Genomic DNA, 72,089 nt, shown 5'->3' on the forward strand with positions numbered 1-72,089 from the left:
TTTCTATGTTGGGATATCTAGTCTCGACAGCGTGTAGGACTTTATGTTGGGATATCTAGTCTCGACATTATGGGCTTGAAAGTAAGGGTGTAGCTTCTAGGCTGCCAATACTAAGGCGAAGGCCATCTTTTCTATGTTGGGATATCTAGTCTCGACAGCGTGTAGGACTTTAGTTACATAGTAGATAGGTCACTACACTCTGTCCACCTTGCAAATTAGGATTGAGCTGACTACCTCATCACTTACAAAGAGGTAGAGTTTTAGCTCGTCTTAAGGTTCTGGCCTGGTTAGCAAGAGTGGCAAACTTAGGTACCTTTTCATCTTGTCAAATGCAAGGTGATAATCTTCGGTCCATTTAAACTCTTGATTCTTCTTAATGGCTTTAAAGAATGGAAGGCACCGCCCAACCGACATAGACATAAACTAGTTCAGGGCTGCTATCCGACCTGCTAGCCTTTGTACTTCTTTTATTGTTCTAGGAGGTCGCATATCTAGGATGGTCTGAATTTTGTCTGGATTGGTCTCAATACCTCGTCGGTTTACTATGTACCATAAGGAACTTTCCTCAACGTAGTATAAAAGCCGCACTTATTCGGATTGAGCTTTAGATTAAATTTTCTAAGTACGTTCAGGACATCAGTCAGGAACGTTCAGGACATTAGTCAAGTTGGGTTTGGGCCTAGTTTTTAAGTAGCTTAAACCTGGTCCAATTATATATATTTATACATATATATGTATATATATAAATGTTGCATACATATATATATATATATACATATATATATATATATATATATATATATATATATATATATATATACATACATAAATATATGTATGTTTGCATAAATACATGTATATGTGTATAATTTTAGAGTGGATTTATTGATCAATTTGAGCCTGACCCGGGTGTATCAAATTACAGTTTGGGTTGAGCTCGGGTTAGGAAAATCGGGATTGACCTCGGGTTAGATTTGGGCTCAGGCCTTAAGCCCAAGTTTTAGGGTCAGGCCTAGGTTGATCATAAACCTGACCCAACCCACCCGACTTGCACCCCTAATAGTCGGTTGGACATTGCCTGATCCGACCGACTATACAGATAAGGATATATAAAATACTATTTTCTAGTATTAAAATTTTATAGAATTAAGTGAATTTGAGATTTGACTTGAAACCCTACCTTAAACTTTAGGGATTGTCTCAAGTCAATCTTGGAACTTTAAAATATGCCTTTACAATATTCGAACTTTCAAATGTATTTAATAGGTCCATGCCATTAAAGATCCGTCAATTATCTGTATCACATGATGACATGTGACATTTAAAATTTTTCATAATAACAAAATTACCCTTTCTAAAGAAGATATTATTCGTTATCTTAAGGCGGTGGCGACGCGAGAGGCAAATCATCAATTGGTAAATACCAAACCAAATCCCTAATAACAAATAACAAACACATTCAGAGATCGAGGTTCCGGAAAGTTGGCGGTAAGAAGGAAGAATCATCAGAACCCGTATTTCTCTTGTAATCCGAAGTCATCCATAATAGAACAAATTTTATACTTAGTCCACAACCCAAACTCTAAATATCCACAGCCGATGAACCAATGCTCAGAGCAAACAAATTTTGGTGATTTCGAGACAATGTGCATATAAGTCGGAACAAATTAATGAAACACTTAAAAATTCGATTTCTTTGCATATCCAGAAATCGTACCTTGCAATCTACATCGATGATGAAGGGGAGGCAACGACGGAGAAGAAAAGGATGCTTCTCTAATGGGTTCCCTTCTAAAATCCGTAGAACCAGAGAAGCAAGTGGAAGAAATGTGAGGATTCGAGCTGACACCACAAAAGCAAAGAGCAACTGTAGAGTGAAGAGCCATAGGTGTTATTGATATGTAATTTCTCACAGACAGAAGGAAGAAAACCGTTGAAAGTCGAATATCGGAAATGAGCGATGGAATGTAGTCACTAGTTAGTAGTTACGACTTATAAGAGAGAGAGAGATCAGAGATGTGGAAACTCGAATCTATGTGGGAGCATTTCAACGTATTGAGATAGGAATTGGGAAATGCACTCGATTTCAGAATTGGGGAATGCACTCGATTTCAGCAAGACCCCTAGTATTGTGTTGTTTGTACAGTGATACCATTAGGCCTCTTGAGTGAATTTTGTAAGCTTCTGTATTCTGTCCCCTGTATCACTGAGCTTCTAGCAGTTGCAGCAGCCATTAACGAGATAAAAACAATCAATAACATTTTCGTCTTCAGTCTCAAGGTAGAAGACCATGAACAGTATCTTCAGTTTTAATCTTTCCCAAGAATCAGAAAAATCAAATTAAACTAAGATCATGCATGACACAATCTACATTAAACGGCCTGTCAAATGGAACATTCTTAATAAGTTAGTCCACATCCTGATTTGCTTCACGATGCATATGTCTGAAACTGATGCTTGAGTTGAACTGCGGCACAATACTGAGAGACACTCATTGATGATTCTTTCTAATCTTTACAGGGCTGCACTTTCCTACTAAGACAAGACAGTTGACAACAAGCTTAGATTGCCCTCATTATCTAAGTCTTATTCCAATCCCAATCATATTCTTCTATGGCAAATGTTAGTACTGGATTGTTCTTCATTATGTTTCATATGATGAAAAGTGAAGTTGTGGCCACACAACTCTCCCTTGTATTGGGATGTGTCACTTTATGAATTCGCTGCATTTTCCCTTGTATTTATGTTAATTTTACACGAATTTTATGGTATTTTAATGGAATCAGATGCCTGAATATCTTAAGTAACAAGAGTTGAGTCTATTTTACATATTCGTTAGATATGGATGGAATTCAGATCTCTTAGATTCTTGTTAGATCAAAATCAGATGTTTGATTTGATGCTGTGGGCATCGTTCATTAAATTCTTACTCATTCTAGGCAATAATGAATTAATTACATTATAAAATTTTTGCCATGGGTCTCGTTCATTATTTTTATCGACGGATGATTGACGGTTAATTGTCCATCGGTCAATGTTGTCATGAAAATACCAATAGACATTGACCACCAACCACGTGCTTGTAAACATTCACGCCAACGATTTATAATTGTTGTCATAGAACTTCTTTGAAAATAATGAAAATGAGTAATATGAGACACAATTATATGTTGTTTTACTATATCCTATGACTTTCTTAATACATTATCTTTATTGAATATACCATCATCAATTTTATGAATTTGTTAAACATTTATACTTCTTCATGTTAGTAATTTTATTTTTAATTTTACAATTTTTAAATTTCATTTCTATTTGAAAGTTTCTAACTTTTTTTCTTCATTTGCACATCTGCTTATTCAATTCAGCAAATTAATTTCCTTTTAATTGGTTTTAAATAAGTGTTAATTGCTTTTTTTTTTAATTTTTTTTTATATTTTCTTTATGCAATTAAATGCAAAATCTTTTCTAATTTCTTGTCTTTTTCTTTTTTTCTTTTTCATATTTTTGTGTTATTGGTGTGGGCACGCATGATTGATTAATTCGTATTTTGTTGATGTGGGTTTTGCATGTTTTCACCATATACATGCCAATGAATATTATTATTTTGATTGATGAGAAAAGCGAATAAAAAATATACTTGAAATCAAATGCGTTCAAAATTTATTCTCCTTCTTGTTTGAAAAAAAAAGTATTTAATCTATAACAATATTTTCTCGTTCTACCCATTTTTGTCCATTCTAAAATTTTATTATTGAAAACCGAAAAAAATAAGAATGAGAGTTGAACCAAACACGGTCATTCAAATTTTGATCTTACCTATTTGCAGCCCTACCATTTATAATACGATACTAATGTAATAAGTAATAATGCAACCATAGAAAAAAATCATGGATGCAACAGGGTATAAAACACTGACGCATTCAGTTGTGATTGGTTACATGCTTGTAATACACAATGGTGCGGGCAGATCCACGAATTGCTTGTAATACACAATGGTGCGGGCAGATCCACGATCTTTTTTTTTTTTTTTTTTTTCTTTTGACATATAAATGTGCATCTATGTGAGTTCACTTTCAAAATACTCCTTTTCATGGTACATGTTGAAACCAAATAACCAATTCTATGGTAATAGAAAATCTATGGTACCGGAAAGACATGGTACTGAAAGAGTTTTGACCAATCAGTTTAAAACACCTCTTTGAATTTTAATGAATACCACATTTTTAAATGTTACTAGCCTCAAATGGGAAGAGAACCATTTTGGTGACCTAAAAATCTATTTTTGTTGTTGCTTCCCATGGTTTAACCAATCTAGTTAGGCCTATCAATGATATCCAAAAATCTATGGCCCGACTAGACATAAGATTTATGTAATCAGATTGAATCTGGGTTTTGCAATCAATATCCAATTAATAATCGGATCGGATTCGGATTTAGTTTCATCCAATCTGATTAAAATCCAGATTCAATTATATTATAATATTTATTAATTTATAATATATATATATATATTGTATAATTATATTTAAAATTATAAAAGTTAATATATTAATTTATATATAATAAATTCTTTATGTTAAATTTACATTAATTTATTATATATAGAAGTTGAGAAGTACTTAAGTTTTTTTTTTATATTTAAAAAATTATTAAAACAGAATCGAATTAAGTTTGAATCTGATCTGAATCCCAATTAAAATCCGAAGTATTTAAATCTAATCAGATTTTGTATAGGATTCAAATGCAAATTTTCACATATTCGGATTTTGTTGAATCCAATCCCTAGGGGTGTTTAAATTTGGTTCTTAAACCGAAAACCAAACCGAATAAATCAATTTGGTTTGGTTATTTTGGTTTTTAGTTTGGTTCGGTTTGAGAAAAAAAATTCAACCAAACCAAATTAACCAAAACAAATAAATATGTATATTTATATTTAAATTATAATATTCATATTAACATTAACATTATTATTTATATTAAAAATGATATATAATATATATTTTAATTATAAATATTGATATATTTTAATAATAATTATTAATATAAATATAAAATATAATTATATTTTAGTTAATCAAATTAACCAAATTAAAGTCAAACCAAACCGATTTAAATTCTATTTAGTTCAATTCGATTCATGAAATGACTTAACCAAAATGTTGATTAGGTCTTATTTCCGAACCAAACCAAACTAAACCGAACCGACAGAATAAACACCCCTAATCACATCCCTAAATCCAGTCCCGTTCACATCCGACGACATTGGTTGGAACCATCCATTAAATTATGTCATATTTGAATCTTTTTGAGGTGCACAGTCAATCCCCGCCAAGAAACTTAAGAAGAAATAACCGACCAATGTGCTGTTATTGTCTATCAAGTAATTGTATTTACAAGGACGGTCTCTATAATTCGTCTCTATCTTATCTATCCCATCTGATTGCTGTACACAACTACAATTGTGGAAAGTATCATGACCAAAAAAGACAACAAGATCTCCTGATCCGACGATCAATATTTTTTTGTGAGGAGCATTTTTTTTTTTTTTTTGTTTCAATCAGAGCCTTCTTGCACCTACTTAGACAATGAAACCAAGTCATCATTGATGACCCAGCAATTGAGATAATCAATCAACATCACTTCTACAGCAAGGATGTGAGATCTAGCTCACGTAACCATTATTTATGTTTTGGTGAAAAAGGTGTTTTTTACTAAAACACTTAAAATTTTACGGATTTATTAAAATCCACACTGTAGTTTGTGTTTTATTAAAATACTTTGTATAGTTTTAGAATCAATTTATTTAATCTATCTTCTATTAAGAACTATTTGTATTGGTGTCTTTTATAGTGGTTTCTTTCGAAAGTATTCCCAGCAATTCTTCGAATGAAAACAAAATTTAACCAATAGAGTAGTTTTCCACATTTTATCAGGGCAAAATGATATTTTCACTTTTTATTTTTGTTTTATTAAATTTATTCAAACAGATGTTATGGTCAAAACCATCATTTTCTAGGTTCATATGCCAAAGGTTGGCTAAATAATTAATTACAAACTATAAAGAGTGTTTTAATAAAATATGGGCTATGCTTTAATAAATTTATGGAACTATAGAGAATGTTTTAGTAAATGAGTTAAAAAAGAATACAAATATAAATATACTCGGTGCAAAGCTTTGGTATTTTTAAACCTGTATTTGCACTATATATATTTGTATTTGTACTCTTTCCAAAATGAGTCACTCACAGAAAAGAAAAGCAAATACAAATATGTATTTAAATGCCTGATAGGAAATAAACTTACACATTTTGTGTATAATGTATACATATGTATACATGTTATTTTACATTATTTTATATATTTTATATATAAATATTATAACATGATATATATGATAGTATTTTATATTATATAATATATAAAATAAAAGTTTATATGCATATTATGTCTTTTAACATAAAATATTATAAATATGTAATGTTTTATATATAAAAGACATTGGCCTAGAATCAGGCCAATCCTAGTTCAGACTTGTATAGACCTAGGCTAGAGCTTATATTACAGGCCCAAAACCTCAGACCGGACCGGGCCCGGGCCTAAGTTATAGCCCTTATCATAAGTGCAAAGCCCGGCCTAGCCCATGACCATGACCACCCCTAGGGGACAAGCCTGATCCACGCCTTCAATCTGAGATAGGATCAGTACCAACAAAATGCTCCCAATTTGTCCTGATGTAACTTTAACCCAATGTGATCGTTAGTGAAGATTTACCACTTAACATCCCTAGCTGTATTAGTGGATCGTTGTATACATATAAACATATAAAGTATACATCTTAATTTGTAGAGTTCATTTTTTTGAAGGATAATTTGCAGAATTCTTACCAGGTAAGAAAAAGCCCTCCAAATGAAGTCTTTTTAACTAATACATTATATTAAACTAAGAAACAGGCCAAAAAAAATTGTCCAGATGCCAAAAAAAAAATGAGAGAGAGAGAGGGGAGGAGCAGTAATCCACCTTATTGAGTTTCCTACTTAATTAACAAAAAGGAAACAAGGTCTAAGCCTTTACAAATAGATAAAATATTATTCACAAGATATAAACAAAACCATTGAGAAGAAGAAGAGAAATCCATTCAAGGTCGAGATCGCTAGGAGGGAATCTGCAAGCACTATCAGAGAACGGCAACCTCTAGTCCGAGCAATTTCAATAGCATAGCTTTGTTAATGGCGGTGATCTCAGCCTTCACAGCTCTATCTCTGATTATACAAGGCCCAACTACAACAAAGGAAATTTTCTGAGTTAATGAAGAGAAAGCAATTATCCTATAAGAACCCTTGGATCGGGAGAGAGTTTCCCTGTAACATCAACAAATCACCTCCCCATCAAATCGATTTGGAAACTTAGGCCTTAATTTGAAGGGCGGAAGTGATGCATTTATTTGATTTGATTTTCTTTTTCCTTGTTTTCCATGACCTTACCTAACACAATCGTAGAAATTAGGAAGGCATCGGAGGCGGATGGTGGTTTCATGTTTGAAATTGGACTATGTAAATGTATTGTCTCACATTATATAATTAATGCTGCCTAAGATGTGTGGAGTGGGGAGGGGAGAGAAATGAAGGCAAATTACCTTTTTTTTATTGTTTTGATGAAAATGCCTCTTTGCACTGGAATACAAAATAAATCAAAAATGTCATAAATGTTTAATAATAATATATAATTGCCTTTAAAAGGTAGGGGTACAAGTTTCCTTTCCTTTTTCATAGTACTTTTATTAATGAGGTTAGTATTTGCTAATAGTAATAACACAACAATTGTAATACTTTACAATGGTAATAGCACTAGTAGCAAATACTAATCACAACAATAGTTTTCTTGTGGGTTCTATGTTACTCATCATTCTTGTTCACAGACAAGTTTTACTTAGAAGCCCCTTTTCATGTACCTGGACTCGAAATGAAGCATTTCTTTAGTTATTGGAGATCAAATCAGCTCCCCACAAGATTGTCCCCATCAATGTTCCATAGCACATCTTCACCGTGTATTGAAAATATTTCCCGATGATAATCGCAGAAATGATGATATCATTATTGGGAGATGTTTCCAATACACGGTGGAGATGTACTGTGGGACATTGTGAGGGGCTGATTTGAACTCTAGTTATTGAACATTGAGTATGAAAAGTAATGATCATGGGGAGTGTTCATGAGTAATTCATCAAAATATGTGTGTTAGTTTATTACCATCACTTAGGCTGCATTTGATATTCCTTATTTTATGGATTTATCTTATTTTTTTACAGTTAAAACCTTAATGCTTATAGGAGCATTTTAATCTCAAAATTGAGACAAGTCCTTAAAATAAGGAATGTCAATTGTAGCCTTAGTCTCAATTACAACAAGCAAGAGACCTTGGCAACTGAGCTAACAGCTCTTTCTTGAATCTTCTAAGGCTGCATTTGGCATTCCTTATTTTAAGGATCCTTAGTGTCTATTACAATGAGCAAGAGACCTTGGCACTAAATTAGCAGCTCTTTCTTGAATCTCAAGTTGTTCCAGCAAAAGTCCTTTTTATGAAATAAAAGGTTAAGGTATTTCTATTCTCATTGCATCAAATTTTTAATAATCAATGAAAAGTAAAATATATCTTTAAATACCACGCCAACATTGCATGTGTTTGTTCCGTTGGAGTTTATTGGGGGGGGGGGGTTGTTTGGCGTTTAAACATTTTTTATCTTTGTTGTTTGGTTGGGATTAAAGTGGGTGTTTCAAGAAACAACGTTTAAAGGTAATTGCCAACTCAGCAAAGATAAACGTTTCCTCAACTTTTCCTATTTGAAAGGGCATTTCAAGAAATGGGCATCTAGTTGATTCGGTGTGGATCCAACGATTGATTTTGGATGAAAATCACATCCAACGGTCCAAACACTGAGGTTCATCGACAGCGGGAAGAAAAGCCCAGAAGGTTCATTCACAGGGGAGACTTGTGTAAAGGTAATAGATATGCAAAAACAATAAGAAAATGTGAATACCGGTGACAACAAATATAGTACAAGGTTTCAGGTTGACAGTAGTCTTACCAGCGACAAAACAATGGCGGTAGGTCTCTCCAAATGTCGTGAACAACAGCGACAGTTCTGTATAGACGAAAGAACAATGGCGGTAGGTCTCAGAGTTCTCCTTGCATTAAGGTGAAAAGGGTTATCTTCTTTATGGGTCGTGATGCATGGGGATCAAGTTACTAGAACCACCACGTCAGCATCCATGTCGACGCCACATCAGCAAAAGGTTTTGGGAAACGCCATGCCATTGGGGGAAGCAAGCGAGAATTTGTCCCTACTTCCAAAGGCTCCGGAGACACAAATCTATGCATTTCAGTTTCTTACTGTTTTTTCAATAAACAGGTGAATCAAACAGTAATCCGACCTCAATAAACGCTCATGCCTAATTGTCGCAAATGTGATAACGTTTTTTTTAATAAACCCGCAAGGAACCAAACACACGCATTATCTTCACCAAACACATTTGTTAATTAAGCGATTAATGGGCATTAATTGGTTTGCAATAAGGAAGGAACGAAAGAAAAGCATAAAAGGAAGGCACGGTTCATACCATGGTAGGATGTTACTCGAAAAGAGAAAAAGGGTGTGTGTGTGTGTGAAGAAAGTCCAAATGCATGGAGAGATCGATATACGTGGATTTTAGGGATCAACACATGGATAGTCCAACCCCGTCTCTCATGAAACGTGAGCAGAGTGTATTCTTTTGTTTTTACGCAGAGGAATCAATAATCAATTCATCTCTGCACACTCTTCACTGGTCATCACTGGTCACTGTTCAGTGTTCAGTTCAGTGGTGGAGACTGGAGAGGAACCCGAATGTCTAGCACTACAACGCGGCAAATCGGAGAAGCAGGCCGTGACCGTGACCGTGGTATATAATGCCATTGCCATCCTCCTTCCACCTTGTCACTTGCAACACAACAGACCAACACCCTTTCGAGTTTCGATATACATTCAAGATTATCGAAACCCACAAAATACGATGGCAGCGTATGGATGGTAATTAAATTTCCTTTTTCAACCCATAACTGCCTTTTCAGCTTCTCTTTCTGTTAAACCAGACCAACCCATTTCCTATCAATTGGCCGCGTAAAACCGTCGCCTTTTATAGTCCCAATACATACATTTTAAATTATGATCTCATTTTCGTCAATCGTCATTTTACGTGGTCAACTTGCCACCCTTACCTTATCAGTTAGTTTCCATTTCCGTAGGGAGGGAAATAAAGAGAGATGCATGAATATATCCCTCACAGTAAGTCATTTATATTTAGAAACAAAATAAATATGTTCGTTATGTATAAATTTATATTTACAAACAAAATAAATGTTTGGTATAATCCCTTTTAATATCTATACACTATATATAAAAGAATACATTCTATCATATATATATATATATATATATATATATATATATATATTTTTTTTTTTTCCATTTTAGGATAAATTACAAAGGACCCTGTGCTATGGAGTCATTGATAATTATCCTTTGAATTTTCATTTTCAACAAAAACCCCTCTCTAAACTTTCACTTTGTGGTATATACCCCTGACCGTTAAATTAGATGACGTAATGCTTTAAATTAATTATAAAAATACTTGTATAAACTTTCCCTATTCCTAATTGACTGAAAAAACTTCTATTTGCTCCAAACAAAACCAGCTAAAAAATAACAAGAATTATTTTATTGACATAGAAAAACAAGTTTTTTTCCCTAAAATTCTTGTTTCATTTAGCTTACACGAATGTCTCTCTTCATCTTAAAATATAAAAATTATCATATTTTCTGTAATAAATTAAGAAAAACCAAATGAAATCATAAATTTATATATATCAAAAAGAAACCTCTATCATTTTTGTTCGAATATTGAATCTAGCTAGAAATTTACAAAAATCTATTGGAGGAAAAAAATAATAAAATCATACATGTTCAAATAAATATGAAAAGGGTAGTTTGGATATTTAAAAATTTTAAACAACCGAATAGGATTTTTTTCAAAGTCAACTATTGAAACTTTTATGAAGGGGGGTATTTGTTGCAAAGTAAAAGTTCAAGATATCTTATTACAAGTGAAAATTCGAGGTGTAATTTGTCATTAATCCCATAGTACAGGGGTGTCTATAATTTACTCTTTTCAGTATTCTAGTTGCTTTGAAACTAGTAATATATAATAATAAAATCAAAACATCTAATATTGCTCTTTGAACCAAAACCTGAATTGAATTAAAAAAAGTAGTTGGAATTATGAAATGCGCAAGTGTAATTAATGTATTCTATTATGGAATGCAATAATGAAATAAAAAAGATCATTTATTTACACCCCTTCTTGTTTTATATATTTACTAAAATAAATCCTCTATATTATTAAAAGATCCCCATTATTTATAATAACTTGATCAAATTTTTGTCAGGAATACTTCTAATTTGCATATGGAAATGGGCATGTGACATCTTAAAAAAAGTAGAAAATGTAAAAAGGCTTGAGTCGCGGGTTGTTTATTCTAAAAATACCCCTAATTCTTTTTTATCAACATTTTCTAGAAACAAAACCCGTCCCCAACATTATTTCTTGATATGGATTAGGCATAGAATGCATGTAATATAAGAACTATTAGGGGTATTTTCATAATAAAAATCTTTAACGCATGCCTTTTTACATTTTCACTTGTTTTAAAAAGTCACTCACCATTCCAGATACAAATTTATAATTGGAAAGTTGATTAATTAATGCACAAACCCTAAGGGGGTGTTTAATAAAGGGTGAGCAAATGGATAGGTTCTACATATGACCAAATGTAACTGACCTCATACCCCTACCCAATTTGTTATAAGGTAGAGTCTTGTCCCAATTTGTTACAAAGTAGGGTCTAGTTTCAAATTCTTGGAACCAACCCCCATCTATGCTGGTTCCAGGGTCTAAGGGTTTACCCTACCTCAAATCGACTCGATGATTGGCCTTGGTGGAACTGACCTAGTGGAACTAGCATTGAAATCGAATTTGTTTGGAAATAAACCCCAAAATACTTTTGAGAATGTAAATATTTAAACCTAAGCACTCATGGTTACAAAGGCCATGGTCTTACTTGACCATTGAGTTAAGTGATTTGATCATTTGCTTTCATTTTAATATTTGAATGTATATAGAAAGTAATTTAGAAGTTAATATTTACAAAATTTAAATTATAATGATAAGTTTTGAACAATACATATATTAAATTACTCAATTTCATCAATGAAATTAATGTAAATTTTATACTATATATTGTTTTTATTGAAAGTCAAATTTTTATAAAAATATGTTTCATATTTTCAAATTTTTATAAGTTTTGATTCTAAAAACTTGAAACCAACCTCTATATAATAGGTTCCAGGTTTTTTCATAAAACTAAACCGACCCATACTCACCCCTACTACACAAACCGGAGAGTGGTTCTTGTTTTTTCAGATAAAAATTAGGGGTGTACAACTAAATAATCAAGAAAATGTAGAATAAATTGGAGAGGCAAATAAGAGGTGGAGTTTTTTCGCTTGATTCCCTTATAGGATGAATTCGTAGGTAGAGCAGAGCAAATCTTGTACTCGTCTTCTGAAGGTAACACATCATAAATATTGGCGCGTATTTAACAAAAAAAGGGGGGCCACTGTTGGAATATATGGAAAGGTGGGGGGTGATATGGGTAATTCCACTTTTTCATCTGGTGCATTTTAGTTTACTGGGACGAGGCGCGGAGGCTCGGGACCGAGCCTGGGGGCGGCTAAAAAAGTAACTAGGTTCGGAGGGAGTTTCGTCCGTTAGTGGGGCCCACCATTAGCGGCTGTAGCGTGCCGCATAGTGCAAACATCCACGTGGCGTTGACAGAGAAATTGGAGCTGTCAATTCATTATAGCAAATACGTGGGACCCACATGCGCTCGCGGTAAGTGAACGAAGAAGGAAGAAATTCATTCAGGCCTTCAGGGGAGGTGGTAGATGGGCTGACGGGGGTGGGGTGTGGAAGCCCAGAACCAAATAATCCGTTATAAATAGAGAGTTTCCCCTCGGCTGTGGAGACGAAGAGCAGGTTGTCGGTTGAGGGGAGGAGTCTCTCGCTCTCTGCTTTCAAGCTCTTTTTATTTCTTTTGTTATTATATTCTTGAATTTTAAGGCAACCATTTTCATTTTCATTTTCAACTCGTCGAAGAAACCGAACTTCTGCATATTTGGTCTAACATCGGTACCAAGCGATAGATCAGCATCTTTTCAGGGTGATCTCAGTAGAATCGGCGATGAAAGCTCAAGTTCTTCATTTGAAAACCGTTCAGATCTGATAAACTAATCTGGTCCTTTAAAGTTTAAACTGCTTCAAAGATTTCTGTGGTTTGCTGAGCTAAATACTTTTGCTGTATCGTGAATACCAGGGAAGAGCCCGTTAAGGCGAAACTTTCGGTTTTGGCTTCTCAATAGGCTAGAACTTTTATTTTTCTCTCTCCGTCAGGGCTTTTGCTGATGATTTTCCTGATCGATCTTTGATCCGTTTTTCAGTTAGAGTTTCTCGAAGCAAAATCTGGTAACATCCTTGAAGGAAACATAAATCGATCTATAGAAAAGAAACTCACTTTGTCTCCCCTGAAACGAGTTATTCTTTGAAAATCTCTTAAAAAATCTTGAGTTTTTTAGACATGTCAGCCGTTCCAGGCTCTGCCTTCCAACTTCAGACCAAGTCGGTCGTTCTACCTTCCCGTAACAGCCCGTCCTTGAGCCATCGAGGATGGAATGTCGCGGCTCCTTTGAGTCGCGGTACATCTTCGTGCTCTGCACGGCGTAATGCCGTGGAGAATAAATTCTTTGGGACGAAATTGCGTCAATTGGGTCCCGAAAGGCTTCATCTATGGCAATCGGACGGCCCTGGACGTTCACCAAAGCTTAGAGTCGTAGTGCGCTCGGCGTTCTCGCAGGTGCCGGAGAAGCCACTCGGTCTGTACGATCCCTCATTTGATAAAGACTCTTGTGGTGTTGGATTTGTAGCCGAGCTCTCCGGTGAAACAAGCAGGAAAACTGTAAGGCTTTTAAAAATATACCTTTTACGTTTTGGATTACGAAAGGTGGTTGATTTACTTGATTGTGCGACTGATTCTACATGGCGCTGTCCCTTTTTCCAGGTGACGGATGCGCTGGAGATGTTGATCCGAATGTCCCATAGAGGTGCATGTGGCTGCGAAACAAACACTGGTGATGGAGCCGGCATTCTTGTAGCTCTTCCTCACGTTTTCTTCAAGGAGGCACGTCATCTCTTTCTGTCTCTCTGTTAACACTGATTTTTATGATTTAACATGGTTCGGTTTTCATCAGAATAGCCCTTTTTTATTGATTTTGTTGTTTGTTTTACCATTATTAGGTTGCTATGGATGTTGGGTTCGAACTACCACCACCAGGCGAGTATGCCGTTGGTATGTTCTTCTTGCCAACATCTGAGACTCGCAGGGAAGAAAGTAAAACAGTATTTACGAAGGTAATTCCTTTGCCAGTTTCGGAGGGATGTGCTTTTGCATGTACTTCTCTGTTTTAACGTTTACCAAGGGGAAGAGTTGTATTGGATAATTTATTTTTTCCTTCTCATTTATTTTGGCTTTTTCTTATAAATCTTCTTAGAACAAGATATTTATAAATTATAAGGATGAAACTACTAACAGTGAGAGTAGTCCTGTAGTTGGTTTGGATCTGGAATTTCTCTTGAGCGGACCAAGAATTAGAATTTCACATTTTTTTTGTCCACTTCAAACTATGCACTCATTTGTTATCTGGTATGGGAATGTATAAAGATTATTCTCACCCATGTATTATTAGTTGGAACGGTCTACCCGTTAAATCTTTTAGTGAGATAAAAACGAATCTGTAATCTTCCACGTAGCAACTTGTTTTGGGGTTTAGAAGAACCCACAGTTCCTATCTCCACTCCATTATTTATATGAGGTAAATTTCAGGCAAGAAAACTTTGCCACTCGTCCAGAATAAGCTTCTTTTTGGGCATTTCTTTGACATTAAAGTTACAAGTTTGAACCGCTAACAACGGTAACATGTGGAGTATAGGGCTGGTGTTGGTTGGGAGTGAACATGTGGCTGATCTAGAAAATTTTGCTACTCGACTCTAATAAGAGACTTTTTACTACACATAGGGATATTTTAATTCTGTTGTGCATTTACATTATGTGTTTAGAAGTTGTCTTTTGACATGTGGCTGCTATCATATGCCATTTGGCAAATGATTCAAACGACTATTATTCCATGCATGTATCAAGGTTACAGACTTTCTGTGAAGGTGATTTTATGCTAGCATGTTGTGCAAAATACACACAATTTATTTTTATCTTCTTATATTCTTAGTTTCCTATTAATTTCTTGGTTTCTGGTGGATGGTCTTTTTCATTATGAAACTAAAAATCTAATTTATAATTTCATCTTCCTTACATTTGTTTTTGTTTAATTTTATTTCACAAATTCTCATTTTGATGTTTCTAAATAAACCTTTTGCTGGCCCACATGCAGGTTGCAGAATCTCTGGGGCATGTTGTTCTTGGGTGGCGTTCTGTTCCAACTGATAATACAGGATTGGGCAAGTCTGCTCTGCAGACAGAGCCTGTTATTGAGCAAGTATTTCTTACTCCAAGTCCTAGATCAAAATCCGATTTTGAGCAACAGGTAGCTCTCTTGGTTATGTTGATTCATTTATTTGAAATGCAGCTTAGCAACTTCAAAATTGGTTGTGCTGTTGTACTAGTAGTAGTAGCATTAGGATCATGATGATGATCTCTGAAGCATACTTTATGTTTCCATGTTTTGTTAATTGGCCCCATGTTCTTCCATTAACGGGCCTTCTCAGTTAGGAATTGTCTGAAGTAAAAATAGCTTATACAAATGTTCCCAATTATGTAATTAGGTGACTAACTGTGAGCTTTCAAACCAAGCACAACAGGAGGGGAAGGAGTAACATGTATTTAATTTTGTAATTTAATTTTTGGAGGTTGAGGACCATTCATTTGAAAAAGATTCAGAACCATCTCACAAGAAAAAAAGATAAAAGAAATGACAACATAAGAACCATGATTCCCAGATGTGGAAACTGACATGGATTCGGATATGGGAAATCGGGATATGACTCCATTTCCTGAAAATTCCCAAACATGGATACAGGTGACATATTCATACAATATACCTACACCATGCTTTTGCCCAATTTAATTTTCTAACATACACGATTTTATTAGTAGTATGATATATTAAAGTATAGCATTTTGCATTTAAGAGTGTTGATGCTATAGAATATATCTAGACGTGTCCAAACAGTATCTAGTGTTGGATCATGTACATAGTGTCCCATACCAGTATGCTAGGCATGTAGTATCTAAGCGTCATAGGACAGGAAAAGAAAATGCAGGTTGAAACTGAATATTATTTTATTATAATTTTTTTTGAGAAAAAGGTAAAGTAATATATAATAATTATAATTTAGCCCTCCTTTCCCCTTATAAAATGGAACCATATGATTATGCATCTGATACTACACTGGCAGTCTAGCTTAATTCAGGTGCTTTTCACTTTGGTTGTGTTTGCAGATGTACATATTAAGAAGGGTCTCAATGGTGGCTATCAGAGCTGCTTTAAACCTCCAGCATGGTGGAGTGAGAGACTTCTATATATGTTCTCTCTCCTCAAGGTATGCTCTCTGATAACTATTTGATATATTCTTGCCTGAGGAACTATGGTTCTTAGTTTGATGGAGTTTTATGGCTGATCCTTTATACAATTCCCTCGTCTCACAGAACGATTGTTTACAAAGGTCAGCTAAAGCCTGATCAGTTACAAGATTATTACTATGCAGATCTTGGCAATGAGAGGTTTACAAGCTACATGGCCCTGGTAAATATATTCCCCGTTCCCTTTGTTTTTTTCTCCACAAACTCCATACTTCAACAACGAGCAGCATGGGGAACTCGCTGGTAAAAATGGATGTAAGGTCAGAAGCAAGGTGTTCTAAGGGCATCGGAATTTGAAATGATTTCTTAACTACTCTTTTGATTACTGTTTCAATTTGGGTGCTGGATTGGATACCTTGGGTGAGTTGGTGAGAAACCTTATTATGGAGTAAACCATGTTGCAGAAACTTGATGCAGTTATCCTCCCCATGGCCAATTACTGAGGATGAGAATTCCAGTTTGGAGGTGGAAAGGAAATTGTGTTTGGTCAAGGTAGCTTAGGTTTCTCAAAATGCATTGTATTGACACTACTGATACATCCAAAGTTATATTCTTTATTAGGTGTCCTGAATGGAATTCATGTTTTTTTTTTTTTTTTTCCCTAAAGAAGACTCCTTCATTTCTATGAATGGATTGGATAAAACTGTGAGTAATATTATTTGGTTTTTCTCATTGTTGTGCAGATACATTCCCGGTTCTCGACAAACACTTTTCCTAGCTGGGATCGTGCTCAACCCATGCGTGTCTTGGGCCACAATGGGGAGATCAACACACTTCGTGGCAACATAAATTGGTATTGACTACTTAGTTGATTGTTCAATGTCATATGTTTATTTGATTATATTTATTTATTTTTCTGGATAAGCCTTGTAGTGTATAGAGATTTGGAGGTTGGTTGGTATCCTATTTAATTGGATATGGGAATGGACTAAATTCTTTATTGTGTCGAGGTGGACTTTGTCAATCTCATATTTAGGGATGGCAATTTCTCCCATAAAACTAGGGCCCCGCCCTGAATGGGGCGGATTTTCCCCGATCTTAAGCGGGGACGGGGAAAATATTCTTGCCCCGAATTGGGGACAGGGTGGGGACGGAGTTTGCATATAATTCCCCAAACTCGCCCTGAACCCAATGGCAAACTAGTAAAGTATTCATGGGTTTAGTATTAATTTCTAAAACACTTCTAAGTTATCCCCAAATTTTTAAAACCCTAGGATCCCATAATTTCATTTTCATAATACTCCCAAATTGTCATAATCCAATTCCTAAAATACCCCAAATTCCCATAACAATAAGATGTATTTTTAGGTGGTTGCTTTGGGGTGGGGGAAATTCGGGGATTCCCCGTCCCTGATGGGGGGTGGGTGTTCCGCTCAAACCCACCCTGCCACTGTGCCCTCGCCCCTACTCATATTTGAATGCACATGGAGAATCTAATATTTAGAAGTCACTTTCTGTAACTTACATTTGTTACATTTAATTGGTGCTAATAATTTTACTTGTTTTTTACATTCAGGATGAAGGCACGTGAAGGTCTATTGAGATGCAAGAAGCTTGGCCTGTCAAAGAATGAGATGAAGAAGCTTTTACCAATTGTTGATGCTAGCTCATCTGATTCAGGTGGGACTTTAAACTGAACATTTTCCACTGCACTTGCTAATTTGTTTCCAGAAATGCATGTATACACATTACACGACATATATTTATCTAAAAAGCATATTCTTATGTTGGAGGAGGAAGAAAGGTGCTTGTTATATATTTATATTGACAACTTAGTATTTTCTATTTTAATGCATGTGGTTCTTGCAGGAGCTTTTGACGGTGTGCTTGAGCTCTTGGTTCGAGCTGGTAGAAGTCTTCCTGAAGCTATTATGATGATGATTCCTGAAGCATGGCAAAATGACAAGAATATGGACCCAGATAGAAAAGCCTTGTATGAATACTTCTCAGCTGTTATGGAGCCATGGGATGGACCTGCCCTTATTTCATGTAGGTCACAAACTTCTAGTATTACATGGTGTCACAAATTTCTCTCTTGTTTTTTAACTGGTATGTTATAAATTTCTCTTCATGCTTGAGCTTTTACTTCATATTAAAAATTTGCAGTTACTGATGGCCGCTATCTTGGAGCCACATTGGATCGTAATGGATTGCGTCCTGGTCGCTTTTATGTTACACATAGTGGGCGAGTTATCATGGCAAGTGAGGTTGGTGTGGTAGACATTCCACCTGAGGATATCTGCAGGAAGGGAAGACTCAACCCTGGAATGATGCTTTTAGTAGATTTTGAAAAGCACATTGTTGTGGATGATGAAGCCCTGAAGCGGCAGTATTCTCTAGCAAGGCCTTATGGGGAGTGGCTGAGTAGACAGAAGATAGAGCTCAAGGACATAGTTGATTCTGTTCATGAAGCTGATAGGGTTCCACCAGCTATATCTGGATCAGTGCCAGTGAGTCCAGTTAACTTTGCCTTTCACTCCTTTCTGGATTTTGCTTTTTGGCAAATTCTAATAGTGGTTTAATTGTATTATAATCTAGGCATCTAGCCATGATGAGAACATGGAAAACATGGGTATACATGGATTAGTGGCTCCACTGAAGGCTTTTGGGTAAGTATCTTGCACATCCTTTTTGCCTACTGTCTTTGTTGTTTTGCCATTATCTAAGACTATTTCTTTTCTTGTCTGGTGCAGTTACACAGTTGAAGCCTTGGAGATGCTATTGCTTCCCATGGCAAAAGATGCTACTGAGGCTCTTGGTTCTATGGGAAATGATACTCCATTGGCAGTGATGTCAAACAGAGAGAAGCTCACATTTGAGTATTTTAAGCAGATGTTTGCTCAGGTTACAAATCCGCCAATTGATCCAATTAGGGAGAAGATAGTGACCTCCATGGAGTGCATGATTGGACCAGAAGGAGATTTGACAGAAACCACTGAGCAACAGTGCCATCGGCTCTCACTGAAAGGGCCTCTCTTATCCGTTGAAGAAATGGAAGCCATCAAAAGGATGAACTACAGAGGTTGGCGGAGCAAGGTTCTTGACATCACTTATCTTAAAAGCCGTGGTAGGAAGGGTTTGGAGGAGACGTTAGATAGGATTTGTTCTGAAGCACATGAAGCGATTAAGGAGGGTTTTACAATACTTGTGCTTTCTGACAGAGGTAGCCATTTTTCCAACTCAAGAAACATTCCAGAAAATTCTCTACTTGTAGCTGTAGGGCCTCAAGGAAACTAAAGTTTTAACTATATTAGCTGTCTTATATGTTCCCTTTGATAAACCTGATATAGGATCAATCTTTAGCTTCAAAAAATTTGATATTTTATACTAACATATTGAAGCTATTTTTCATCTGTTCTAATGCAGCTTTTTCACCAAGCCGTGTGGCTGTAAGTTCTCTCTTAGCTATTGGTGCTGTCCATCATCATTTGGTGGAGAAGCTTGAACGTACTCGAATTGGTTTGATAGTTGAATCTGCTGAGCCACGTGAAGTTCATCATTTCTGTACCCTAGTTGGATATGGTGCTGATGCCATATGCCCATACTTGGCCATAGAAACCATTTGGAGATTGCAGATTGATGGCAAGATCCCCCCTAGAGCTAGTGGTGAGTTCCACTCGAAGGAGGAACTGGTCAAGAAGTATTTCAAAGCAAGCAACTATGGAATGATGAAGGTTCTTGCAAAAATGGGGATATCAACACTTGCTTCTTACAAGGGAGCCCAGATCTTTGAAGCATTGGGTCTTTCATCGGAGGTTATCCAGAAATGTTTTGCTGGGTCCCCAAGCCGAGTTGAGGGTGCAACATTTGAAATGCTTGCTCGTGATGCACTTCGACTACATGAGATGGCGTTTCCAACCCGTGCTTTGCCTCCTGGAAGTGCTGAGGCTGTTGCATTGCCCAATCCTGGGGATTATCATTGGAGAAAAGGCGGGGAAATTCACCTTAATGATCCCCTTGCTATGGCAAAGCTACAGGAGGCTGCTAGATCAAACAGTGTGGCTGCATATAGAGAGTATTCCAAGCGCATACAGGAACTCAATAAGAGCTGCAATTTGCGGGGTATGCTGAAGTTTAAAGAAGCAAAGGTGAAGGTTCCATTGGATGAGGTGGAACCTGCTAGTGAGATTGTGAAGCGGTTCTGTACAGGGGCCATGAGTTATGGGTCAATATCACTTGAGGCTCACACCACCCTAGCAATTGCCATGAATACACTTGGGGGGAAATCAAATACAGGTGATTTTGTTTATTGATCAATACTATATACTTTGAAGCAATCTCTGTACATCTAGATTATCTGGCTGTTTTAAGAGTTAGAAAATAAAAATATTTTTAGAAAACCTGGCTGTTAATATAAATATTGTATCTAAAATTCATGAGGAATTTGGGAAGTCCTAAAACAGGGGCCTATGGCATAACTAACCTGTCCTACATGGGATCATATGTTTACAACCCATACCTTACTGCTTCATGGAAAAGTTAACGAGGACTGATTGGCTTTTAGATTCTAGGGTTCAGGGGTGAGAGGGTTCCATGTGATTCTTAATTGATTTATACTTAATACACGAATATTTTCATTTATTTACTGTATGATTTTTTACTGCAGGTGAGGGAGGCGAGCAACCATCTCGGATGCAGCCTCTTCCTGATGGTTCAATGAATCCAAAGAGGAGTGCAATTAAGCAGGTTGCCAGTGGGAGATTTGGAGTTTCTAGTTATTACCTTACAAATGCAGATGAACTACAGATAAAAATGGCTCAGGTAATTGTTTGGTATTATACACGTGTACTCTGATTGCTTCCTATATTTTGTACCTTAACACTTGAGGTTCAAATTTTCCTACTTTGCACCTCTATTCCTATTGGAACAGCAGTTCCTCTTGTTTATGGGTTTATCTTCATGGGCAGATGCTGCTGAGTCTGCAAGGCACCTGTGGGTGTCTTTGCAACTGATACCTGCCTCTGGCATTTGGTGAGGTTATATAAGAACTGGAGCTTTTTTTTCTTTGTGGGTTGAATTAATTCTGAAGTTAAGGCCTGCATTTTTGTACAGGGTGCCAAGCCAGGTGAAGGAGGTGAACTTCCAGGTCACAAGGTTATTGGAGACATTGCAGTTACCAGAAACTCTACTGCTGGTGTTGGACTCATCAGTCCTCCTCCCCATCATGATATCTACTCCATTGAAGACCTTGCACAATTAATTCATGATCTCAAGGTATACATATTTAATATTCTTATTTCTTTTATGGTCCTTATGATTTTATTGTTGCTTCTGTAGTTGTAATTAGACTTCCTGGTAAAGCATCAAAATAACACCCCCAACTATAACTGAGCATTTAATTGTATTCATCAGGTGTAAACCATCTAACCGCTTGTATTTCTCTGTTCCAATCTTTTCTAGAATGCTAATCCTGGGGCTCGAATCAGTGTTAAGCTGGTATCCGTAGCTGGTGTAGGAGTCATTGCTAGTGGGGTAGTGAAGGGCCATGCTGACCATGTCTTGATCTCGGGCCATGATGGAGGGACAGGAGCTTCACGTTGGACTGGTATCAAGAATGCTGGGTTACCTTGGGAGCTTGGTTTGGCTGAAACCCATCAAACCCTAGTTGCCAATGACCTTCGTGGTCGAACGATTCTCCAGACAGATGGCCAACTTAAAACTGGAAGAGATGTGGTCATTGCAGCACTTCTTGGTGCAGAGGAGTTTGGTTTCAGCACTGCCCCTCTCATAACCCTTGGTTGCATAATGATGAGGAAGTGCCACAAGAACACATGTCCAGTGGGAATTGCTACCCAAGATCCTGTTCTTCGTGAGAAGTTTGCTGGAGAGCCTGAGCATGTCATAAATTTCTTCTTTATGCTAGCTGAGGAGGTCCGAGAGATTATGTCCCAGCTAGGATTCCGAACCATCAATGAAATGGTTGGGCATTCAGATATGCTAGAAGTTGATAAAGAAGTGGTTAGCAACAATGAGAAGCTGGAGAATATTGATCTTTCTCTACTACTCAGACCTGCTGCTGACATTAGGCCAGAGGCTGCACAGTACTGTATCCAGAAACAGGATCATGGCCTAGACATGGCTTTGGACAACAAACTGATAGCTTTATCCACACCAGCTCTGGAGAAAGGTCTTCCAGTATACATTGAAGTTCTGATCCGTAATGTGAACCGTGCTGTTGGAACTATGCTGAGCCATGAAGTCACTAAACGCTACCACATGGCAGGTCTTCCTGCAGATACCATCCACATCAAGCTCGGTGGAAGTGCTGGTCAGAGTTTTGGAGCATTCCTCTGTCCTGGTATCACACTTGAGCTTGAAGGTGACAGCAATGACTATGTTGGAAAAGGATTATCAGGTGGAAAAATTGTAGTCTATCCTCCAAGAGAAAGCCAGTTTGATCCAAAGGAGAACATTGTGATTGGCAATGTGGCTCTTTATGGTGCAACAAGTGGGGAAGCATATTTCAATGGGATGGCAGCTGAGAGATTCTGTGTGCGTAATTCAGGGGCCAAGGCAGTTGTTGAAGGAGTGGGTGATCATGGGTGTGAATACATGACAGGTGGGACAGTTGTTGTTCTTGGTAAAACTGGGAGGAATTTTGCTGCCGGTATGAGTGGTGGGATTGCCTATGTTCTTGATGTTGATGGGAAGTTCCAATCTCGATGCAATCTTGAACTGGTAGATCTTGATAAAGTTGAAGATGAAGAGGATATTATGACATTAAGAATGATGATACAACAACATCAGCGCCATACAAACAGTGAGTTAGCTAGAGAAGTCCTTGCCAACTTTGAGAATCTTCTACCAAAGTTTATTAAGGTAGTCCCTAGAGATTATAAGCGGGTTCTTGCAAACCTAAGGGCAGAACAAGCTGCCAAAGATGCCAAGGAACGGGCTGCCAAAGAAGCTGAGGAACAAGAAGAAGCAGAGTTGATGGAGAAGGATGCTTTTGAAGAACTTAAGAAGTTGGCAGCAGCATCCTTGAATGATAAAGCAAGTCAGGTAGCTTACTTTTTTATTCAGCTTTCTGCAATTTTCCTTGTTTCTTACTTGATTACAATTTGTTCTTTTAATATATAGTAGATTATCCTGCATGTAAAATGGATATCCTGATCTTACCAGACAGAATGTCTTGGATGTTTTTGTAGTGGAAAAATCACAAGTTTATCTTCTTCATTTTATAGAGCTTTTTTTTTTTTTGTTCAGCTTTGATGTGCTTGAGCTAAACTGTTATTGCCCGAGTCAAAAGTGGCAGGTAGCGTTGTTTAATCTTAAAAGATGTTATTGACCTTTTCCTTTGTTATTGCACTATAATGTTGCTCATTCAAGTTAGCATGGCTCGAGTGTTGTTACCTTTTTCTTTAATGCAAAGTACTACTCTATTGACTTTGGAGATGTATGAAAATATGCATAAAAGGAAGCCATGAAAAAGAAGTTGCCATGCAATGTGACCATAGGCACCAGATCAAAGCAAAACATATAGTAAGAGGCACTTCCTTGAAATCCTTGTGACGATCAATTATGAGAATTCTATGCCTTGAGATGACTTTGACTGAAAATGCTCAACTTTTATTGTTGTGATGTTTCTTTCACGCCAGATCACCAAAATGGTTACCTGAAAGGATGCTCAATAAGCTTTTATATTTGTCATTCTGTTCAATTAAATTCCAAATTATTAACCATCAAATAATATTCTTTTTCTGGTAAAGTTTTTTTTTTTTTTTTTTTTTTGGTAAAGGTTTTTGTAGTTTTCAAACCTCTAGCCATTTGCTTCATTCAACGAAAGTTTGGTTGTTTACATATAATCAATGTATTTATGGAACGTTTATTTTTGTTTCTAGAGAGCCAGCAGCCTTCGGTTTAGTAAAAAAATTGCAATATTCTCTTTGGAAACTGTGTAAACTCTTACTTGTTATGAACCTGTTGTAGATTAAAGCTTGTCTTATTTACTTGTTTGTCAATAGTCTAAAAGGAGTTTGGGGTATTTGCAGAAGGTGGAAAAGGCAGTACAATTGAAGAGGCCAACTAAGGTTGACAATGCCATCAAGAATGGAGGCTTTATTGCTTATGAACGAGAAAGCATTTCATACAGAGATCCTTCTAATCGGATTAGTGACTGGAAGGAGGTTATGGAAGAGCCAAAACCAGGCCCACTTTTAAACACCCAATCGGCTCGTTGCATGGACTGCGGAACTCCCTTCTGCCATCAGGTAGCAACGGCTTGCATATATAGCCAAAGTTCAAATTATTATTATATCCCCTTTAGCTTGTTAGGCAACAGTCTTGTCTTGCCCAAAGTGTTCACTTGTTGCTTCTCGTATACAGGAGAATTCTGGTTGTCCTCTTGGGAATAAGATACCAGAGTTCAATGAATTGGTGTACCAAAATAGGTGGCGTGAAGCATTGGATCGACTTCTAGAGACAAATAGCTTCCCAGAGTTTACTGGTAGAGTGTGCCCAGCACCTTGTGAAGGTTCTTGTGTACTTGGTATCATAGAGAACCCCGTATCCATCAAAAGCATAGAGTGCACCATCATCGACAAGGCCTTCAAGGAAGGGTGGATGGTGCCACGACCACCCCTTAGAAGAACTGGGTATGCCTTCCTCTTCTAGTCATCAATGAATTTGGAAATATTTCTGATAAAAAAATGGAAATATCATCTATTGCTTGGTGTTTATTTCCTATGATACCGATATTCTCAATATCCATATCTGCCAAATTTGAGGCACTCCTTCAATTTTCCTTTTTTTTTTTTATACCGTTACATTTTTTCATGATGATATTATTGTTTATAGGCACATCTTCTATTTTTCACAAATATTTGAATGGAAAATCAACTTGTATCTCTAAATGCAGGAAGAGAGTTGCTATTGTGGGTAGTGGACCAGCGGGCTTGGCTGCTGCAGACCAGTTAAATAAAATGGGCCATTTAGTGACAGTGCTTGAACGTGCCGACCGGATTGGAGGATTAATGATGTATGGAGTTCCCAATATGAAGGCTGACAAGGTGGACGTTGTTCAAAGGCGTGTCAATCTTATGGCTGAAGAAGGTGTCAATTTTGTGGTGAATGCTAATGTTGGAACAGATCCATTGTACTCCATTGATCGGCTTCGTGCAGAGCATGATGCTATTGTTTTGGCCTTAGGAGCTACAAAACCAAGGTAAAATCACAATTCTAACCATTATCAAGATAGCTAGGCTATGGTGATAACACATTGAAGATCTCTTATAATTGTGGTCTTGCAGAGATCTTCCTGTTCCAGGACGGGAGCTGAAGGGAGTCCATTTTGCCATGGAATTTCTTCATGCAAACACCAAAAGCTTGCTTGACAGTAATCTCCAGGATGGGAACATCATATCTGCTAAGGGGAAGAAAGTGGTGGTCATAGGAGGTGGTGACACTGGTACAGACTGCCTAGGGACATCCATTCGCCATGGTTGTACCAACATCATAAATCTTGAGCTTCTTCCACAACCACCGCAGACTAGGTCTCCCGGCAACCCTTGGCCACAGGTTTGTCACTTTCCTATATTATTCTTAAACAGCCAAACGTATTTAGTTGATAACAAAATTAATCTATTGAAAAAAATTAAAATTATTAAAAGGAGCTCAAGCCTTGAGGCTTATAGGGTCTCTAAGCAATCTCTGGCTTATAGATCCTTTATCTATCGAGCTTGTTGTTGTCTTCCTAGATGACTGTCTAACTAATTAATACTTCGCTTTTTTTGGTCGTTTTTAGTGGCCTCGCATATTCCGTGTAGATTATGGACACCAGGAAGCAGCTACCAAATTCGGGAAAGATCCAAGGTCCTATGAGGTATTGACGAAGCGGTTTTTGGGAGATGAGAATGGAGCAGTGAAAGGACTTGAGGTGGTTCGAGTTCGCTGGGAAAAGGATGAAAGTGGAAGGTTCCAATTCAAGGAAATTGAGGGCTCTGAGGAGATAATTGAAGCTGACCTGGTTCTCCTTGCCATGGGTTTCCTTGGTCCTGAGTCGGTAAGTACACTTACTTTTTGTGCATCTTATTATAATTAATTAGGGGGTTCGACTATGTTATGGGAAAAATAACTAACCAATAAATTGAAATCACAAACGTGGGAGCAAATAAGGTGTTATTTATCAAAATTCATGGGTGGGTTTTGATTGGTCAAAACTCTTTCCATATCATATCTTTTCTACATCATATTCCCAATTAATTATTAACTGGGGCAACTTCACTGCATATTTTGATTAGAGGGATGATATATACCAAGGTGCCTCACACCCTGAAAGTAGGTAATGTATACCAGAGGCACTGAATTGGGGGAGGTACGCACCTTGGTGTTGCTTTGCTTCGCCAAAATGATCTGTTTTTCTGATCCTTGTTGAGTTAGGCTTTTGGAAATCGCATTTCATTAATGCTTTACCAGTTAAAAGAGACTCGCCCAGCTGCGTCCTGTGTACCGGGGACTTACCCATGTTTGTATTGATTAATGTTTCCAGACAATTGCGGACCGGCTAGGCTTGGAAAAAGACAACCGGTCAAACTTGAAAGCAGACTATGGAAAATTCTCAACTAATGTTGAAGGGGTCTTTGCTGCCGGGGACTGCAGACGTGGACAATCACTGGTGGTCTGGGCAATCTCGGAGGGGCGACAAGCTGCGGCTCAGGTGGACACGTACCTGATGAGAGATAGCGACCCCGGCACAAGTGATAGCCAGGACGTCCAGAAACAACAAGACAGCAGTCGACTCACTCTAATGACATAGGCGACCTCTTCTCTGGTTCGGTTCTTACTTTTCAGATCGATCAAGGAAAGAAGAAAAATTTGATTATACATGGATTGCCTGTTGAGTGGGCCTTTAGGGGGCGTGCCGATAAAGTGGCATTCAGGTGGTTTTTATGTCTCTTGTGGGGGGGTGTTGGTATTTTGTTGCGTTTAGTCTTTTTTATGTTTTATTTAATCCCCTCCAATTCTTAGGGAAAGTCGTAATGCTTTTGCTATATTTTACATGAAATAATGTACAGTTCGTTTTGATTGGCCTATTTATAAATTATATATGGCAAAGTTTTCTTTTTTAATCTTTTATCCCCTAAGTGGGGAAAAAAATGCTGTGGTTGCTGAGACATTTTCCTTGTCAAATGGGCTGGTAATGAAGAAGAAAAACACTTTAGACACAGCGTTTGGCAGGTATCGCAAAATCTCTAACAATAACCCCCACCCTTGCAGGAGACGATTACAAACCACGTAGTTCTTTTGCGGTAACAGAAATTTATGCAACGCTCGGTAACCATTAAATACCATGAAAAACATGTCTCGTGGCTATGCAGTAATGCTTCACAATTTTCTTATAGCAACTATGTGTTGCCTGAAAAGATTGGGTTAAGACGCTTTTATCTCTAATATAAGTTGGGTAAAATTTTTGAAGATTGCAACATTAAACTGAACCAGCTAGTTCATCGGATGCTTGAAGATGGGTGCATTCGTATGAATCCTTCATTCTCATATTTCACCGAGATTTTTCCCCCCATTAAACCATATTTCACAAATTACAATGAGTTTAGGCATGAAGCTTCCCAGTACATTGATCTCACTACTCGTTTATGCATGCAAGGCAGGGACACTGACCTCCCGATTTAACTTCGCATTCTTTCCAACCCCACGACAAGGGTTTCTTTCTTTTCTTTTTTAAATCGTGCCCAATGATTTTGCACCGAACGGAATGGAATGGTGACTTTTTTTTTTTAAATCTTTGAAGCTCAGTTTGGAAAGAGTACAAATGCATACAAATTACAAGATTTTGCACTGTATATATTTGTATTTACTCCTTCCAAACTGAGCCTTAATAAAAGAATATCGCTACTGATGCTTCGTGGCTTCGTGCTGCCAACAAACCACTGCGGCACTGCCTATATTCCCACAGAAAGGAGTTACCACCTCGTCAACCTGGGCTCTTACGTATTGGGTTCTCTCAAGGCCGGACTCAACCATCCATGCCACAATGATTACACCATAAACAACGAGAGAATCAAGTTGGAAACGGACATGTATCACAATACACTTCAAAAAAAATATATATAAGTTGGTGGATTGATATGTATGAATGCCCTTGGACAACTCTCATAAATAATAATAATACTATATAGATCGAAATAACTCTCAATTAAGTGTAAATACATATTTTATATTAAGAAATATATTACAATCAATTAGGAGATCACATAGGTCACATAGATATCATACAACTTTACAATTACTACACGAAAAAAGCTATAAATGTGTAATTATTTATTTGTATTATTAATTAAAAGTTACAGAAAGATATAAATAATCTAAAAATATATATTGGATTTGCGAGAATGTAGATCCAAATCACAAATCATATGCAACTATTATATTTTAATTACTAAATCAATTATTTTCTATTTTGTTATTTTACTTTGAATATTAGCAAAAAATAAGTCTAATTTAATTTTAAATTCTTATATATTTTATAAATAATATTTCATTTTTTATAAATAATAAATATGGGGGTCTGATTATGATAACAAAAAATCATGATATTGGAAAAACTTGTAACTAATGAACCAATATCATAAAAGTGGTAAACAATCAGATGGTATTTATCAAAATTCACAAAGGGTTTTTGACTGGTCAAAGCTCTTCTGGTATCATGCCTTCCTAGCATCATAGATTTTCCCTAAATTAATTATTAATAATTTATAGAAACATATAATCTTAATTTAAAAATATACTAGGCCCATTAGAATTTCCAAGTACCATATGCAAATACATGAAATTATATTACTAAATTAATTATTCTATTCTAAGCATTTTTATTTTTATAAATTACCAAAAAATTAAAAAATTTTTTGAGAGAGATTGATTAATGGATTTGATAGATCATTCATTTTATTAATGTTTATAAAATACTGATTATAATGATCATTTTCTTTTATGTTTTGGTTGAACATTAATACATAACACTCTGATACGGACCAGCTGATGCAAACAATACATATGGGCACAGGAGGAATGGTATTAAATATCATTCCCCTGTATCGGTTTGTATTGCATCAATACCTTGAACATTGCGGAGAATTACATCATTTCTTACTACTTCAACCTATGTTCCTTTTGGCATGCCCCTATCCCTTCCAAAGTCCATACCCATCTACCTACAACAAATCCTCTTCTCACTGATACTTCATATGGCCTTCTTTGCACATGGCCACATCATCTTGGTCTGTTTTCCCTCTTATTTTACCACCTGTAGGAATTACTCTTAAATTTCAACTCCCTAATTTCCAATGTTTTAAAATTTTCACTGTTCTACAACATTTATCCATAGTATAACACGATTTATACCTCCATTTGTCCATCCTGCTCTAATTCTTTGGGTGACATCCTCCTCAATCTCTCACTTAACTGAATTCTCTATCAATGTTGTGAATAAAAAGGGAATTACAAATTTACCATTGCTTATCCTAACTATTTGGGTTTTGGAAGAGATGGACCGGATATAGATCCAAGTTCTAAGCCTTGGCATTTTTTAATCGCTCTCGGGCTCAAACCCACTTTCTCATGCTTCCAGCCCATGTTCTCATGATGCTTAGGAAGAACAATAAACCCAAGTGTGAAGACTTTCAAATAGTTCAACTTCACTTCATATTAATTTACTTGGTCATCTCAACCTCAAAATTAATTGCACAGCTTCCTTTTCTTTTTATTTTGATGAATTTGCACAGCCTCCAATTGCTACATAGTCTAAACTCGATTATAAAGGTTATTACCTTTGCATTTTTTTTTCATAAAGTGGCCACTTTCAAAAGAAGCCATGTTCTTGTGCTTGTTAGATCAAGATTTTACCATTATACCAAGCAAAGGCCCCTTAGTCCAAACTAGTATAGAGTGATAATTTCCAGATTAAAATAAAAAATGGATTCAAATGCTGTAATCGCATATATGTTTTTAATTTTATCCTTTTCTTTATTTATCAAAGTTCTCAGCTAATCCACCATTTCCTCAAACATGAAATTACAGAATCACTCATAAAAGTGAAACGTTTGATATTTCTTAAAAGAAGCATAAAAGGAAACAACAAAACCAACATACCATCCCTTCTTGCAGTGCATGTCAAAATTATCAGAAGCACCCACCCAACTGCAAACAGAGGATGATAATCAGGAACAAGTAAAGAGGAACATAAATCCAATCATGAGTCAGATTAGTACTAAAACAACATGCTTCTGAATTATCTAAGCATGGTGCACATTAAGGGGAAGTCTTGGTGATTCTATTGGTGAACAAATGATTCCAACCAGATGCTAAAGAGGTAGATTAAGACTGTTCAAACAGCTCGTTTGCCAGATGCTTGGGGTCGTCTAATCAAGCTGATGTCTGAGTTACAACAAATCTAAAAGGTACCATGGTGATTAAATAGCTTTCCCTCGTATTGGCAGAGGCTGAGGGTGTTAGTTTGAGACATATTTCACTACAACAAAGTAACTTCCGCAAACCAAATCATTATGGATGAGGTTTTCCAATATTCACTACTTGGTAGAAGAATAGGGATCTTTTTTATTCAGTGCTTAGTACAGCTTTCTCTGAATGAAATGTAATAAGACATGGCTAATTGATGTTGTGGTTATGACATAGCTGATGGACAAGGTCTTATTGCATGGCCAATCTAGGCAGTTCATCTAACTTGCAAGTCGCAACCCTCTGGATTGGCAATGCTAATGAGTACATAATCATGCCCTGTCAGCCAATGTAGCTTGCCTTCAATGAACTATCTTCCCAAATGAATTACAGCCTCTGAGACTTCCAAATAAAAGACTGGCAAGAAAGGGAGACTTTGGCCATGTAAAGGAGAGGTATGTGAGTTGATGGATCCACATCAATAGATGGTAATGGCACAACAATCAACATATTAGGCTGCAAAGTTCATTTATGGCCTGGAAAATAGAATGGTCACTCTAACTCCTTGCTAGACTTTGCCTTCCAGAAAACCCATTTTCATGTTACAATTGATCAGTGATTAATTAGGAAAGAGGTTCTACAAACCAAAATAGCCTCAATCTCCCTGTCGGACACTGGTGTGCGTTTTGGCTGAAGGGAAGCTTTCCCTCCTACAGCAGTGTTAGTTGGTGCAGCTGGAATTTTTGCCCCTGAAAAGAAAGTCTGATGGGCATCACTGGAAGCCAATGCTGCTTGTGGTTGGGATGCAGAACCTACACATTGATTACCATGATGATAGTCAATAAATGTTATAGTAATGATAAATACTTAATTGAATGGGAAATAGATAATAACTTGGTATTCACAAAGGATAGGATCAAGGTTGTAACTTTTTCTTTTATTAAAAGGATATAAATAGGTCCATTAGGGGCCATTGCTTGGTGTAATGATAAAATTTCAGCCTGGCAAGTGTGAGAAAACGGGATTGAGTCTGAGAGTTGCCACTTCGTGCCAAAAACATGCCAAAGTTAGGACCATATCCAATCTAGATTAGCTGGGACCAACATTGGGTAATGTCCTTTTTCATATAGATAGGTCCATTAACCTACCATTCCCCCCAAACCTATGTTCTCCTCTTAACCTACTTTTCTTTCTTCCATATCCTTTCTTCTTTATTATTATTGGGGAATGTGTTCTATCCACTAACTCATCACAAAAAAAAAGTATTCTATCCACACTAATTGATACAAGTTTGGGTGACATCTTCTGCTGGTAAAAAGTGGTGGTGGCACCGTGGCACTACAATGGAAGAACCACATGAGGCTATTTGGCGAAAGGTAATTAACAATATCATTACAATCCAACTACCGACCAGAATAAAGGGCAATGCTTGTCAACTTCTTTTACCTTTACTGTTCCTTTCACACCATAAGCTAATACCTTCTATTCATAATGATTCCTATATTTCCCCATAGAGCATTTCTACATGGAAACTACATTGGTTCAGTCATCTGAACTCTTGCACATGTAACTTTGACACGACTTATTTATCTCAATACATGTTCCACCATACATTATTCTTAAAGTCGTAACAACAATTTCCATGCTCCATCCTAAGTGTTGTATGAGTAACACTAGGTCTTTTTTCTATACTATGTAAGGAAACCTCCTGTCAATCTGTTACAGTTCTAAAGGTTAAAAGTAAAACAAGATGATTTGACACATTCCACCAGTTCCAGATGAGATTTGGTACCAGAGATTAGCCCTACATCTAGGGGGTTCAAATCTAGGAGAAAGGCTACCTTGAGCAGATTAAAGGCTGCCCAGAAAGAAGCACCCGGAGCAAAGTAAGAGCTACTGTGGAAGGGTTACCCACCACTGCAGTGAGAGCCATCAATGAAAGGGCTAGTTGCCACTAGAGTGAGAACCACCAATATAGTGACTACAGAGCTCGACCGCATGTTTTGGTCCTAAGGATTAAAATAGCCTGACTTCACACTTCTTGAAGGTTCAATAAGTGGCATGCACTTAAACCTTTTTTTTGGAAGGCCGCATGCAATTAATTTGATTGTTTATATTATAAACCAATTACAGTTTGCACACACACACACACAAAAAAAAAAAGAAAGTTAGAAACTGCCCAGGGGAAAAACCAGAGTACAAATTTGTTACAGCCTTCTTTTTTTTTACGACGAAGAACAAAATCCAGAAGTGTAAAACAAACGTATCTCTGCACAACGATAACAATCTTTAGGTTAACCCTTGCAAAAAGGTAGAAAGTGAAAATGATTTGACCAATTAGTAGTATCTGAGTTGAACCCATATGAGCATCTCACCGCTTTGGCAGTACTAAGATTTCCTATTTAGAGAGAAAACAGAAGAATAAAGAAAGAAAAGAAATAAACCCTGAATTTATTCATCTAGCAAGCATATATATTCAATCAACTTGACCCATTTAATGAAACCCTAGATGTTCTCCAACCAGATAAGTAAGACAATATATTAGAATGAGATTGTTTAAACTTCAAGAATAATCAAACCAAAATATTGGATAAAGAAACGTCATTCACAGATCAACTCGTAAAGAGAGAGATTACAGACCGGAGGGTTTTGGATGCCTTTGTGGAAATTTAATGCGAGGAATTCGCTTAATCAACTGTTCTCCTGCCATTTCTTCTGGTTCTTTCTATGGCTGCAGCAGCGCGTATCGGGTATGAGAAATGAGTCAAATGACAACAGGGTTGAAAGAAATAATGAACGGCTCAACCAAGCCCAAAATCCGACCCGTTCTCTTAAACGGGTTGGGCCGGGATTTTCACCGTCGGATAAACTGGGTCCCATAATTAGGGCCTATTTACGCTTGGTAGCTCTGCGCTTGCTGTTGAGATTTGAGAGGTGGTTCTACTGTCCCAGGCTTTCTTCATCTCTCTCAAGGTCTGTTCCCTGTTCATCATCAATGGCGGAAGAGGAGATAGCCGCGGAAGTAAATGCGGATCAGTCAAGAAACGTTCAAATGGAGAAGCAAATTGCAATTGCAGTACTGGGAAAAGAACTCTCCCAGCACGCAAAAATCACGGGCTGTCTTTGAAATCTCAGTTGAGCCGGACCCAGAAGCGGAGGAGGTTGTAAGAAGAACTGTTAGAGGAAGGATCTTCCCACGCATTCGGGTCAGTATCAAGAATGTTAAGAACTTCGTTAGAAACGTCTGGGAACCAGTGAATCCAGTTCGGGTGGGCCGCGATGACAGCGGAGGCTGGGAATTCACTTTTGATAGCAAAGAGGATGTGGCTAAGGTGTTAAACGGTGGCCCCTGGTTTATTCGTTCTAGCTGGATGCTGGTGGCGGAATGGCAAGACGCCAAGTCGGAGGAGAAGGCGAAGTTGTGGCACCGGAAGTTATGGGTTCAGTTACACGACATACCTAGATCATACATCTCGGATGGGTACTGCAAGCTCTTTGCAAGTGCAGCAGGAAGGGTACTAGAGGAAAACGAAGAAAACCAACCGGGAAACCCTAACGGAGGCCGAATGGTTCGTCTGAGATTTGAGATTGATCTTCGGAGATCTCTTTTTAGAGGTCTCGTCTTGATTACTGAAAACGGTCTGGTCTGGATCCGATTCATTTATGAAAATCTTACAAAACTGTCTTCACTGCGGTGTAGTTGAACACTCGTGGAAGAAATGCAAGCAAAGCACCCCAGGCACTGATTATGAAGCAATATTGAAAGATTTCGAAGACAGAAAAGTTGATGCCCCCGGCGATTGGTTGAGAGCAGAACATGAACCTGATCGCCGCCCTCTCAAGTATCTGAGTTCAAAAAGAACGGTTCACCTTGTAAGCAACTCCAGTTCGTGCAAAAACAACGATACTTTAGTTCAGATGAAGATCCTGGAGAAGGGGAAGAAGACGGCATTCAAGAAAAACGCCAATGCACCTCGGAAAGCTCTCTGCAACTGCAAGCCATCAAATCTCATAGCAAGGAAAAGAAAGCAACCGAGGTGTCGGTGAACTCGGTGAATGGTCGAAGAGGAAACGGAACGAATCAGGCAAATGACAGAACTCGGAAGAAGCGAAAGAAATCTCAAACAGATCCTTCAAATCACATCAAAGAAGATTTTGTCAGTGGCCTCGGGCAAATAATCTGGCTACTGGCGCTAAAACCTTGTCTGGAGGTGGAGGGTGTCAGCAAAATCAGAAAAGAAGGGAGGGTCTAGAGGTTGGTTTGGGCACTAGAAACTCGGAGCCAGTCCAAATCCGAATCCAATTTAAAACCCGATTGCGTGTGAGCCGGATCCATCCCTGACCAACCCGGTGGAAGAAGCAATGGGAATTTTTACATCCTCAACAGCAGCAGATTGCAGCCATAACCTCTCTTGTTGGTTCTCTCCCTTGTAATGTTAATCTGTAATTTTATTCTCACTACTTGTAAACAAAAAACTCTTTTTATTATGATCCAAACAGTAGTACATTTTGTCTGCAACACATTATATGGAAACTCGAGAAAGGTTCTTTGATCGGTTCAAATCAAGGATCCAAGTGTTGATAAATTGTATTTATTTCACTTTAATGAAAACCTCCTCTACTATAGTTTTGGAAAAACCTATAGTTACTTCCCTTATTTCGTATTTTCATTGTCGTAAAAAGTGGAGACTTTGAAATTTTAGTTAACCTGCGTTTGCTTGCAATGCAAATGCAAATATGTACATTGCAAACATGGTTCACATTTTAAACTGTTTTTGTATTCATTCTGTTTGTTTGAAATCAGTGCAAAGGTGTGGGCCCATCATTAAATGTTCCAACTATTTTATGCTCTAATGCTTTAATTTTGGTCGAAAAGTTAATTATCAAAAGAATACAAATTTATATCCAAAAAATAGGTATAATAATGCTCTTTTTTAAGAGTACAAAAGTGTTTGAAAATACAATTTTACTTTGATAATCATTACATTTTTACATTTCAAACAAATGCTCGCAAATGTGAACCGGGGTGCATAAATACCCCGGTTCAGTGTTTGTATTGCAAACAAAGCAAAACCTATTTATATTGTACATTATTTGCATTTGTACTACTAAACTTGAATATAATACAAATATGAATGTGTACGGTACAAATATATACAAAATACAAAGTTTTTTACTCTATATATTTGTATTTATATTCTCCTCAAATTGTCAAATTTGGGCATCTTTTCTATATATTCAAAATGCCAAATTTGATCTCTTAAATTTCACTTGACCTTACTAATGACTAGTGTAGGTAAGGTGGTGGCTAGATTGAGGAGGCGGTCTCTTTAAAAGACAGAGAAAGACCCGTGGGGTAAAGGGGATTGAATCTGAGGCTAGGGCGTCAAGCAAGAATGATAGTTGGGAATCAATGATGAGGATACTCGATTGCTAAATGAATTTCATTACGATGAGGATCTCTATTTATGGGGGAAATCTCAATATTCTAAAAGGAATGAGTTAAATGTGCTTGTTTCCTATCAGAAAAGGGAATGTTAGATTTGTTGTCAATCATTAAGGGCACTACTGGGGTTTGACCACGTGTCCCTATGGGGATCTTTCCAATGATTGGTTTTCCTTTCACTCGAAGATCCTCATAACCCACGTGTGTCACTACCTTTTGTGCGCTTTTCTTAACTGACGTGGTCACTAATGATGTTACTGTTTGGCGGATGATGTCTTATTAGATATACGTGGTGCCCTTGTCACTTTCGTTCCTTCGAAGTTACGTGCATAGGTAACCTCTGGGTTTGTTTCTTGGTGAACCGAGGTATTGTAGCGATTGAGAGTTTATCGCAGGGCCGAGTGCGTGCGAACCTCCTACGATGTGTTGTGGGTTCATTGCAAGCCTGAGATGCTCTGAAGGTCCACCGTAGAGGGAAGATTGGTTGCAAATTGATCATAAGCGTCCATGTGGTATCAATGCGGTATTTACTATGCTTTGAGGGACTGATTGAGCACTATATACCTACAACTAGTTTATAAAGTAAAATTACTTTAACTTTTGAAGCCTAAATTTGAAAAAACATTTCGAGTAGTGGCGCTTGTGCAAATATTTTAGTAAATCTTTATCTGAATTGATAGACATAAGGATAAACCTATTTTAGTAAAATAGGTATCTTCAAAAGATAAATGCATTAAGCCAATCTCTTTCATTGGTAGAAGGGAAGTTTGTTCAAAACTAGAAGAGAGGTTTTTTTTTTATATATTTTATCAAAAAAGAAGTATCAATAAATTGCATATTGTCTGATCCCGAACAGCCAAATATCTAGAAATGGGATTTCATTATTCTCCTTAATTAATGAATATAAAGCTTTGAATCTCTTCATTCCCTCAAATTCCAAGTATTTCATGAAAAAATGATAGGGTGTTCGACAATATGGTTAGTTTTGTTTGTTTTTGAAAACAACAACTGTTACATCACCAAAATTTTATGGTTTTTGTTTTTAAAAACAAAACCAACGATGTTGTTGAATACCCTGATATATAACGTATGACATGAAACAAATAAAATGATTATTGTGTATTACCATAATTAGTTGGTCAGTGAGTCAGTGGGGACTAATTTTGGACTCCGGGGTGGAGACAAAAGCAAGTGACAAAGTAGAAGCTTCCTTGTGCATTAGGGGTGCAATTTTGAATTAGGTTGGGTTTGGAATTTGTTAACTTTTCAATGGAGATGAACCCTAATTCATGTACTTGGAATTCTTATTCAAGTCAGAACTTGCATTTCTACTGCGCATGTTATTGTGCAACTCTAGTTGCCTTTGATTGAATTGATTTAGGATATGCTCCCAACAAGTGATGAGCATTGTTTTAAAAGGCTTAAGCCTTGAGTCATGAGATGTACACCTTGATGTCAGGCATACAGATTTTGCTTCAAGGCTTAAGTTTCACGGATTTTGATCTCCATACAAACCTAATTTAATATGTATATGCGCTGATATGGAACGGTTTGAACCATTTGACCCGGTTGGTCGAACTGGTGACCCTTGACTCAAAGGCAAAAACGGTTTAGCCTCCCTCTAGGTTGGTTTTTAAAACATTGAGTCTTAGCAAAATATCTAATAAATCAAATCCCTTTTACCCCAAACCTGGTTTTTGATAAAAAATCGTTGAAAAAGTCAATAATCTGTTGACCTGGATGGTCAAACCGTTGACCCATTTAACGGTTTTGACCTTTTTTTTTTAAATTTTTTAATTTGTTTGTTAGAATGGGCCGTCTGGTCGAATTGGATAGTCAGACCGCCAACCCAGAAATCGGTGGCCAAAACGGTTCCATTTCCAAGTTATTTTTTAAAACGATACTATTTGATAAGAAGGTAAATTTGTCGATGCAAAACTAACCCAATTTTGCAATTTAAGCTTAGTTTTGTTGCAATGCAAATGCAAATATGTGCACTACATATTTACCCATTTTTCGGTTCATGAATACAAACACGGTTCACATTTTAAACCATTTTTGCATTCATCTTGCTTGTTTTAAATCAGTGCAAAGTGTGGGCTCATCATTAAATACTCCAATGCCTTAGCTTTGAACAAAAAATTCAAAAGTATTAGAAAATACATTTTTACTCTAATAATCATTACTTTTTTACATATCAAATAAACACTCACAAACACAAACCATGATACATACCCCAATTTGACATTTGTATCACAAACAAATGCCCCAATACATACTCCGATTCAACATTTGTATCGCAAACAAAAAGAACCTTATATAAACAGTTTTACACTCTATATATTTGCAAACAAGAGGAGCCTTATACACTTATTTGCATCGTTTTCGAACGCAGGCATATTGTTCACCCTCCAAATTCAAACTTCTGAGCAGTATGCTCAAAATGTTTAGATGCCATTTCAACAATTACCTTTCAGTCATTGATTATTTTATCTTTATCTATTTATTGTGATTTAACGCTAATGAATGCTTTTCATATCCACAAAAAGATTCTTTTTTATCAATGAGTTTAAATACTTTGATGTTTAGCATACATATTCCTACGAGCATTTTAGAACCACCCGTACAAGAACTTTAAGGTTGCCTTATTTGCCATACATAATCATTGAAAACAAAACTAATTTTTGCTAAATGGAACACACGAAAAATCATAATGAAATCATTTCATCTCAAATGGAGGCTTGTCGTTGCAGCCGTGAGGCTAGGTTTTCATTTGTAGTCTATGGAGGTCTCTAAAACCTTGAACTTGATTTGGGTTTTTGTTTCTTCTGATGTCTCTCTGATCATTACCTTTTTATCCCAAATATCATAAATATGGAGATCAAGTCAAGAAGTGCAGAGGCCAAATTGTCTCTTGTTTTAATACACAAAATTGCTAATAAAGCTTCCAAATAAGTGCGGAAGCAAACAATAGACATATCCTTTGACTAGAGAGTGCAAAGATTGTATCAATACATCATAAAGGCTCATTATTTGGCATTAAAAATATCCGCTTTTGAAGGTTCTAAAGCCCTCCTATACTACAAGGAAACAAGCAAATTGTTGGTCTTTCTATATAACATACTTCTTTTATAAAAACATTGATGCAATCTCTAGAATTTCAAGGATAATTTGCTTTCTGCCTTAACCCCTGTTTCCCTACCAAAAGTAAAATCCAGGGATAATTTGTTTTCTATCTTAACCCTTGTTTCCCTATCAAAAGTAAAATCCAAGGATAATTTGGTTTCGGGACTCTCTTCCATCCTTGGTGAAGAGAGAATATTGATGCCATTTTTCAGTCAATTAGGTCAGAACTTGCCAACGCATCTTACATACATTGATGGAGAATAGTTGGAGGGAAGAAGAAGAAGAGTGGAGAGAGGAGGTAGAATGGTGGTGGATTTGGAACTCTGCCCACCACTACTTTGGTTTAGTCTCAATGAAGAAACCCATGAACAATGTCTTTTTTTGAAATATAATTTTAGGACTTTGAGATATTCCAAAATAGAACATCATACACATCAAATAACAGACAAAATGCTAATGTCTGGATGCTAAATTTGATATTTCCTGAAATTACAGTTCATTACTGCCAATAAGACAATAATATGGAGTGTATAATGAGTAAAAGAACAGAATATTGGTATCAAATAGAAAAAATTGCTAACTCCAAAAGCGAATCGAATCCCATGATCTAGCACTGGATTATAGATGGATACTTCCAACCCATACATCAGCAGGTGCTGCAAGTGTATAATGAGTAAAAGAACAGAATATTGATATCAAATAGAAAAAATTGCTAACTCCACAAACGAATCGAATCCCATGATCTAGCACAGGATTATAGATGGATACTTCCCACCCATACATCAGCAGGTGCTGCAAATGCAGCATCGATGCCAAGCATAGTACAACGAATAGGATCCAAGATCGTCATCGGATATGATTTTAATATGTGGGGATAAGCTCCAAATCCTGGCCCGATTGCTGTCCTAATTAATGTGTTTGTTGATTAATTGCTTGAAAGGACCCTTGCATCCTTCCAAGCAATACATTGATGGCCTGATGGGAAACGTTGACCATTAATGTATTTAAAACGTAATTTTGTTTTATTTTTTTATTTTTTGTTGAATGAGAACTAGAATCAACCAAATTAGTTGTTAATTGATCAAAGCCAAAAAAAAAAATAATGTTAATTGAGACCGTTGAATATGACCCAATAAGATCTAATTATAATTGATTGATAGCTATGCTTTTAACATATAGTTTGACAATAAATTAATCTAAGGCTTAGTTTGGAAGAAGATATATATATATATTGCAAAACATTGTATTTTGTATTATTTTATATAAATTTGTATCGTATGTGATGAAGGTGGATTTGCCCCAAAAATGATATTATGATACAAGGCATCTCAAAATAGTTAGATGACACCTAGACACCTAGACACCACTTAAGTGATGATTTGGAGTCTTAGATTGTAGTTTGTCTTTACCTTGACCTAGCGACCTGCCTTTACCGCCAAACTAGCGACCTGCCTTTACGCTGACCTAGGGACCTCGAGCACAACTTAGGTCGGCCTATAGCACCTCGTCTAGGGTCTACGTGTAGCACCTCGTCACTGGCCGAAGTGACCTCGATGCGAGGAGCAACCTCCCTCGAGGGCTTGCCGACCTAACTGGAGACCAAGCGATGACCTACAAGATGTATTCACTGACAAATTCGGCATGCATATCCCGACGCTCCTAGGTTTCTCATAAGTTAGTCCACGTATCGAATGTTCTGGAGGATGGTCAACGTGCATGGCAGTTACCTCCGAGGATCTCGGACCAGTTAGGCACGACCTCTCAGAAGATGCGGTGTGTGAGGCCCAAACTAAACAATGCCTGTATAAAGGCACCAACCCCAATGACACAAGAGGAGGCGAGTAAGCACATTCTAGCTCACATACTTTATGATTTTTTAGCTTGCGATCTACTACGAAAGTACTAATTTAATCATCGGAGCGACCTCCCCAGGTTAGCCACCCCGGGTCCTCTAACATTGATTCCTTGCAGGTTTCTCTGAAGAGCTACCTAGCTCAGCAATCAACTTAGCTCGGCCCCCAATCTACCCCCAACTCAACCTAGTCAGCTCGGCATCCAAGTCCTCATCTAGCAAAAATCCTCCACTTCGGCCTCTGAGTCATCGACCACCTGGAAGTAGTCCGAACAACAAGTAATTCAGAGTCATCATCCAAGTCTTCGTTTGTGGGAAACACTACAAGAAGCTAAGTTGTCACCTCTAAAAAGCTAAGTCCTTATCTTCTAGAAAGCTAAGATCTCACCTTTTAGAAATTAAAGTTCTCACTTTCTAATTTCCATTTTTTATGAGCTCAAAGGCACTTTTGAGCAACATCAACACCCAGAATGAATACCGATTACTGGGGGGCAAAAACATTTGTGATGAACCTGGAAAAATTCCCTATGACAATCAGACAAATTCAGGCCGAACTCAGCATCCCTAGTGCCCTAGATAAATACCTCGCTACTGCATGTGAATGCCCCTCTCCCTACGGTAGAGCCATCAGTAGTTTCCGCCAAATCGAAGTGCGGTAGTTCCATGAGATGAAGCATAAATTTCTAGATGTGAGCACAAGAGCATCTTGATGTATTCATGTTGATGTAGAATAGATAGCAGTAGAACAACCTCAACAAGCACCTCGGAGTAAGGTTGTCATCACAGGTCAAGTCAGTCATGGTTCCCGAAGGAAGTTGATGGTCAACAGACTAAGTAGCTTTGTCGACTTTATTTTAGCCCAAATAAGCCTCATCAGTCCTCTTCGCAAGGTCTCCCCTATAGATTGAACCCTTCGCGGCTCCCGCGGGAGTTAGCGGCCTACGAACTATGTGAACGCCCTTGCAGGTCAAGCCCCTCAAGGCTCCCGAGTGAGTCGGCGACCTACAGTTAGTAGAGTTGCTTCCACAGGTCGAGCTCCCTATGGCTTCTTGTAGGAATCGATGACCAGCGTCATTACGAGGCTGATGCAGTGCAGATGTAGCCCTGAACTGCTAACTCACACCGACAACAACATTATGCCCTCGCAAGGGGGAAGAACATGTACGACGTGGTCTCGCAAACACTCACCCAGGAAAATAATCCCATGGGATGACGTAGAAGCAGCCATATGAGAAGTTACCACAGAATAACTACCCGTGTAGGCGGAAAGGTCAGGTCGCACATCAGCCAAATAGTATTAAGGAGAGTGGACTACGAAGTCACTCTCAGAGCCTAAGGGCTAAGATGTCAAGATGATAAAGACCTCAGCACAACTTGAGACCCAGTTGCCCCTTCAGCATGGCCAAAGTCAAGAATAAGGAGAGTGGACTAGGAGTCGCTCCCTAGGCGTAAGAGTTATGGTGGCGAGCTGACAGAGGAACTCGACACCACACAAGACCCAGTCGCTTCAGCATGGGCAACCTAAACCCTAGTCGCTTCGGCAGGGGTAACCTAAACCTCAGTTGCCTCTCCAGTATGGGCGAAATAAAAAAGCAGTCCGCATTCATTGGTGCGCAAACATGTCGGATACATTCCCTACAATGTTCGCACCCTTCGGCTTACATCGACCTCGGATTATTCCTAATTATGCCCCGCCCACTAGTTTGGCACCTCGGGTGAATCCACACTTAGAAAATTTTTTGGAGAAAAAGAAACGACGAAAGGAAGATTAATTCGGCACAAGAAAGAAAAACAAAGGAAATACTTGTTCGCTTTTAGCATCATGACGGATGCAAACTTGGTTGATCTCTTCACGGTTGACCTTGACCTCGGTTCCTAGTTCCGCATCAAACTCGTCGGCTACTCTTTTGAGAACCAGCTCAAACACTGCGTCGAAGTCTACCTAGGTGGAGCGACTTGATAAAACAACCACACAAAACCGCTTCTTGAGGATGGCATGATGAGGTTCGCTCTTGAGGTACTTAGTTGGACTGTAGAATCCCTTGATGGTCGCATCCCGAATAAGGTAGATGCCCTCGGGGTACCTGCTCTACCTCTCCTCAAGCAAATGAATTCGCTCTCGTGCCCCGATAATCAAGATGGCGAGGTCCTATGTAAGGCTGCAAACATTTGGACTTTTCCGACTTGAGAAGCAAATTGGACCGACACTTACGACTACAAGTTTATCGAATCAGTCATTCTGGGCCAAAATGAGCGATCTACTCCCTTCGCTGAGCTACTTTCAGCTTGGGGGGGGGGCAATTGATGAGGGCGGATTTAGCCCTCCAATGACATTGTGACACATGGCATCTCAGAATAGATAGATGACACATAGACACCACCTAAGTGATGATTTGGAGTCCTAGATTGCAGCTCATCTTTACTCCGACCTGGTGACCTGCCTTTACGCCGACCTAGTGACCTCGACCACAACTTAGGTTGGCTTGTAGCACCTTGTCCAGGGTTAGCCTATAGCACCTCGTCACTAACCAAAGTGACCTCGACACGAGGAGCGATCTCCCTCGAGGGTTTGCCGACATGACTGGGGATCAGGTGGTGACCTGTGAGATGTACTTGTTGACAAATTCAGCATGCATATCCTGACGCTCCCAGGTTTCTCAGAAGTTGGCCCACATATCGGATGTTCCGGAGGATGGTCAACGTGCATGGCGGTTACCTCCAAGGATCTCAGACCGATTAGGCACGACCTCTCGGAAATGTCAGATGTGGTGCGTGAGGCCAAAACCAAAAAATGCCTATATAAAGGCACCAACCCCAATGACACAGGAGGAGGTGAGTAAGCACATTCTAGCTTTCATACTTTATGATTTTTTAGCTCGCGATCTATTACAAGAGTACTAACTTAATCATCGGAGCGACCTCGCTGGTTAGCTACCCTGGGTCCTATAACATTGATTCCTTGCAGATTTCTTTGAAGAGCTACCCAGTTCAGCAATCAATCTAGCTTGGCACCCAATCTACCCTCAGCTTGACCTAGTTAGCTTGGCATCCAAGTCCTCATTCAGCAAAAATCCTCTACTTTGGCCTCAGAATCATCAGCCACCTAGAAGTAGTCCAAACAACAGGGTACTGCCAAAAAAATCCCTTCATCAGTGTGCATTTGCGTTTGTACTCTTTCTAAACTAAGCCTAAGGGGTTTGTATGATGTATGAACTACTGTGTTGGGCAAGAAGAGTAGTGTTGACAGCCCGCCCAAGCTGTTGAATTTAGACACCCAAAATTTTTCTTTCTCAAAGGAAAATAGAGGTTTAGTGCTTGGAATGGTGTAATTAACGGTAATAAAACATGGATTTAGGGCTTCATCAAAGTACAATGAGGATGGCTTTATTATAAATGGTTTCTATCTCTTGTATGTAGATTCTATGCCGGTAGTACCTTGAACCTTCATTTATAATTGTAATAGAATATTCCCTTCAATCACCATCCGTCCCATGTAAAAAATATGGATTCACCATTGAATAGGTTTTACCACTAGAAAGATCAGATACCATCAATGGAGTTCACACCGAATCATTTGAAACCTCTGAAAGAAATGGAAAATGTAATTATCGATGTAAAACCTCATTATAAGTGACATTTTACACCAATTTACAATGTAAAATTTGATTCCATCCACCAACGAATTCTGAAACCAACACCGATTTATATTGCAAACAAAGTTTCGGTTAGGCTGAACTACGAATTCTGGAATGGTATAAGAATTGAAGTGACTGATAAAAAACAGAAGCCATCGAGTATCAACAGAAGTCGAGGGGATTGACTGGGTCTCCAGTTGTAGCTTTTGAATGATTCAAAACGGATGCATGGAGGTGACCTTGATTGAGTGGGACGTACGTATTATTAGCAGCTAGCTTTGAAGGAAATTTCTGAATCTTATCTTTATTGAGGAACCCTAACCCTACGGACAGTGAAACAACCGTCTACCCATCTCCACAGAAATATATACTATTTTTTCCAAGTCATTAATCCCATTGACCCGACCAAACGGTCTGATTAATTTAGTGATTTCTTCTTCTTAAGGTTAATTACTGGGGAGTGAGACCAACATCGGCACAATTCCTTCTTAGGTTTGGCCGTAGGAAATGACCGTCAACGTACATGAGTCTTTTATACTGACTGAAACAAACTAACTGCCGTGACCATTCCACGCTTGAGATTCTCTCTCTCTCTCTCTCTGTGACACGCACAATTTGGAATTTCTTGTTTGTTTGCCTTCTCCGACGGAGTAGAGTTGATGATTTGATTGGATAATAATTATTTCTTATTTTATTTTTCCCAACAGCCCAGAGTTATCCCTTGGCATAGCATTGCTAGCGGTTACGTGTCTTGTGGAATAGCCCTATTGACAGCCTAAACTATCACCAAATTTTCACAGAATTTAGGCCTTTTAAAATAAAAATAATTAGAATAAGTATAAATTTTTTAAATTGACTGACGTTATTCTTACGTTTCTAACAATTATCTAACTGTATCTTATTATTAACATCCGTTATTCTTATGTTTCTAACAATTATCTAACTGTATCTTATTATTAACATCCGTTAGTATTCTATCAAAACCTACATATACATAAGATCATGTAACGTTTAAAATTCTTCTTACTTTTACAACTCTGCAAGTGCTGCAGAGGAGGCGGCTCCGGCTCTGCAAGTGCTGCAGGAGGAGCGTCTCCGGCTCCGTCACCTGCATGTGCTCCAATTTCTACTGTCCACTCAGCCGAAGTTGTGTTGAGCTGCTTCCATCCTTTTTTTTCTCCCTCTATTGGTCGCCACGGAAGTAGAAAAAGTCGATGATGACAATGAGGAAAAGATGGAGAAAATTTTCGCTCTGATTTCAAATTTTCGCAACGTTCGTGATCAGTTGAGGGAGAAAAAAGAGCAGGCTAAATTTTTCGGCTCCAACGATTTAATTCCTCTTCTTCAGCGCTTCTGGGGCCTTCTTCCAAGCGCCACGAACAGGCTAAATAAAAAAACTTTTGTTTGGTTTATAGGTATTTAATTTGATGGTGTATCCATATCTTTTTAGTATGTGATATCAGAATCAATATATCTATCTATCTATCTCTATATAGATGGATATCTATCAGTTTTTCTCAGCTTCTCTTTCGTGTGCTATCTCTCCTACCTTCTTCTCTCAGTTTCTCTTTCGTGTGCTCTCTCTCCCCACCCCTGTCTCACTTCCTGTCCTAGCTCTCCCTAATTCTCTCTATCTCTCTCATATTGGAACTGTAGACTCCCAACAATGGCTCCTAGGTCATTGTAAAAGAGATCGAGAGCCAGTGTACGTCGGGGGTGTTTCACATGGTGGCGACAATACAGGAAAGTGCACTTGCGCTGACGATAAGCTCCAATCAATTAGGGTACTGAAATTGGCATGCGTGTATGGCTATATGGAGTCCGATCAGTGGCCAGCAAGTTGGATTTTGAAACAGCGGGGACGGTACTACCAAGCATATCGGTGCTAAGGAAGTTTCATCCCAAACAACAAATGGTCCATCCAAAATAAATTAGTTCATATTCTTATTGGCTTGAATTAGACCCAAATCAAATTTTTAATAATCCCATCATGAGACCAAACTCTTGTCCAGTTTCAAACTAATTACAACTTAAGCCAACATAACATCACTTTTTGTGAAAGTATTTTTATGAAATCACTTCTACAACAACACTTTCACAAAAATGCTTTATTTGCATAAAAGCACTTTTACAAAAGAACTTTTACAGAAATACTTTATAAAAGCACTTTTATGAGAAAAATACTTTTATTGTCCAATAATTAATTCTGGATTTATAAAAGTACTTTTATTGTCCAATTTCAAACTGTTTCAGCTTCTGAGAACGCCTTCAAAGGTAATATTGTCCAATAATTAATTCTGGGTTTTTATTTGGTATTTGGTATTGCATTTTTTCTTTACTACATTTCTCTCTTCTTTCTCTTTCCGTCCTACTTGTTTATTATGTTTTTTAAATGTATAATTAACTTTGGTTGTTGTCGTTGAAATATGGCTGTCAATGGGTCGGGTCTACCCAACAGACCCGAACCGTGTACAACGGTTTTGGTTCTGTGATCATCTGACGGACGGGTTGGTTCTGGTTTTAGTTTTTGTGCCCCGATTAATATTGGTTCGATACTGGTCTTAATATGCAAGTACTTGTCTAAAATCGCAAATTTGCTTTAAAACCTAAAACCCTCAAACCCTTTACCCTTTGGCCTTTCTACTCGTCAATTGTCACTCTCTTTCTCTAAAAAAGTTTCTCAGGAATCACCAACTCTCAAACCTCATTTCTCAGTTCCTCTGTTCGGACCAGCACGACAACACTTGAATTTCAGTTCGGGCCTTTGGTTGTTCTTCAAATCTTGAAGATTAAATGAAAACGAGGGGAAACCAGCTACCCCAACGAGCATAAACACCAAACAATAATTGGAAGAAAATTTTCAGCCAAATTCAATTAGCAGATGCCACATGAGTATTTAGTAATATTAATTAATTAATATAGATTTTTCTTAATATTGAATATCTTATAAAAAATTTACAGGTCTTAATTGTCGTAAGTTTGGCTTTTTATTTAACCGGGTCCAATTACCTATCAGTTCGGTATCAATTGTGAAATAATAGAAATGATCGGGTCTGGTTCAATTAAGGTACTATCGGGTTTAGCAGTCAATTTGGAACGATTCTACCCTATCCCAAACCAAACCTGAACCGTTGACAGCTTTCCATTCAAATAAAAGGGGTAGAAAAAAAAAGGAATATTATAGAATTCTAAATTTTTTAATTGCGTCAAAGATGGAAATTGGGATTTAATGAAAGCAACTATTAATTAAGACACGAAATTCACTTTGGTAAAGTTACAATATGACTGGTACCTTTGTTTCCTATGAACTGAAAAAGTTATTAAGAACAACAAAAGTGCAAAAAAGCAAAGCAGGCACCTTTTGGAACCTAAAAAGCTTTTCCTTTTCGTTCATATTGGGAAAACTTAACTAAAAAGCTTTTCCTTTTCGTTCATATTGGGAAAACTTAACTAAAAAGCTTTTCCTTTTCGTTCATATTGGGAAAACTTAACCTGCATTTTATATGTATCTTATATCGGTTCAGTTTTATATGCGTTTGAAAAAAAGGATTATCGATGTAAAACTATACTCTGGTTCAGTTTTGTGTGCATTTGGATGAAGTGTAGTTTTATGCCCATAATAAATATAAAATCTTATCACCCCTAAAATTTTACATCTATAATCGACATAAAAATTATATCGATGTAAAACTTTTCACTCTTCCACCCATCACTATTTTCAACAAACAACATTCACTTTCTGGTTCAGTGTAAAACATCATCAATGTTTTTTTACACTGATGATATTTTACACTGATTCCAAAGGCAGCCATGGGCATTTAATTAACATTCTTTTATTCTGCTTATAATTAAGTATATATTACATCATGTATATTACTAATTCACTTTTGCACCCAATAAATTGAAAATTACCTAAGACTACAAATTCACACCCATTGTTTTGTACTTAATTAATCACCATTTGGAAGGAGTATAAATGCAAATATGTAGAATGCAAAATCTTATATTTTATATTTTTTTTATGTATTTGTACTATATATATTTGTATTTGCACTCCTTTCAAACCAAGGCTCAGTTTGAAAAGAGTACAAATACATAAAAAATAATACAAAACATAAGGTTTTGCACTCTACATATTTGTATATGTACTTCCAAATTGAGCCTAAGAGTAAATATGTAGAGTACAAAACCTCGTATTTCATATTATTTTGTATGTATTTATATTATACATATTTGTATTTATACTCTTTCCAAACTAACCCTATATGTATATAATAAATCAAAGTTTGTTTTCATTATCTTCTACGTGACACCTAAATTAACCAATTGAAACTTATTTTGTTGATTCTTTTACCCCCAATATAAACCAAGGTAAATCAAGGAAAATAAATTAGCAATTACTTTTTACACAACCCACTTTTCTTTGAGAAATACTATATATAAAAAAGAAACCAAAAAACAAGGTACATATGTAAGCATACTCAGATTTTCCATAAAGATCATATATTTGCATCATTTTATCTTCTACTTGTTGAATTTAGGGAAAATTTCTTAAATTATGTCTAAGGTTTAGGAAATTGACTAATTATACCCTTACTATTTCAGTATTGTCTTAAAGTACTCCTACGGTTTTTGATAATTGACTAAATCTTCCTTACCGTGTCCATTAATGGAAGGATTAAAAAGACTATTTTGCCCATCATTCTTCTTTAAATTTTCAAAATGAAACTTTTGAAACCTTTGTCAGATTACCAATGCTTATTTTCCTTACCTTAAAGTACCCCATTGGTTCTTCTTCATCTTCCTCGGTTTGTGTTCACTGCCCATGTCCAGATCTGGGTTCCTTGATCTGAGAAATGGTTTCAAATTTTAGTGGAATGCATGTGTCCATGATGAATCCGTAACTTGGACTACACCTCCATCTCCGTTTCCAATGCTTTACATGATCTTTGATTCTATAATTGTTGATGATCCAGATATCTTATGCTTTCAATTGCCCCCAAGTTCATAAAGTTGCAAACCCTTACATTGCGCCAAAATAAACCACAACTTGAGAATAGTGTTGTTGAGACAATTACAAACTATTGTCATGACCTGGATTGTGCTAAAATAATTGGGTTCGTTGGTAAGGTTATCAACTTCGATATGATTTTAATAATCGACTTTTGGGGGCCATCCCTCCTTTGTTGTGGAATCGAATTGGGAATCAACTTAAACCTTTTATTAGTATGGATATTTCATAGCCTTGTCAAAGTTATTGGTGGTAAGATTTTAAACAAATTACTCTAAAGACAGACCAGAGATACCCATACACACAAAAATGTTCAGTCTTTGCAAGAGTTTCAAGTTTTGCTCAGTACTGTTATGGCCATGTGCTTCTTTCCTGGTTTCATGAACAATCCAGAGAGCAAACCCAAATTCTCATGAAAAGCGGCACCACTTTTATGTTCACATAAGTGAAGTTCCATTATGTGTTCCATTATTTAACACATTTCATAACTTCGTTAAGAGTTTAACTCGACCTTTCATCATAACAGACATCATTGTTTATGTTGTGATGGGGAATTTCTCAATGTCAGTGCTAACAGTCACATTGTCATAACTTGTTACCCATTAAACCCAATATTGATGGCTTTTTAGTTCAAGTCGGGTTACCATTACATGTGACTAAGTAAAGATTTTTAATCTCATCTCTTTGATTGCCGTTCTTACCAATTCTCTAGCCAAACCCTTGGTAAGAGGATCAACCAAATTTTTACTTGACATCACATAGGTTATAATGATGACTCCATCTTAAATCAGTTACCTAATAAATTCATGTCTCAAACTTATATGTTTGGACTTATTATTATAGGTACCACTATAGGCTCTTGATAGAATTGCCTCACTATCACAGTAAATGAAAATTGGAGGCCTAGGACTAGGCCAGAGTTTTATATCCAATAATAAATTTCTAATCCATTCAAAATCTTTTCCAGCAGCCGCCAAGGCTATGAATTCGGATTCCATGGTCGAGTGAGATATACAAGTTTGTCTCTTGGATGCCCAAGAGATTGTACCCCCACCAAGGATGAAAATTCATCCAGATGTGGACTTATTATCTTTATTACCTGTAATCCAACTTGCATTAATATACCCTTCTAGTACAGTTGGATAATCACAATAAAATAAGCCAAATTCCAAGGTTCTCTTGAGATACCCAAGAACTCTCCCAATTGCCTTCCAGTGCTCTACACTGGGATTACTTGTAAACCAACTGAGTTTACTTAATACAAATGCAATATCAGGTCTATTACAAAGCATATCATACATCAAACTTCCTACTGCACTAGCATACTCAAGTTGTGCAATTGCTCTATCGATATTTTTTACTAGCTTTATACTATAATCATATGGCGTGTTATATTCTTTAAATCCTATATGCTTAAATTTCTCAAATACTTTCTTAATATAATGTCATTGGCTTAATGCATAACCCCTACTATGCTTTTTAACTTTTATTCTTAACATGGTATCTACTTATCCTAAATCTTTCATCTTGAAGACAGAGGATAAATAGTTTCCCGTTTCATTTATGCCAACCATATTTGTACCCACAATAAGCATATCATCAACATAAAGACATACAATTACATTATAATTTTCAGTGAATTTTGAATAAATGCATCTATCAACACTATTATGCTTAAAACCAAAAGTTAGAATTCAAATATCAAATTTCTCATGCCACTGTTTAGGTGCTTATTTTAATTTATATATTGATTTAACTAGTTTACAAACTTTCTCTCATTTCCAAGAAGAACAAATCCTTCTGGTTGTTCCATATAAACATCTTCATTTAAACCACCATTTAAGAAAACAGTTTTAACATCCATTTGATGAACAGATAAGTGATAAATGGATGTTAATGCTATGAGTATTCTAATAGAAGTTGTTCTAGCAATTGGTGCATATGTGTCAAAGTAATCAATCATTCCCTTTGACTAAATCTTTTGGTTATCAATCTAGCCTTAAAAGTTTTTACAGTTCCATCAGTGTTGTATTTTCTTCTAAAAACTCATTTACATTTGATTGGTTTTGATCCTAGAGGCAGGTCTACTAGTACCCATGTGTTATTTGACATTATTGAATTCATTTCATCATTTATAGTTTCATTCCAAAAGACAACACCTCTAGAGGTCATGGCCTCATTGTAGGTTTTTGAATCATTTCCAATGTCTAGGACAACGAGTATCTTATTTAAGATCTTCTCTCTATCAGCCTCAACCAAAAATACAATTGGCTAAGTAGAGATAAAATCTGAACCTAAGTATTTATCTATTCTTTGTCTTTGACTTTTTTAGGTTCTATTGTAAGTGTTACAGTTGTGTCATTTCTTCTTTCAGTCTTATTATTATCAATAGGTATTGAGATCTGTTTCTCTTTCAGGTTCTCTGTCATTTTCTGTGGATTCATTTTCTGTAGATTCAGAACATAGTTTATTTTTAAAGAATTCAACATCTCTAATTTCAATTATTATGTTGGACTCTAAGTTTAGAAGCTTATAGGTTTTGCTATGTTCTGCATATCCAACAAACATACTTCTCTTAGCTTTGAGTCATAATTTGGTTTTTTAGGATCTAGAACTCTATAATATGCTAAGCACCCCCACAATTTTAAATATATTAAATTAGGCTTTCTTCTTGTCCATAATTCATATGGGCATTTGTTATTAACTCTATAAACAATTCTATTATGTAAATGGCATGCTGTTAAGAGTGCTTCCCCCCATAGGTTTAAGGGTGCATTAGCTTTTAATAACATGTAGTTTATCATTTCTCTAAGTGTTCTATTTTTCCTTTTGGCCAAGCCATTCTGTTGAGGGGTATAGGGAGCAGAACACTGATGCATTATTCCAAATTCTTCACAAAAAGAATTAAACTCATTTTTAAAGTATTCAACGCCCCTATCACTTATAAGGATTTTGATTTTCTTTTCTAGTTGATTTTCAACTTTAGTCTTGTACAGTTTAAACATGTCAAATGTTTCATTCTTAGTTCTCATCAAGTAGACATAGGTGTACCTAGAAAAGTCATCCATAAATGTTATGAAGTATCTCCTACCTCCTCTAGTTAATACACCATTGAGTTCACAAATGTCAGAACGAATTAGTTCTAGAAGTTGAGAATTTCTCTCAACACTAGGGAAATGTTTCTTAGCCATTTTAGATTTTACACATATCTCACATTTTTCAGTTGATTCATTACTATAAGCAATTACACCAAGTTTGTTCATGTTCTTTATGGATTTAAAATTCAAGTGTGTTAATCTATCATGTTATAAAGAGAAAGAAGCAATGATATAAGCAGAAACTTTTCCTTCATTAATACTTAATTCGAGCATACCATTACAACAATATCCTTTTCCAACAAACATCCCATTCTTAGATAGGATTAGTTTGTCGAATTCAAAAATAATTTTGAATCCCTTCTTACAGACAAGGTTTATTGAGACCAAGTTTTTTCTAATGTCAGGAACATAGAGAACATTCAAGAGAGGTAATGTCTTTTCAGAGGTGAAGTTTGATTCTACGCTACCTCTTCCGGAAACTTTGGCACATGTTTGGTTGCCCATCTATACCTCCTGGCCATCGATCACTTCTTCTTATATCTTGAATAAAGACTTGTCCTTGCAAACATGGATTGTGGCACCCGAATCAAACCACCATCCAGAAGACAATTCTGCCATATTTGCTTCAGTAATCATGACCACCAAATTGTCTTTCACCATATTTGCAGACTTGGTTCCACATTTCTGATGTCGGTAGACTCGGGCATAATGCCCCTTCTTTCCACAAACATAGCAAGATCCATTCTTGTTGTTGCTCTTCTTGAAGTTCTCATCATTGTTCTTTACTTGTAATGCATGATTAGTCTTTTTCGATCCATTTTCCATAAAATTTACCTTAGAGTTTAACATATCGGCTAGGGTCTTATCCCTACTGTCTCTAATTCAAGACTCTTTTTCAATACGAATGTGCTATTGAATTTGCTCTAAGGTAAGTTTTTCAGCCTTATGCATAAGCTTCTTCTTGTAATCCTTCCAAGAAGGTGGTAGTTTGGCAATAATTGCTCCCACTTGGAAAGATTTAGGAAGGATGGTATCAAATGATCAAATTTTGTTGATTATCACCTATAGTTCATGAACTTGCTCCAGTATGGGTTTATGGCCGTTCATAGTGAAGTCAAAGTATTATGCGATAAGATACTTATTCATACATACTTCTTGCACCTTGTATTTGAATTCTAGAGCCTTCTAGATTTCTTTTGGGGATGTAAGTTCCTTGTAGAATTCGTAGAGTCGATCTGATAAGGCATTCAATATGTGTCATCGACACAGAAGTGAATCCTCTTCTCATTTTGCTCTTTCCTTCTTCAATTTTTTAAGTCTTTGTCAGTGGGTTCAGGAAGTGATTGCAAATTCAGATCCAGGAGATAGTACAGTTTTAATGTAGTCAGAAAGAAGATCATCTTGCCTTGTCATCGATTGAAATTTGCTCCATCAAACTGGTCCAGTCGAACAAGATCTTGGTTCATCATCTTGATTGAAGTCATGCTTGCTTCCACCTCCATTGTAGAATAACGTTATAAAATTGTTGAAAAATGGGGTCATTGAAACTTTGGAGGAGAAGCTCTGATGCACGTCTGAAGACATTGTCTTTAGAACGTTATTTGCCCCTACTTAGTTTCACTGAGTTTGTTGTTGGGTTACAGGCAAATTCGTTCCTAGGATACAACAGAGCCTTGGGCAAGAATCTATAACTAGCAAAGTTGAAGAGTCTCTGAAGAAACTTTCTATAAGACTGTAGTAGACTGAACTAAGAGAGAGAGAGAGAGAGAGAGAGTGAAAGTGAATTTCGAAAATGTGTATTTGAGAAGTCTGATTCATGCTCCTTAAATAGTTTATGAAGATGTATGAAAAAAATGTAGGTGCTAGTTCAGAGAAGGCACATTGAACAGTCACAATTTCAAACATTGTAATTGTTTAAAAGGTAGTTACCAGTTAATGACTGCTAACTTTGAATTGTGCATCTTGATCACACCTGATCAAATTGTGACCGTTGATCTCATCAACGGTGATAAACGGTCAACATCGCACCAAAACCAAAGTCGCCCTTCCAATGTGGGATAAGTTCAAAATTGGGTTTTGTAAGAGAAAAGCTAATTTTTCCAAATAAATGTGCAGGTGAAAGTTTTCATGTAATTGACCAATCAAACCCATTAAATTTAATATCTTATGAGATTAAAATCCACATACTACTGCCTGTATCTGTATCTATATTTGGTTGAGGGTTACAAAGTAGAGGATGGCCGGTGAAGAGGGGAAGTTAGCTAATATGCCTAATTATTGAAATACATTAATTGAAAGATGCAAAAGAGAAATTTCAGGTATGATTGAATGAACCCATTTTCGCTTGAGTTTGGTAACTAGAAAGACAGAGGCCACGAGTTATTCTTTTTCTAGGTTTTGACAATTTACTTTGCGATTTCATGGAGTCTTTTTCTTTCCTCTCTTTAACCATTTGTATTTTTCTTGATTTTATTTTACTCAACAAAATGTAAACTAATTTAAATATGGATTGCATACGTTCACCCATCTCTCATTCAAACAGTCTAATTTATTGACTCTCTATTTATTGCTTTACAATAGTTCATCACTGCTATCATCACAGAGCCTTGCAGGTATTGACTTTTCAAGCACCGTAGTGGAGCCCGCAAGGCAGTCAAGCAGTCTCAGAAGCTGATTGGCAAACTTGAAGGGATCCACTGCTACAACTGCTGCAATCAATGATGAAACAGGGGAGACAACAAGGGGTAGAAGGAGAGAGAAAGAGAGTGAAGGGTAAAATTAGATTTTAAAATAATTATACATTTGACAAAATATTAATGGATGATAATAGAGCTAGTCAATTGTCAGCAACATAATAGTACCTTAAAACAATAATGAAATAGTAAAGGTATAATTAGTCAATTTCCTAAACTTTAGAGATATTTTAAGAAATTTATCGTTGAATTTATGCATATATGGTACTATAAAACCTCTAATTTAGGGTTTGATATATCAAATACATTATGGCATAATTTAAAACTGCTACATATCAAAGTTTATTTTTTAAAGTTGAAACCATTATAGAGAAATTCAACTTCTACCTTGTGCACAAAAGTAAAAAAAAAAAAATCGAAGTAAATGAAAGAATTTTTAGTTTTGAGTAAATTTTAGTGGAGAAAGAAAAATTTATATTGAAAATAAATTACCTATAAGCAGTTAATTAATTAGTATTATGGGTAAAACCCTTACTACCAGTTAGAAGGACGAATTTGAGATTTTCCTTTTAATTTTCATTATTTTGACTAATAGATAAACTGCAGAATTTAAGAAAATTTTTCAATAAACATTTAAATATACTTTTTTGAAGGTTTCAATCATCTTTCATTCATTTAAAGGTTTTCATTCATTCAATAAACATTTGGTTGAGTACGTACTTGACTTTTAATCAGTTCATAATAGTAGGACCACTAAACATTTGAATGGTTCAATTCAAGTTTCTTTCTTGACTAAGGTCTTTTGTCTTTGTCTGTACTACAGACACCAAATGGTTTGATCAATACATATGACAGCCCCCTACATACTGTTTTCTCCTTCAACACTACTACTGTTGCTTGGAGTTCAATTAAGCTGGCGTGTCCTGCAGGGAGAGTCTGTAGACAGCACAGGCTGTCTAAAATAAGACAGCCAATTTGTTTTTCCGTTGAATGAATCAAGGATTAACATTTCACGACGTATCAGGGCCGATAGGTATTGTATCGGTGGCCTTTTGATCCGCCGCTGGAGGTAGATGGGCTTTACATAGACCCCCTGAAAACAGTTTAAAAAAAAAAGGAAAAATAATTCATGATTAGTACGCTGTATTTTGTGTCTAGTATCACTTTTGTCCCTGAACTTTAAAACCTGATAATTTAGTATCCCAACTTTTAAAATGTATCAATTTTGTATCTGTTGTTAACTGGTCCATTAACTAATCATTAAGTAAAAAAGATACAAATGTCCTTTCAATGCCATCTAATTTTCTTTATCAACCATCTAAACATTGATAAAAAATGAATAGTCTCAAATCTTTGTTTCTTCTATTCAAGAAAATTGGGATTGTCAGAATGCCCACTTAGATAACCCCAACTTTCTTGAATTGAAGATGCAAGGATTTGGGACTATTCATTTTTTATCAACGTTTGGATGGTTGACAAAGAGAACTAGATGATGACACTCAAAGGGCATTTGTGTATTTTCAAATGCCACTTAACAGTGGTTAATGGAATAGTTAACAACAGGTGCTGGATTGGCACATTTTGAAAGTTCGATTAGTTCGAGTACTAATCGGGAATTTTCCCCAAAAAAAAAGCCAAATGTACAGGTGATATGCCCTTATACTAAGAGTCTGTTTGGTTTAGTGTTGGAATTGGAATCGGAATAAAAAATGATCTATTTCCTTCATTTATTTGGTTTAATTTAAAATTGGAAACTAAAATAGAATTGGTTGGTTTAATTCTCATATGGCTACTTCCAGACCCTTGTTCCTGTAAATCAAACGGACCGGGGACTGATCGAATAGATGGGTCTTAAACCGACCCGTGAAGCAGATTGAAAAAAACTAAAAAACAAATAAAAGGCGGCCAAAGATATAGGTCGAAACACCCCATCATCCTGTATGGATATTTAATTTGAACCTTTGAAACGAACATAGAAAATTTTGGCTGTCCACAGGATTAACGTGTTGTTCGGGGGGATTGGTTATCTCGTGTCTGATTGGTTTTGCTGGTGTTTTTAGTCGAACCCCAGTTCCCAACGACAAAGAAAGGTTGGGAATCTTTCTTCTTTATTTACTGAAGTTGCGAGAACATGGTCCGAGCAACGCCTTTCAACATTCACGCACTTGACTATAAGAAATTTCCACGCTGTAGCCTGGGAACTCCCCAAATTCTACTCCATCCTCTCTCTTTCCCTTCTCTCTATATAAACTTTACACTTTGGCTTTTCTCTCACACCTATCTTCCCTTCCTTGTTTCTCATAATCATCATCATCTCTACTGTTTCTTTTTCTCTCTCCTCTGTCTCTCTCTCATCACAAACAATATGGGAAATTCTTTTGGTATCTGTAGAGATGATGGCACAGTTAGGAAACCCAAGGAACCAAAAGTTCCGGAGTGTGTATTCAGAGATGAGTTGAACGTGAAAACAAGGCGACCCTCACAGAGCATTCGTGCAAAGAAGAGGGACGGAAGCTCGAAGCCTTCGTCCAAAGATAGCTTGGAAAATCCAGGCGAAAAAGGGGTGACGAGAGTGAAGATTGTGCTTACCAAGGAGGAAGCAGCCCGACTGTTATCGAAATGCAACGGTGAAGGAGGGATTCTCCTCGAGCACATAATAAGCAACGTGAGAAGCGTCGAGACAATTGGTGTTAACAGTACTGTTGCTCCTTCTACCTCCCTCGGTGACTCATGGCAGCCGACGCTTGAGACTATCCCTGAGTAGTAACAGTTATCGTGGCCATTCTTCTACCTAGTAAAGCTTTGGCTGAGGCTAAAATCTGTATTAATTCCTTCGACGTCCGACCCTTTTCTTTCTCCGGTCCTGTCGAGACTCAAGACTCAAGACTCAAGACTATGGGCCTTTATGTGTTTGTGTCAGAAAGTAGAAACAAGACAAGAGAAGAAATTTGTTACAGCTTTTATACTTGTTTGTTGCGTGGCCTCTTGTTTTTTGCTTTTCTCATTCCTCTTGTATGATATATTGCACGGCCATCTTTTCCGATGCAAAAAGGGAAAAAGGTTTTTATTTTTGTTCAATCTTTGCTTTACTCCAAAACACTAGACTGTAGAGAATTTACAGACCCAATTCCACGAGTTTCCAGAGATTCCACAGTACTTGATTAACCAATTACAAAGGCAAAACATGAACTCTGAAGTCATATCCAGGGGAGTGGGTGTTGTACCGGATCAAATTAATTAGATGTCCAAGAAGGTCCAAATATGCCTAAACATGGGGTTGGACCGGATTCCCTAATGTGGCCTAAACCTAGAGACCCTAATTGGACCCACGCATGGTTGAACCCAAAGTTTATGGATTCAACTTTGGGACCGGATATATATCTTGTGGGTTTGAATTAATAGTATAAATAAAGTAGATTAAAAATGAACAAAATATTATATCATTAATAAAATGAACTAAATATGGCTTTAATATTATTTTTATAAACAAAACGAATTGAAGATTATTTGTATAAAACTTGAACCTACAATTTAGTGAAAATACAACATTCAAACCAAATATATATATATATATATATATATATATATATATATATAAAAAGATCGAAGTTATTGGATGGAACCAAGTTATTGGGTGGGGGTGGGGGGTAGCCCATCCCATATACCAACAATCAGGTTGGGCTACTATTTGGCCCCCAAAGCATTTTAGGGAAAATGTGTGATTGGGTAGCTAGGTAGAGACACATTAATATTGATTTATCTCAATCATGACCCAATATTTCTTGAAATCCTAATTCTAATTTTAATAAAATCTATTATTTTTTTCCTATGTCAATCCAATGAATTGGATTTTTGAGGTTAGATTTGAATTAGAATGACTTATTTATTTATATATATTATAAGATCGGATTGAACAATGTCTCAATCTTCATCTAGTCCGAAATTTAATATGATTCATATTTTTTAACTTTAACCTTAACAGAAACTTTAAACCGAACTTTCTGGTTGGATTTTAGTTGTGGAATACATCTCATAGGTGCACTTTAGAAATTTCCACATATTCTCCATTCTCCATTCTTACTCGTCTCTCATTCTCTTTGCCCCCTAAGAGATAATTCCTGGCTCCACAACTAGATAAATCCATACACTACAAGAAAATCGGTCTGACCTCTGGCTTAGGCCTTAAGACCGCTGGCTTTGATCTAAGGCGGCGATCTTCAGTCCGCCCCTTAAACCTCTGGCGGCTTAGATGCAAAAGACCGCCGCCTTAGGTGGCCAGTTCAAATTGCTTTAAAGCGGTGGTCACACCAAGCCATCGACTTAGCATTACTGTCAAACTCCCTCATATTCTTAGGTGGCGATCCGAACTGCCGGCTTATATGCTAAATGACCGCCACTTTATGTGTTGTTTGTGGCTAAACCGCCGGGTTCATTACCGTCGGCTTAGATCTTTTTATTTATTTATTTATTTATACTAGGTTAATTCTAACATCTTTTGGTCATGTTGATGGCTAAGCCAGCGGACATAACCGTCGGCATATACTTATTTTTTTCAAAAAAAAAATGCATATACCCACTTAATTGCAGCATTTTTGTGGTACCTGAATTATTTATTATTATAATATTCAAAGCAAATTGTTTAAATACAATATCCAATTGATGTATAAAAGTACAACAAATTAAAAAAAAATCCAAATTTCTAGGATAATGTACCATGTCTTCCAATGAAAATCCATTTAACATGATGGTTGAACCTGCAAATCATACCATATAAATTGTTAGAGAATGGATTATGTTTATAAGTAAAAAAAATTGGTCAATGCTCAAAATACAAGATCAAGTAAAATGAAGTGAAAATCTTTAAAAGAATATTGTTTTCTCACTTTGTAAGGGCTGATTTTGGCCAACTTGGATATTTGACACTTGAGCTGCAAAAGAATGTCAATTTAAATTATTTATAAGATCAAAATTAACTGATGACAATTCAAAAAATGCAACTAATAAACAATTTTAAAAAATGAATCACATGCATAGAATGGGACATGTTAATGAATTGAGTGTTAAATCATCTTGAAAATTTGACTAGAGCATTCCTACGTCCATTTGAAGTTCTAAGCATAGACAACTCTTGTCACCAAACAAAATATTCATATTTGAAGTTCTAAGCATAGACATAGTAAACTTCACCTCCCATAAAAAGACCCTGAACATTTAGTGATCGAGGTCTCTTTTATTTGGACCTCCTCTTCAGGGTGAGGGGAATCTTGATCCAAATTCTACGCACTACCTCACTAAGCCCCCTCTTCATGTTCCTCCCTCTAATGGGTCTCATGAAAGGGACAACTCCTATACCTCCTAACCCCCCCCCCCCCCCCAAAGGTACTCCAATTCCTAATAATGTAATCAGGTTAGACTTCCCTATTTTTTCCTCTACATTTCTAATTTTCTTCTCCTGCTGCATACATCTCCAACAATTCAACTAGGCTCAACAACCGCAGCCACATTGGTGGAGTCTCTTAGCAGATTATGAAGCCTCTTTACATTCTCAATATTCTTGGCATATAACTTCTCAGAAGATCCTTTTTAATATATTCCCTGTAGGATTCTGTGTTCATCATGGACAAGGCATCATGATTTAATAGTTTTAATCAGGAACACTTTTGAAGATCCATGTATAAAATCAAACACCAGAAGGTATATAATTAATCCAGAAAGAGAAGGCCGTACTTGTAAAGAATAACCTGAAAAGGCTCCAGGAAATTGTTCAGCCATAATCTCCATATCAGCAAGAAATACAACCACCTAAGAAAAAAACCGACTACAATGGATTTTATTGGAAATAAGAACAATCAAGCTATAAAGCATTCCCAATTATATTGATAAAAAAAAAAAAACATTCCCAATTATAGTAAAAACAAAAAGATGTAAAAAGGAATATAAAAACCTGTTTTCCCATCTATGGAGAGATTATAGCATAAACATTTGAGTCTTCCAGTCTTATACAGTCGTTCCCTGTCCCCACCTGTAGTTCCCATTACAAAAGGTACACCAACTTTGCAGTACAGCTCTGCATTGCCTGCAATCAAAGAAAAAGAAAAGATCTCAACTCAACTCAGCCTTAATCCCAACTATTTGATCTCAGCATAATGAATTCTGTCCTACTTCAAAAGGGGGGGGGGGGGGGGGGGGGGGGAAAGGAAAAAACAGTAAAAATTAAAAGTAACATCAAATAGCTTTTATTTTTCTTCAAATAGCTAAATTACAGAATATTCAAAAACAGTTTGACCCAAGTAGATTCACTACTACATTTTTTCCCCTTTTTTCCTGATCAATTGGCCATGGCTACCATTCAATAATTTACAAATAGCCTCCTAGCCATCACATTCTCTTGGATAGGCACATGGCTGATCACATGGTATGGGGTTCTCAACTGCATTAAAACAAATCAGCACTTCTTTCACATCCTTCATGACCCAAACCTTCCACCATCCTAGCAGCACTAATCTTTCACTCTGCCTAGTAGAGGTGTCATAAAATTCAACTTTGATGGCAGTAGGCGGTAACATGGGAGCTCTAGGTCCTTCTGGAATGGAGGAGGGAGTGTAGAGACAAAAATGTAGTAGAGCAATGTTTTCATGCCCAATAGGCACTGGGAACTCCCAAAGAGAGATTTTGGCAATCCTGTAAGGCTTGAGGCTGGCAAAATAAATGAACATGGAAAAGGTAATGGGTTTGGTTACTGACTTCACTGCCATGAAATGCAGTAGCATTCTTAAAAATTTGTTCTCAGAGTTGAGTTCTATTTGCTCGCCTGTGACATGTATTATAGAATTTCAACTATACTGTCCAGTGAGCACAAAAAAAAAATCATATTTATTCTATAAAATGCGATCTGCATATTTCAGGTGTTACTATGTCCTTTTTTCTAATTTTCACAAAAGCAACAGCCATCAAATGGTAAAAGAATGTGCTGCCAAAGATCTAGCTATGAAAATGTGATAGTGAAACAGAAACCTGCACCTGTATGAATGGTGCATCGACTGCTTATATTACATACTTGAATTCAAAAGTTATCGAACTGCTACTCTGCTAGGACTTCTTTCCCTTTTGTCAGAGATGTTTGACTAGAACCAACTAATTTTGAACTTACATAGCAGACATTATCTCCATGCAGTATTTTTCACTTACTGCTTATCTTTTGCAACAAATGAGATCAATGTGTCTACCTTTTGCGCTTGGATTTTAAAGTTGTAACTGATTGAGAATTGTTGTGCCAATTCTGTTTTCTTTGGTTGATGAACCAATTGTTAATTTGTTTTAGCTGTAAGCCTGTCTCCTCCACAAGTTTGGCCTTATCATCTTCCTGTAAATATCAAATAGGTACATGTGTAAACAATTAAACTGAGACTCTAATTACATAAAAGAATAGAATCATAAGCCCTAATTTAATCGGATGGCAAAAAGCAGGTTTTTTAGACCAGAAATGGTAAGAATGGATGTCAGTTCAGAAAAGTGCAGATTTTATGAGAAATACATTTTCATTTTAGTGTCACCTCTTCAGGTATGGACATCTCTCCAAAATGCTACATAGGATGGTGAATGGGATTAATTTCCAAATTGTATACTTCTTGCACTTAAGTGGATACCAGACTGCTTAACAAAAAGAAGTGACTGCAAAACAACACTCGAGTAAATAGAAGTCTATCAACCTTGGGAACTAAACAATGCAGCACAAACATCTCTGCAAAGTGTTTCCATACATGCCCCACACTAAATTAGAATGAAGAAAAAATTGTTTTCACCTGCCCAGCTTTCTTAAAGGATCTTATTAAACTAAAAACTGTTCCATTACTATTACTTATTATCATCCTAAAGAATAAAAACAAAATGTTAATGGGGCTTGCAAAGCTTGTCTGCTAGCTACCGATCATTGAGATTCTTCTAGGCCCCAATGTATGTTATAATCCCTTAACTTAGAAAATGTTTAAAATCACTTTCCCTTTCCAAAAGAAAATGCATATGAATAGGGAAAACATTCACAAAGGGAAAAACTTTGGCATCATTTATCTTCATAGCTTTTCAAATTAAATATGTTTTAGTATTCTTCCTTGTGGTTCATTCCCTTCGCACCCCAACCTATTCTCTGAAATTGATACTGAGTAGCTAGATCCCTTGGCAATTGAGGACAAGAAGCAGAAGGATAACAAAGAAGGAAAGAAAAAGAGAAGGAATGGAACCAGAAATAAGGATCAAACTGATATCAGTCCGGGTCAGGATTTTCCACCTCTGCCTTGTCATGGTATACAATCAAAAGCTAGTCCTGGCGTACATGTGGAACATCCCAAGGGTGTGGAGGGTCTGGGTGTTAGTCGTCCATTGGATGTAGGGGTAGGAACTGGACCATCTTATACATCAGAGTCTGAGCTATCTGCTGCTTCAGCTAAGGACACTTCCCTAGCAAAATTTGTAAAACGTGTTCTTGTAGCTACTGCTGCTGCCGCAACAGCAGCTGTTGTTGCATCTTCAATGGTTGTTGCTGGAGACATATCAAACTCAGAAGCAAACCTTGGAGTTACTGTAACCGCAGCAGCCACTGCTACTGCAGCTGTCAACAACTGCTGCTACTACTGCTGCAGCTGTAGTAGCAACAACAGTTGCCTAACTGCAGCTGTCAGAACGATGGTGTTGCAGATAGAACAGTGAATGAACCACAAGGAATTTGGGTCCTATGTTTTAGTATTCTTCCTTCCCCATTTTTGTCAAGTATTAAACAGAAAACCCACTATCCCCCTAGAAATCAAAAGGGGTTTTGTGAAAAGATGGAAGGTTTTCAATTCCCACTAATGTCGAATGATTGAAAACATTAATTCATAGAGTTCTTTCGGATTTGTGGATTTAACAATATTTAATGAAGCCAACATAATTTGCTTGTTGATAGTTTAGCAAGAGCTGGAGTCAATTGTCAAGGGCTCATTTGGGAAATGCCTGAGCCAAGGGTTCAAGTGTAGGCAGTTATATTTTTGTACAAATTTCTGCGGTAGCTGTCTTTGTACCTCACCTGCTATCTCTTTTGGACAGCTAGGATTCTTTACATATTAATAAAATTCTGTTATTCATCAAAAAAATAAAATAAAGGAAAGAAAGAAAGAAAAAAGAAGATGATTCATAGACATACTTTAAGCATTTAGTTTTAGTATCTTATCAAAGATGTAAACATGCTTCTTGGGATCACAGAAGTCCAAAGATCAAACAAAATTTCTGAAAAATCTGAAACATCATTTAAGTGCTCACTGATCTAACAATGGATATAACATTAAACAAAATTTGAAAAATCCATAGCTTGGCCACTTGCAATGGTCATGTAATGAATGCTGAAACAATAACCATTAAAAAACCAGATTGAAAAGCTCTTCAAAGATACCTGCTCAATAATGGCAAAGTACTGTGAATTAGCCTGCAAAAGAGAACCCACATATTAAACAAGATAAACTTCCTTGAAGAAAATATTTTAGGACACAGAATTATTAAACAAGATAAACCACAAAAAAAAAAGATCATGAAAAGCACATCCTTATTGGAGAGCAAGAGATCAAGAAGTAATGAAATTTTATAAATAACTAGAAAATGAGACTAATATAGAAGATATCAACAACCTAAGAGGATCCCCTTGCTGATGGACTTGATACAAAAAAAAAAAAAAAAAAACTAGAGAAAATTTCAGGAAGATTGATCTTCTTTCAGACTATGTTTTGATCTATTCACTCATATGTAATGACATTAGCTATTGATGAAGGAAGATTTGGCCCGACCTCACAGTTATGCGACACGTGGCAAAGGCAACAACTCGGCACAAAAGCAAGCCTAAGGCACGAGCACCGAGGGGAGAAACCAGCGGTCAGAACTCCCTACTAGGGGCCCGAACTCACCCTTGGCCCCAAACCGGAAAAGTAATCCGAACTGGCCTGCATGCAACGGTTCGGGACATACTTCGCCGAACTGGCCTACCTTGTAACAGTTCGGTACATACTTCGTCGAACTGGCCTGCCTTAACAGTTCGGGATACACCTCGCCGAACTGGCCTGCCTTGTAACAGCTCGGGACACTTCGCTGAACTGGCTTACCGTGTAACAGTTTGGGATATACCTCGCCGAACTAACCTGCCCTATACATACCTCCGAACTCAAGACTTCGCCTCGCTCACCACTCCACCACATCGGCCTCAGGGCACCAAAACCAAATAAATCGTACTATGCCTGACACCGAGGAAGTCCGTACCCGAGGGCGGCACACCAGACTGACTTGGGATCTGATGCTTGACGGCCGCTCTCCAAACGGCCACCTGCCACCGCCTCCTAACACCGCCATCTCCAGTTAGAGAGACGGTTCCGACAAAAGGCAGTGTCAGTTCTGTCCTAGCAGAAAGGATGACGCCCGAGTTGACAGATGCAAGGGTAATCATACCCGACCTGACAAGGGCCTCGGAGCGAGTGCGCGAAGTGATTATAAAAGGTCCCCTACCCCCAATAAACAAGGTATGTGAACTTTGCGCTATCTGGTCTACACTTTTCCTTTGAAAGATTACTAACTTAAGCTTCGGAGTTATCTCACCGGGTTCCCCCTGGAGTTCTCTCATCTTTCCCGTTTCAGGCTCCCCGTTGCTCCAGCTTAGAGGAGAATTCGTTGACAGCTAAGACCGGCCGGATTGCACTCCATCAATTGGCACCGTCTGTGGGAACGCTTCTAAAAGCCTCCCTCTAAATCTCTCTTGCCTACCCTTCTTTCACAAACTCCAACACCAAAATGGCCTCTTCCAGCAGTGCCGGACGTGGAACAGAAACAGCCACTACCGGAGAGCAACTCCATGTTTCGGCGATGTGCATTGGGCAGTTCACCATCCCCCTTTCAGTGGATGGGATCCCAAGTTTGAATGTGCCACAGGTGGTGGCACCTTTGAACACTCCCTCATTTAATATTCCTCTTCCACTCCCCATCGAAACGAACTTCGCGGAACCAAACGTTGTCCCACTAGCAGCCCGCCAAAACCAGCTAGATGATCTGATGCAATGCATGCGGGCAATGCAGGCCCAAATGCAGCAATTCCAGCAGCACCTATTCCAGCAACACCAGGTGTTGCACCACCTCTCCCAACACCATTATCAACAACAGTTCCCTCAGCTACCCTTGAACCAACCACTGCTCCCCCCCCCCCCGGGACCCTATTTCAAAGCCGATCAAGGCTTCCCCTCAAGGTGGACGACCTCACCAAGGAGAGGCTTCCCGACCACAGAACCCCCCTAATAGTCAGGCCTCGTCCCCGGGCCGAAAGCAAAGAAAGATCACCCCAGCCTTGCAGCTCGTGGGTGGGTCAAGAACCTCGCCCACGAAGTCACCCCGACGCTCCAAGCCTGAGTTCCCACTCACGGAGAACCGCTTCAGCGCCTTAGTAGCAGGCCAGCATTCCGGGCCCATCGAGCTCGGCAACACGAAGGCCAGCAGCGCCAGCACCAGGCCCACTCAAAGAAGGCGCTGGTGAAGTCGCCGAACTGCTACCTGTGTGCTACCCGAGCTCAGAGGCAAGGAAGAAACGAGCTCGGGCAAGGTAAAAACCGTCCCCATTCTCTCAGTTCCTTCCCCCCTTTCAGCAGAACTTCTGGCAGTACCCTTGCCTAGAGATTTCAAACTCCCATCTCAGGACAAGTATGATGGGTCCTTTGACCCCAACGACCACGTCGACGCGTTCCAGTCGCAAATGTACCTCGCTAGGGCCAGTGAGTCATGCATGTGCGTGGCCTTCACCACCACCTTCAGAGAGGTGGTCCGCACCCGGTACCGGAACCTAGCTTCCGAGTCAATAAGAAGTTGGGCCTTGTTAGTGCAGATCTTCACTACGCACTTTGTTAGCAGCAAAAGGTGCCCCATAACTGAGGAAAGCATCTTTGGGGTAATCCAAAGAGAGGGAGAACCGATCCGGAGCTACATCAAACGGTTCAATGAAGCATGCTTGCAGATCCCTCGGTTAGACCCCGCGGTATATCTCGTCGCGGCCAAAAGAGGTGTGACGCACAAAGAATTCAAATGGCACATGGTGGCCAACCAGCCCGCAACCGTAGCCGACTTCCTCAAGCTCGCGGACAAGTTTATGAGAACAGAGGAAGAGATCAACCAGAGAGCCGAAGGCGGGGTTGAAAAAAGAAAAAGAGAAGGCAAACCCTCCAACCCCGGCGACAGAAGAAGCCAGAACTAAGAGGCGAAGCCAAGCCAGCTGTCCTGAGCTTCCTTAGCAGTTCGGACGGATTACACACCGTTGAACACGAGGCAGACTGAGATCCTGATGACAATCAAGGGCGCCCCTTACGTAAAGTGGCCACCTCGCCTGAAGAGCAACCCCAACGAGAGAAACAAAAATTTATATTGTAGTTTTCATAAAGATCACGGTCATAGCACCGAGTAATGTAATAATCTCCGCGATGAGATAGAGGGACTTATCCGTTACGGATACTTGAGAAGTTTTGTACAGAATGACAATAGTAATAAAGCGGGTCGGCAAGGGGAACACGGGAAGGATGTCCCCGAGTCGAGCAGCAAACCATCCAAAGCCTTGTAGCGACCTCCCTCAGAAGAGAGGTCAGTCCGGGGAACCATCCACGTGATAGTGGGCAGTTCGGTGGTGGCAGGATGCACTTTGGCAGCAGCATGGACATCAGTTCGCGAAGCAGCCCGAGAAGAGCAGAACCCTCCCAAGAGGCCAAAGACAGAAGAACCGATCTTTTTTTTACGGAAGATGACGCGCGAGGTGTTCACTACCCCCGCGATGACGCGCTCGTCATAAAGCTAAGGATCTTTTTTTTACTGGTAGACTCAGGCAGTTCGGCGGACATCCTATTCAAATCGGCGTTCGACCAAATGCAGTTGCAGAAAAGCTAGTTGAAACCCGCGCACACTCCTCTGGTGGGCTTCAGTGGAGAGGAAGTCAGGCCCCTGGGGAAGATAACAGTACCTGTGGAAATCGGCACATGGCCATGTGCGGTAAGACTCAATCACGATTTTTTGGTGGTCGCGACCCCCTCCCCATACAATGTCATAATAGGGCGACCAATTACGCATATTCTGTGTGCTGTGGTCTCCACCTATTATCTGGCAATGAAGTTTCCAACGGACTTCGGTGTGGGGGTAGCGCGGGGTGACCAACTTGAGTCCCGCAAATGCTATGTTGCCGCCCTAAAGGGAAAAACCAAGGCAGCCGACGACCTCGAACTGGAGCGGCCTGCGGAGCAGGGCGAGGAACGAGCTTCGCCCACTGAGGAAACAATCGCAGTCCCGACCTCAGCTACAGATTCGGTGCAAACACTACAGGTCGGTGCCTCCGTCAAGGAGCCTTTGCAAACTGAACTTGTGAGTTTCTTACTCCAAAATTTAGATATTTTTGCATGGTCCGCGACAGATATGTCCGGTATTGACCCTGGCCTTATAACTCACAAGCTTAACACTGACCCTGTAGTCAGACCCATTAGACAGAAGAAATGCAACTTAGCCCCGGAGCGTTGGAGGGCGGTCGACGAAAAAGTCGAAAAGCTCCTCGCAGCGGATTTCATAAGGGAAGTTCATTACCCGAGCTGGGTAGCCAACCCAGTGCTGGTGAAAAAAGCTAACGGCAAGCGGCGCATGTGCGTCGACTACACCGACCTAAACCGAGCTTGCCCAAAATACTGCTTCCCTCTGCCCCGAATTGACCGCCTAGTGGACACGACCTCGGGACATAAGCTGCTAAGCTTCCTAGATGCCTACTCAGGCTACAACCAGATCAAGATGGACCAGTCCGACCAAGAAAAAACCAGCTTCACTACCGAGTTTGGCCTATACTGTTACAAGGTCATGCCCTTCGGGCTAAAGAATGCTGGTGCGACCTTTCAAAGACTTGTAAATAAACTTTTTTGGCCTTTAATTGGCATGAAAATCGAGTGTTATGTAGACGACATGGTCGTCAAAACACAGTTCTCCCAAGAATTAATAAAAGACTTGGATTCTGTTTTCCAAATTCTGTGTCAGTATAAAATGAGACTAAACCCAAACAAGTGTGTCTTTGGTGTCACTTCGGGTAAGTTTCTAGGGTACATTGTCAACAGGCGCGGTATTGAGGCCAACCCGGATAAAATAAAGGCCGCATAGCCACTCTGAGCCACTTCATGTCCAAGTCGGCAGACCGCTGCCTGCCTTTCTTTAAGGCAATCAAAGGCAAAGGGTTCGAATGGACCCGAGATTGTCAGCTCGCGTTCGACGAGCTAAAGACCTACCTCGCCACAGTGCCAACCTTAGCCACCCGAGGAGGGCGAGGTCTTAGAACTGTACCTCTCGGCGAGCGACGAGGTGGTCAGTTCGGTACTAGTAAAGGAAGTAGATCAGGTCTAGCGGCCCGTCTATTATGTTAGTAAAATTCTGCAGGGGAGCAGAAACGAGGTACCCGCAGATAGAAAAAATAGCCTATGCACTGGTGATATCAGCTCGGAAACTCTGCCCGTACTTCCAAGCTCACACCGTCGTCGTCTTAACCGACAAACCCCTAAGACAAGTCTTGCTAAAGCCTGAGGTCTCCGGTAGGCTGACGAAGTGGGCCATCGAACTCAGTGAGTACGATCTCCAGTACAAACCACGGACCGCAATTAAAGCCCAAGCTTTGGCAGATTTTATCGCCGAGTGCACTTTCAGCCACGAAGCCCAACAGGTTGAGCCCGAGGTCCCCAGTTCGGGCGAACCCAAAGCTCCCGAGCCAATAGAGTCTGAACCCCATGAAGTAGTAGCCAATGTGGCATCTCTCCTAGTCAGGCGAAACGCAAACTAGGATGAGGAGCCCTGGATCCTTCACGTGGATGGTTCCTCGAACCAGCAAGGCAGCGGGGCTGGAATAGTCTTATGCGGCCCGGGCGGCACAAAATTGGAATACGCACTACGCTTTGAGTTCGCGACATCCAACAATGAGGCAGAGTACGAAGCACTGATAGTCGGGCTAAACCTAGCGCAAAAGGTAAAAGCAAAGCACTTAGTCATCTGCAGCGATTCCCAACTCGTGGTCAACCAAGTTACAGGCGAGTACGAAGCACACTATCTCTCCATGATCGCATATTTGGCGAAAGTTAAAGAGGCCCTGCTCAACTTCCATTCACACTTCATCAGGCAAATCCCGAGGTCAGAGAATACTGAGGCCAACATTCTTTCCCGGTTAGCCAGCACAAGCCACAACAACATGAGAACCGTGTACATAGAGGACTTACCTTGGCCTAGTATTCTCGGTGGGGCAGAGGAGGTCGCTTCCGTCCTCGAAGCAGAGTCGAGCTGGATCGACCCACTCACGAGCTTCTTGCTAGACGGAACCCTCCCTGCAGAACGCAATGCGGCCAAGAGGGTGCTGTGCCATGCAGCCAAATACGTCATAATTGACGAACGGTTGTACCGATGGTCCTACACACTCCCCTACTTGCGTTGCCTGTGACCTACCGAAGCCGAACTCGTACTCCGCAACACTCATGAAGGTCTATGCGGCGGACACCTGGGGGGCAGAGCACTCTTCCAAAAAGCACTTCGACAAGGATACTACTGGCCAATGATGAAGGCAGAAGCTGTCGAGCTCGTCAGAAAATGCGACAAGTGTCATAAGCACGCCAATATCCACCATCAACCTGCTTCCGACCTCAAATACCTCGCCAGCTTGTGGCCCTTTGCATAATGGGGCATCGACCTCCTGGGGCCATTCCTGCCAGCAACAGGTGGAAGAAAATTCCTAGTTGTTGCAGTAGATTACTTCACGAAGTGGATAGAAGCCGAACCTCTGGCAATTGTTACGGCCTGAAACATACATAACTTCTTATGGAAGAACATAGTATGTCGTTTCGAGTTACCTCGGGTACTAATCTCCGACAACGACAAGCAGTTCGAGGATATCAAGTTCCAAGAGTGATGCCAAAACATGGGGATTTGGCAGAACTTCACATCAGTCACGCACCCGCAGGAAAACAGTCAGACAGAAGTTA

At 38.2% G+C, this 72,089-nt stretch overlaps 2 protein-coding genes across 3 annotated transcripts; one reads left to right on the top strand and one right to left on the bottom strand.

The window, feature by feature from the left end:
• Positions 1-12,994: 12,994 nt before the first annotated feature.
• LOC148864464 (glutamate synthase 1 [NADH], chloroplastic) lies at positions 12,995-27,866 on the top strand. 2 transcript variants are annotated; one of them, XM_088976493.1, is made up of 22 exons: positions 12,995-14,106; positions 14,209-14,328; positions 14,445-14,558; positions 15,593-15,745; positions 16,660-16,760; positions 16,867-16,963; positions 17,484-17,593; positions 18,317-18,420; positions 18,610-18,789; positions 18,907-19,250; positions 19,339-19,409; positions 19,494-19,963; positions 20,167-21,036; positions 21,407-21,561; positions 21,853-22,014; positions 22,201-23,802; positions 24,792-25,010; positions 25,126-25,394; positions 25,658-25,963; positions 26,049-26,316; positions 26,543-26,800; positions 27,287-27,866. In XM_088976493.1, the coding sequence occupies exons 1-22, from the start codon at positions 13,729-13,731 to the stop codon at positions 27,551-27,553; spliced, it is 6,618 nt and encodes a 2,205-aa protein (XP_088832619.1). In that variant the 5' UTR covers positions 12,995-13,728; the 3' UTR covers positions 27,554-27,866. The 2 variants fall into 2 exon arrangements, with proteins under 2 accessions (XP_088832619.1, XP_088832620.1); XM_088976494.1 differs by having other exon boundaries at positions 13,119-14,106; positions 16,867-17,292.
• Positions 27,867-30,751: 2,885 nt separating this feature from the next.
• Positions 30,752-35,284, bottom strand: LOC148864465 (uncharacterized). The gene is made up of 3 exons (XM_088978226.1): positions 33,847-35,284; positions 31,852-32,018; positions 30,752-30,948 (listed from the first exon to the last, which is right to left on the bottom strand). The coding sequence occupies exons 1-3, from the start codon at positions 33,914-33,916 to the stop codon at positions 30,931-30,933; spliced, it is 255 nt and encodes an 84-aa protein (XP_088834352.1). The 5' UTR covers positions 33,917-35,284; the 3' UTR covers positions 30,752-30,930.
• Between the last annotated feature and the right edge of the window lie 36,805 nt (positions 35,285-72,089).

Source organism: Nelumbo lutea, chromosome 3 (assembly GCF_056320005.1).
Source record: "Nelumbo lutea isolate HS-2025 chromosome 3, American lotus-T2T, whole genome shotgun sequence".
NCBI lineage: Eukaryota > Viridiplantae > Streptophyta > Magnoliopsida > Proteales > Nelumbonaceae > Nelumbo > Nelumbo lutea.

What these genes read in the sequence shown, in the direction of transcription:
- LOC148864464 (XM_088976493.1), top strand. Translation starts at nt 13,729, where the DNA reads ATGTCAGCCGTTCCAGGCTCTGCCTTCCAACTTCAGACCAAGTCGGTC. An exon ending in TGGACCTGCCCTTATTTCAT is followed by an intron (nt 18,790 to 18,906) that starts GTAGGTCACAAA and finishes AAAAATTTGCAG; the next exon opens with TTACTGATGGCCGCTATCTT. An exon ending in GAACTCCCTTCTGCCATCAG is followed by an intron (nt 25,011 to 25,125) that starts GTAGCAACGGCT and finishes TCTCGTATACAG; the next exon opens with GAGAATTCTGGTTGTCCTCT.
- LOC148864465 (XM_088978226.1), bottom strand. Translation starts at nt 33,916, where the DNA reads ATGGCAGGAGAACAGTTGATTAAGCGAATTCCTCGCATTAAATTTCCA. An exon ending in AAGGCATCCAAAACCCTCCG is followed by an intron (nt 32,019 to 33,846) that starts GTCTGTAATCTC and finishes ATCAATGTGTAG; the next exon opens with GTTCTGCATCCCAACCACAA.